General features: G+C 38.6%; 2 protein-coding genes across 2 annotated transcripts; both read right to left on the minus strand.

Moving 5' to 3' along the window:
* Positions 1-8,846: 8,846 nt before the first annotated feature.
* auh (AU RNA binding protein/enoyl-CoA hydratase) lies at positions 8,847-46,621 on the minus strand. Its single transcript, XM_079448518.1, has 10 exons — positions 46,330-46,621; positions 45,916-45,983; positions 43,455-43,542; positions 40,091-40,177; positions 37,166-37,258; positions 32,600-32,656; positions 14,099-14,286; positions 13,833-13,883; positions 11,106-11,153; positions 8,847-10,863 (listed from the first exon to the last, which is right to left on the minus strand). The coding sequence occupies exons 1-10, from the start codon at positions 46,547-46,549 to the stop codon at positions 10,786-10,788; spliced, it is 978 nt and encodes a 325-aa protein (XP_079304644.1). The 5' UTR covers positions 46,550-46,621; the 3' UTR covers positions 8,847-10,785.
* A 1,519-nt stretch (positions 46,622-48,140) lies between these two features.
* On the minus strand, positions 48,141-49,670 carry nfil3 (nuclear factor, interleukin 3 regulated). The gene is given in 4 exon segments (XM_079448947.1): positions 48,141-48,398; positions 48,400-48,455; positions 48,459-48,631; positions 48,634-49,670. Coding segments are annotated over 4 exon segments (1,314 nt in total). The 5' UTR covers positions 49,541-49,670; the 3' UTR covers positions 48,141-48,220.
* Between the last annotated feature and the right edge of the window lie 3,057 nt (positions 49,671-52,727).

Raw genomic sequence — 52,727 nt, forward strand, 5'->3', positions numbered from 1 at the left:
CTTTTATGACATAACGCTTATTGCTCCCCGAATTCTGTGTAAGTCGCTTTGGATAAAAGCGTCTGCTAAATGACTAAATGTAAATGTCCTGGAACAGCGTTGTTACCGTTTTTCTTCAGTACCTGTCATGCTGTGGGTCAATAACATTTGCACTCTTGAAGCGATGACAACAGACTGTAGTTTCAGAGTTGATGTTAAAATCCTTACATGTAAAGGTAATTATTCAATTTGATCAACTTAAATTTACGGGTTTAAATGGTAAAAATGCAGACGTTAAACTGTTATTGTAATTAAATTGAAAAATAACACATCTCTGAGAGATGTGAGTGTGTTAAATAAAACCTTTGGTAACACTTCAATTGACAGTTTATTAGAACTTAAAGCACATATTCTGCAAGACCAAACTCTACATCCCTAATCCAACCTAATAGCCTTAACCTAACAACTACCTAACTAAAAAAAGCAACAAATTAAGAGTTTATTGGGGATAAAGTCGTAGATAATGTTTTGTTAATTGTCGAGAATTGCCCCCTATACTGAAGTGTGACCAAATATTTTTTCCTTAATTTTTACACTGAATGGTTTCGCAGGCCTTGGCACAAATCACGTCACGATGGACATTAACTCTAATCATTATATTAATTACATTCTGTCATAATGTTGACATATTATTGTTATATTAAAGTTAAAGTTATTGACTAAATCAGTTTGTAACACAACAGGAAACAGTAAAACAAGTCTCCTAAGTTTCACTACAGTGCATACATGGATGCAGGCCTAGCAGATGGCCCACTGGAGAAATGCACTGACATACACACGGCAAATACAAGAGTCAGACTTATGGTACAGAACCACAGAACAAACACACATCCGACCACATGTACACATTGTCCTTTCAATCAAGAGCCCTTGCACATGCCCACATGACACATTTTTTATGTAATAGGTCAAGTACCAAGAATTAGATTTGAGAGAAAAGGTGTACAGGTGACATCTGTGCAAGGACCATCTGCGGTTCTAGCAGTGCATCACTAGACGTATAACTGGGTTTGTCTATGTTTCCAGGGTTGGCTAGAGCAAGAAAGAAGCTTTAATAAAGTACGTTAAAAAAATTGACATCCAATATTTCCATATTTTGATAATTTAAATAGCAATAGGTTTTAAAGCAACTAATGTCCACAAAAGTTTTGTTCCAAATGCTAATGGTATCTTATGAACTGCACAAACACATCTAATTGAATTGAATAATATGTATATATATTCATATCTGCGACTTTTGTGATTTTTTCAAAATATTAAGCTTCATCTGATTGTTGATGACTATGAGCTCCAGATACAAACACAAAATAAAATACCACTGTGCACAAAAATACCACTGCTTACCCTTTAACAGTTGCTTGTGAAAGCTAAGAGAGGAAAAATAAGCTCTCTCTTATTGTTCGATGTTTAGCTATCGCCGAACGGAAGCATCAGTCTCACAAGCAAGAGGATGCTCCCTTTTTCACAACCCCAATGCACCCCACCCCTTCCTCATTCACTTTTTGTTGTGGAATCGTCCTCGGCCCTGTAAATGGGACATCTGCCGGAAGCAGGTCACCCACAGTGGGATGTGCGTTGCCTTGCACAGGCCCCTGTAGATCTGAGGAGTGAAGCCACAGCACAGAGCTGCAGCAGGGTTCCTGGTCAAGGCAGGTTGCCTGCAGACATCTGATAGCAGCCATCGGAACCTGTGCAGTAGTATGGTAACAGAGACGGTAAACCAGAGCCTATTTCTGTTGCATCTTGGCTTGTGGCAGATGTGAGGGTGGTCCATCTGCTTTTTTCCAGTATGAAAGATTTGTATTAATGGTTTCAACATGTCAGGTGCTTTAACAGTCACTCTCAAATCCTCAGCTCAATGGAAATCAATGATCCAAAAATTTAAATCCAAATAGTCAGATTCAAACTTTGGCTGCTAAGGCCCTTTTCCCAAGGAGATAAATGTTTAAAAAACTAACTTAAACAATTTTATATATAAAAAATTATATATGCGGATATGTTATCAGTCAAGGATATTATTCCTGCTTTAAATTATATTTATATGGCCTTTTCACCATTTAATATCTTTAACTTGATTCTTAAATAAAATGTTTTTTTAAATTTACCCAGTGGCATATTATTAGGAAGCTGTAAACAGCAATAAGGGCAGCAATGTTTAATTTATTAGACAAACTATGCCAGCACAGCTGCCAGTTCAAACCACTGGATATCCGTTGGAAGTCTATTCAGTCTTCCCTAAACCCTATGTGGTCGCCCTGCGGTCAAAAAATAAAGACGACCACTCAGTCTAGGACAACATTTATCTTCATTTGTTGTGGCCAGAAAAACTTTTGTGGGCTTTGGTATGAACTGACTATAACACCTATGCTACTTCTAGAATCACTTGAGGTTTCTAAAACCTTTCTAATATTTAGCACATGCAGGTAGATTTAAATAATCTCTTGCCATGAATAGCTACCCATCTGAACAGCAATTTTTAGTATAGATGAAAGGGTTTTGAATAAGATAAAAACCTCTAGCGGGTGCAGAAACTCTTTATTAATACTCTATACCATTATTAATAAAGCGCAATATTGGTTTAATTTTACATATTACGTTTTCAATCAGACCTATAGTGATATACTATTATTAGGTAATATATTATTGTTTAGCCCCTGTATTTACAGTACATTGAAAAGAAAGTGGCAAAGGATTAAACATCTTTATATTAATATACTCACACATTTATTTTAAGTATGAGAACTGAATCGTGACTAATAAAAGATGAAAATGTTTTGCTTTTAAAAATAATGAATAGTTAAAATACAAGTTAATATTCTTGTTACCACACTTTGCCTACAACACTGTACACTCTGGACATATCCGGCATATATTGTTAAGCCTGATGTCACACACCACCATATATGGAAGACATAAATATCGTTTCCGTGTCCAAACCCTCTATTAGATGCCAAAGGCAAACAACAAAAAATGCTGATATATATTGATGGTTAGTTGTAAAACTATCAACAAAATAAAACCATGATCCTAACCTTAAGTTCCTAATGAAATCCCAGATGTCAAGATAGTGGTTCAATTTGACTAATTATTAAAATATTAATGTCGGAAATTCCTTGAGACTTTATACGTTTTATATAAATGTGTTATATGAATAAAAAGTTAATTATTTTTATAGTTTTAATAGTACCCTGACACATGAATCCTTCCTTCAATTTTTGCTGTTCTACAAGCTCGCAGGTGATTTTTTTCTCTTGGGAGAAAATCGTTGATGCTTGTATATGGTCGCGGCTCACATTGTCTGAGAGAAATAATGAGCTGAGCACATTATGAAAACCTTCAGAGCTCCAACTTATTTTCAAACATTTAAAATTTTTTTGGGAACTGTCGATTTGAGTTTGTGGGGTGTGATTTGGTGATGGAAATTAGTGAAATATTCGTGTTTACCACTGAGCAGAGGGAGTGTGCAATTTTTACCTAGGAATCTTGTATTTTCGATCACAGCGACCTTCCGACCTTTAACATAGCGGAATTGAAATTAGAATAAAGTAATTCTGAGTGACACAAAAAAGGTTTTACTGATTGACATGGAAAAAAAGGGGGGAATCGTGTCCATGAACACAAATGAATAGATCCTAAGTTTTGTGACTGTCACAAACTACCATGAGAATGGGAATGTGATTACACACCAACCCATTCTCATCAGTCTGCGTATAAAGAACACGACTTTGTCCTTTCCAATTTTATGTAATGCATAATTAATGCATAGTTAATTGTAACATGTATTTTTTTTAGTTACAGAGGGTTGACAGATTTTCTGTGAATTTTTTTAGGTGTTTTCATGGAGATATTGGACAAAGTTTTGGTAGCATGGAAGTAAATTTCTTAATCTTTTTTTTTCTTTGATTTCTCACCTGGCTGTGTGAGTTCCCAAATCCAACATTATAGTATTCTCTTAATCAGTCTTGTTGCCTTAAACATAGCACCATATAGAAACTGTTAACTAGGTTTCAAAATGTTTTTACACAGCAGGGATAGTTGTCACACAGTGTTTTGAGTAATTCCAATGTGTGAAAATGTATACAAAACGAGATAAAAACCTCAGTAAATCTCTTCAATCAAAATCATCACCTGAATGACAATATTAGCAAGAGTAATGGACAATTATGATTTTTTTTGGTCATAATTGGTAAGTATTCTCTCAAAAATCTGATCTATAATAGAAGGGTGGTTAGATGAGGGATGGCTGGATGATAGATGTGTAGATATCTGTCTGTTATAGACAGATGTACAAACAATATCCACATGTAGTTTATGGACAGTTATTTGTGCTTGAACAGAATTTTCTAGTAAGTGTTACAACTAACCCTCTGTCTATTACAATTAACCTCACCCATGAGGTAAGTTGTAATTAGACATGGGCCAGCATGATATTTTGACAGTATGATAACCTTTCGCAAAAGTGTCAGTTTCACGGTTTCAACTGGACACAAATACATTTTATTTTTAACCAACATTCATAGAACATATATGTCAGGTAAAAATAAAGCCTTTAAATGATAATTCTCCTATAAAAAATTACTTTTTGTTATAGCCCATATGAGGCATAAACATCAAACATTGCATTGCATGACTTATTTATTTTTGTGTTAACACAGCTCATACCTTAGAAAAAATGTATGGTTTCGAAACCTTGACTCTTTCGAACCTCGGTACCTTGAAACCGATATTTGGCCCCATGCCTAGTTGTAACATTTGCACGTCTGTCACATATGCTGTAATAATACAAGAGTGATGTGTTCTTAAAACAAACTTTAAGTGTTATTTTTTAGCAGTTATGTGTATGTTGCTCGTGTAAAATTCAGATTTTTCGAGTAATTGAGTCATAACCAAAAAGCATTACGTTTAACCCTGCTCTCCCATACACAAAAGTCCAATTTTGTGTGCATGTGATGCACACCAATCCATTCCTTTAACTTAAACCAAAAACAGTATAAAAGCATTACAAACAGGTTGCATTGCATTCAGAGTAGCGGTCTTCTCGGGTCCAAAGATCTTTACCAGACCTGAAATGACCCGAATCACTTTTTACCCGAACCCGAGACAGACCCGATAACGTTAGACCAGAGTCCCACCCAATATATTTTTTAAACCCGACTAGACCTGAATGTAAACCGACGTTTATTAATGAAATTGATATGGCAATGAACACGTTGATCCTCTTGTTTTGCTCTGGCAAATTGCGCAAACTGAGGCTAAATGGGTTGTGCCAGTTTTAGCAGAATCAAATCTAAATAAGTAGGTATGACGACATGGCAACCACTCGCGCGAACATTCTGTCTCAACAATGTGTTCCAAACCGCGTAGTACTGAAATGTGCGCGTCTTTTAATATCTAGGCTACTTCTGGTCGCCTGGTGGAAGTATGTTGTTCCTGAATACAATGGTAACTATATCGAGTGCAAACCCCTGCAGCGTTGGAAACTTCGGGATTTCAATTCTAAGGTGATTTCAGATCACCGCGACTTTCAGAAGATTTGCGTGGCTTTCAACCGATCGGCTGAGGGTTGGAGGAGAGTTGGTAACTACACGCACACACACAAGCGACGCGCTGTTATTGTACAGGATAGTTCGAGTCTTCCTCGGCTCAATTAAGCAAAACAATTTTTGCTTTATATTACCCGAGACCCGAAGACACTAATAATATACCCGACCCGTGTCCGAAGCTCCCGTGAATCTTTTAGACCCGAACCTGCTCGGGTCTCGGGCCGGACCTCGGGTTTTCGGATCTAAGTGGACCCGTGAAGACCTCTAATTCAGAGTCTTTTAAAGCCGTTTGTTTTTATTGTGTGAGGACAGTAGGTTTTAATAGCTGAGGATTGCTCTCCAGGGGCCTCATTTAAAGAATGTTGCGTAAAAACCACCCTAAATTAGAGTTTACGATCATTTCTCAAAGTGTGTACGTGTGATTCATAGAACGACCGTACGCACAGAAAATGCGTGTACACCTCTCTATCAGATGTGAATTGCATGCAGCTAACAGTTTCAGATCTCTGCATTCTAATAACGTCTAATTAATGTCACTGATATATGAAAGATCACCTGTCAAAATCCTTTACCAACGGCAAGAATGACTTATATTTCCCAAAACCTGCAGCACTTGGACAAGCAAAAGTGAGTACGTCTGCTCAGACCCTGACGTAAGCGCTAAGCACTTTTCCACGTCAAATTCTATTTTTATATAAATGAACGTTGCCGTGGATTTTTGCGTACACACGCTTTACAATCAAATCTGTGCATACGCACGTTTTATAAATGAGGCCCCAGGCAGTTCAAACGAGTCATTCAAAAGTAACACTCAAGTTTTGTGAAGCATTTGGAGCAAGACAGCCAATGCCATCACATAACCTAAGCTGGATGTAATGACACAACCAGTCATAAGACACATCAGAGCCAATGCCATTTCACAGTCTGGTCTGACAGCTATTTTTTTATATGTGCACAGCGGGTAAAAATTTTGGTGGATGGGTCTTTTTTTTTGCTACCAAGAAAAAAGAAAGATGCCAGTGTGATTATAAGATAAAGCATAAAAACAAACATAATCACACTATCTATATATGCCTATAGCCAGGGCCGTGCACAGAACAGAGAGGCATGGCCAAGCCATCAGAACGAACCCAACCAAAAACCGTGGGTGAAAAAACAAAGTTTGAATTGAACCGTGGGTGAGCTGTATTGTTGCCTCGCAAGTTACCACAGTAGCATTTAGGTTTTCTTTTTTTTTTAAGTCCTATGAATATGTTACATAAGATATTGAACATTCTTATTTTGCCCGTCTTCTTTATACCAGTGCCACAATGATAAATATTGGTTTGCGTCGTTCAACCCCATCATTAGTTAGTTAGTTTAGTTTGACAGGATAGGCAGGATATTGAAGAACAAAACCCTGAAATGTTTCAAACAAAACACATACTCATAAACAACCTTATTGTACCTAGTTAAAAATATAAAACAAACAAACAGGAGAACTAAAACAGATGTACAGAAAACCCTGAAATACATCAGGCTTTGTTTTAAATCCTTGCCACGTCATCAATTATACATCAATTATGAAAACTTATACGGCTTGTAAACAACAAGGACATTCAAACTGTAATTAAATTCCTGTGACACAGCACCATTTGAACAACCATACATGCAGATTTATTTTTCTGCCACCCGCCCCAAAGAACGATTTTAAAGTCCATTGTAAGTGAAATAGTTTCTGTTGTCAGTTGGCGGTGTAATCAGCGGGACTAATCTTTGCAAAATCAATGTGATCAGACCCCATAACAAAACATACAGCTCAAGTATGATTTACATACAACTGGGCAACACCATTTGAGATATCAAAAATCTGTTCACATTTTAGCATCTTCAACGTTTTGATGTCATGTTCAGCAAATTTGGTGACAATCGGAAAAATCTCCTAGGAGGAGACAATAAATACAGGCATGAAGAGTTTAAAAACAAAGCTTGAGAATAGTTTTTTAGCATTTACATTTTGTAACCATTTCGGAATAAGCTTACACAGATCGAATGAAAAACCCATTAATAAATGGTTGTGAAGTATATAATAATCATGTTTATTTTGTTTACAATGTTTTTGTTGAGAAAATAAATGTTGTTAGGGTGAAAGTCCAGCCAGTGTCTGCGCAGAAACACACAGGCTTCTCCGCAGCACGAGCACGGCAGGTGCACAGAGCCGTGTTTTAAAGGTTTTGGTTGGTAAACGATCAAGTTTATTGAAGAGCTGTGTATTTTCGTGTTAATAGTTTTGATCAAAATAATTTCAAGTATAAACTGCATTTAGAAGCAGCCTCCACGGGCTCCATGAGACGACAGATGGTGTTCTGGGGTATTTCCTCCCAGATCTGGACCTCGGAAGCACTGAGCTCCTGGACAGTCTGAGGTGCAACGTCAGTGTCACACGAGCGTTGGCACATGAGTTTCCTCTGGTTCAGAAACACGATAGCACAAAGCTGATTATATGCTCCGATCATTCACACAAATCCACTAAGAAAACTGACGTATCTGATCCGTTTAAAGTATAGCTAGTATGATCTTCCTATTATTTTTAATATACTTTCATACCACTGTGGCTTGGTGTAAAATGCAGCTTTGCCAGGCTGACTGTGTTGTAAATTAAACCCTATTGGTTATTTTATAAGGGGGCAGTGCTCTCCTCAGTGCTCCCCTCTCCCCTATGTCTGGTGCTCTCTGCATTTTTCAGTTGAAATTATGTAAACACTAAGTAATGCTGTGCCTTCCAAGGCGTTTCAGTGGGACTTTAAATAAGCAATGGGTAACCTGACAAGAAGCAGCTGAATGTAATAAGGGTTAATAAGTGCTGAGCAGAATTATGGGAGGTGTTGTTCAGAGTTGTATCAAAGTCTGTTTACATAAGCCGTGCCACTCGGCGACCATGTTTGCAACGCCTCTCGGCAGCTATTAAGGTCAGAACAAGTCCACAGTCTACTTAAATGGGGGAAGACAGATATTTCTAAAATAGCTTGCAAAAATCACAATTAAACAGCATATTTCAAGTCAATACTAAACCATGACTTGAACTGTATCATAACTTTGGTTTGCTAAGCTTATGTTGGGGTAAAAAATAAATCACCTTTATTGATGTGACCTCATCACAAACCTTATGAGAGCCCCGCTCCAATCTTTATTGATTGACGATTGGAAGGACTTTTTTTGCTAGAGCAGCCATAATGAGCGTTGCATTCCTCGCCATTACTTGTTAAGGTAGTGGCGCATCTTGTTAATATTAAGTCAAGTCAAGTCAGCTTTATTTATATAGCGCTTTTTATAATTGTTTTTGTTACAAAGCAGCTGTACAAAAAAACATTGACTATAAGTAAAACATAAAAGGTTATGGAAGTCAAAACACAGGTCAAATATCAGACACGCAATAAATTCCTATATGCAGTGTTAATTAAATAAGACTATCAAATTCTAGCAGCCCCCCCGGCCAGGCAAACAGTGCAAAACAGTATGCAAACGGTGGCGAGGAACCCAAAACTCCATTGGAGGAGAAAAAAAACCTCAGAGGGAAACCAGGCCTAACCAGGGGATTCACAACACATCTCTAAAATGTACATGCACAGTGACAACAGATGTAGGTTATTGCGAAACGTCTGAGGCTGTCATGCTCAGCTTGTACAGAACTGCCTCTGTATTCCAGATGCTTATATCCCTTCAGGACACACACATTTTTTGCTTCTTTTTCTAAAGCACTTTGAATTACCATTGTGTATAAATAAACTTGCCTTGCCTTTAAACTGAGGTTTTAATACTTTTGTGTCATTTGACACCGCATACTGCAAAAGAGCAGTGTCTAAATTAATTTGCAGTGGACCAAGACCACTATAGACAACTTTATGTTCCTCACCATATGAAGTTGGACAGCAACATCTACTGGGATGATGACATAAAACTGGCCCGCAGTCACATATCTTGATATATCTTGTTATGTATGAGAGTGTAGACAGTGAAGAGCTTAAAATTATTAAAACATGAAGCATAGTACATTGAGGCAGTGGTAACATTCGACGAATTTGCTACAGTTGTCATCTCTAAAGCGGAGGTGGGGCTGGTGAGTCCTATAAATACACCCGATTACATTGCGTGGCTCTTTTTGATAAAATAATGCAGTATTAGAAGGAGCTGAATGCTTCAGTGTGGCTGGTTCTGGTATGTCATGTAGCGATGCAGCTGCTATGTTGTTAAACATGACTTTATTAATAGAGCTACAATGTTTAATCATACAATTTAATACATACATTACATATAAAATACATTTAAATAATGTGTATTTGCAGTGTCATCTAATGTGTCTATTTTTTAATAAAGTACAACTTTAATAACTTAATCATCATTAATAAGTAACATATATCTAACCTGTGAAGAACAGGATGTAGCTCTAAGATAACAGTAAATGCTCAAGGCAGGCCATTGTTGGCTCAAATGAGTCAGGAAGTGAGATCATGTTTACATCTGTATTATCAAGTGGTTTATCTTTAATTGTGTTTTTTAAGTGTGGCTTTTATATGAGATTTTAGGGCTGAGTTTGCGTAGGTTTTAAGGTTTTATTGCATTAACTACAAATACTGTACTACATTACAACAGTTTTTTTAATCCTTGTAAAATAGTTTTCAGTGGTCATTTCTATACACCTTGAAGCTCATGCTTGTGTGTACATATCACTACATAATATACATAATATCAGTGTTAATTCATGTGCCGTGTAGTAAGTTTGGCATAAATATAACAATATATATCAGAATAATTTTTTGTCATCTCATGTTAGTTTATATTTTGTATTATTATTCAAACGAGGTGAACAATAAATAAAATGATGTTATGTACTGACAAATAAAAAAGAAATGTAAAGATTTTCAGATCACGCTAATGTTAAAGATCAGCAAAGAAAACAATATACTGTGAAAAGATAGTTGAAGTAGAAAGCTTTGAAACTGGGCTTTTGGAACATGATGATCCTCAGACAAGGGGACATTATTCACCTTTAAAGCTGGCTATTCATAGATTTTAGCTGAATTTCTTACAGGTTTTACCATCACCAAGCTCCAATGGTCTGGAAATAATCCAACTATTTAAGGTAGGTAACATTCTTTACAACACTTGATGACAGTGAAGGCAATTTGGAAGGCAGCAGTTCATAATTGTGTTTGATAGGCCAGTGTTACTCGCCCTTATAACGAGGAAGACGTTTCTCTTTAAATGCCGCCAAACCTTCCAGTCTGTCTTTCGTTGGAATCACCTAGAAGACAACAAAGAACTATATCAGTGATATATTGGTTGAGCTCTCCTTAGAGCTTAATATATTGTTGTTCTGAACGATCTAGGCCACCAGTCTGATCGTGACCTGCATTTTATTAACACTTGAAATGACTGACAGATGTAATTATAGAAAGTAATGTGTCACCTGAAACTATAGTAGAATATTTTAGTCAGTAACTAATTCATATTCAAATAATTGAAATAATAATACTGTAGGAATACCTGAGCATAACATGCCTCTTCAATAGCTAATCCTGTCGTTAAATCCACCTGTAACATAAACACTGCATGTTTTACATGTAGTTTTAGAAGACACTTAAGGAATTAGATATGAACCAATTTTTTCATCTAATGTAAGTATGCAAAATTTATATTGTGCATCTAATCAACACACTTCACATTTTTTCAACATGCAGGAACAAAAAGTTTAACCATTTTCCATGTTAACAATTTAACTTAATTAATGACAGTGAAAACACAAGACGAGGAAGTGAATTATCTATTTTGTTTATGACACTAAAAATATTATTTTAGCTTTCACAATCAGTCCAATGCATCTTAACAAAATGGTGTAGGATGCAGATAGAGAGTTTGTAACCTTTAAAAGCAATATCCAGGTGCAGACTGTTGTCATTGATAAAGCAATGACCAAATCTGCAGTGTTTCTTCTAATTCGGGCATTAAAATCCACCAAAAATAAAGGCAAATTTAGCTGAATGATATGAAGTGTACATCGAAATTGATTGAAGAAGGCATCCTTAGTTGCAACCAGACTGGTTTTAGAGGTAATTGGTGAACAGAATCTGTCTTGACTGTACTCTTAATCGGCTTGGGACCACGCTTGGCAGAGTTCAGATCAAGTTCTTGGTCTTAATGACCTGGGGCCTCGTTTATAAGCGTTGCGTACGCACAAAAGAAGGCGTACGCCGCTCTCTACACAATAATTGGTATTTATAAAGAGCAAACTTGTCGGGAAAATGTGCGGTCCTTCACGCAAGCTCTGACCCAGGCGTACGCACAAAAACTGGTGAAATGAGAAATGCCGACACCGTCGGCAGATGGATGAAACATGTAAAAGTGTGTGAAACTGTAGACCGTTGTGTAAAAGAAATGGCAATACTGCCTCTCATAAATAACACAAAGACTTCACACAGCAAGTCTTACAATTAACAGCTTACACAAACAGCCGTTTGATCGATCTGCAGTGCAAAACAAACAAAATCAAACGAAAATTACAACAGAAATACAAATTAACACATATTTGCAAAAAGAAAAGTGAAATATGTTCTGCAATAATCTTGGCATGTTATGCAATAATAACAAAATAATGTACAAAACTGATATTCTCGTCAATGTGTCCGTCTCGCGGAGCAGATAGATGCAATAAGATAGACAGATAGATAAATAGATAGATGTATTAATTGTCCACTGGGAAAAGTTGTTTTCATAGTAAAAATTTCTTCATCAGCTACGGAATCATAGTATTCATGCATATGCCTTTAGTTTGTTTTATTTTTGATAAAATAACGTATCACGTATGTCTCAACTAGAGGTCTTCACGGGTCCACTTAGATCCGAAAGGTCCGGCCCGAGAGGGTTCGGGTTTACAAGATTCACCGGAGCTTCGGACACGGGTCGGGTATATTATTAGTGTCTTCGGGTCTCGGGTAATATAAAGTAAAAAATTGTTTTGCTTAATTGACCCGAGGAAGACCCGAACTATCCTGTACAATAACAGCGCGTCGCTTGTGTGTGTGCGTGTAGTTACCAACTCTCCTCCAACCCTCAGCCGATCGGTTGAAAGCCACGCAAATCTTCCGAAAGTCGCGGTGATCTGAAATTACCTTAGAATTGAAATCCCGAAGTTTCCAACGCTGCAGGGGTTTGCACTCGATGTAGTTACCATCGTATTCAGGAAAAACATACTTCCACCAGGCGACCAGAAGTAGATATTAAAAGACGCGCACATTTCAGTACTACGCGGTTTGGAACACATTGTTGAGACAGAATGTTCGCGCGAGTGGTTGCCATGTCGTCATACCTACTTATTTGGATTTGATTCAGCTAAAACTGGCACAACCCATTTAGCCTCAGTTTGCGCAATTTGCCAGAGCAAAACAAGAGGATAAACGTGTTCATTGCCATATCAATTTCATTAATAAACGTCGGTTTACATTCAGGTCTAGTCGGGTTTAAAAAATATATACGATGGGTCGGACTCTGGTCTAACGTTATGGGGTCTGTCTCGGGTCGGGGCTTTAAAATAAAGACGTTATCGGGTCTGTCTCGGGTTCGGGTAAAAAGTGATTCGGGTCATTTCAGGTCGGGTAAAGATCTTTGGACCCAAGAAGGCCTCTAGTCTCAACCATTCAGAAAGCTGCAAGAAATTAAATTTGCACTGAACTATTTCCCATTTCCACCACCTGTGGCAGACACAATCTGGCTATGGAGCGCTAGACGAGGTTGTGAGGCTACAGCATTTACCGCGTCTACAACCTTTTGCCACTCAAGTGCATTTTTGGCATTAGTAATGCCCACACTGTGCCCTCCAAACTAAATTTTTCTCCTCTTTTCCACCTCGCCAACGATAACTTCTACTTCACATTGAGTGAAGTTACGTTTTTTTATTTCCTCTCTGTGTTTGCCATGATTTCGCAATCGATAAATATTAACTTGTGGGCATTTCACAGACTATTTATGGGCAACTATGGGCGTGACATGAAGCCGCAAAAGCTGCGCTACATTTAGAATTGATTGTGATTTATTAAGGGTAAACTGCGTCGGGTGTGCGTGCGCAAGGTTTTATAAATCTGAATAATTCTCTGCTTACGCACGTTCTATGTTTCATCCGAATGCCACTTCTGACGCAAATCCTACGCAAAGTTTTATAAATGAGGCCCCAGGACATTTTACTAAAGAAAGACAACAAAGTAAAATATGTAACCATACCTCTATGCCCTGGTTGATTGCTAGCTTTGCCATTCTGATTGCAATTGGTCCCTGGTAAAAAGCAATCACAATGTTTTGTCATGAGTAAGGTTCTCCTTGATCCTATTATAATTCAAATAAACCTAGCAATATTCAGAAAACATTATTAGTAATTAATTAATTTATAAGATAATTGGTATCTACATATCAAGTTGTGTTACTGCAGAGTTTGAGACTGAACATTCTGCTTGTGCATGCTTGCTTTATGACTGGCATTTTATAGATACCTGAGGGTTGAATTCACGGGCTAGATCCAGAGCTCGTAGATATGCAGCATCTCCACTCTTATTTTGCTCCACAGCATGATTCACCAGACCAAGACTCTGAGCTTCCACACCATCCAGCACCCGTGCAGCAAATATCAGTTCTTTAGCTACAGACACTCCAACAGTTCGTGGTAGACGCTGGGTTCCCCCTACAGACAAAGAGAGAAAACAAACAACATCTAATACATACATATCAAAAAGGCTTTTTAGGATAAGTAATCTAGGGCTTGTCAAAGTGTCAACATTAGGACCAAAACTAAATGATTTGGAAAGTCACAGTCATGAAACAGATACAAATGTTTTTCCAGATGGATTAAAACTGACGTAATAATAACAACAATTGTAATTTATGTATTCATTTTCTAGTTAGTCTGTATTTTTGTCAAAATAATCCTAAACCAGAGCAATTAAATATTTTATGATTTATTTATTTCTTAGGGCCATTCCAGCATCATCCTATATTCATGGCAGGAACCAGTTAATTTATACACAAATCAGTCTTCCCTTGGGGGGGGGCAATTTCGAGTTTCTCGGAAAATGTGTTGTCACATTTAGGGGAACGCCCCACTGACCGGCAAAAGAAGGCTATCTGCCACTCAGTCACATTAAAAGTGTGTGATTTCAATCGTTTATCTTAAATAAGGAATAGTTGTTGTGCTCTAGAATTCACATATCGTTGGGGAGAAAGGCCTGAGTTATGCTTCTACAGAATCCCATCCAAAAAAGAAAACCAAGAAATCAGGAATTTATGTGCCATAATCCAGTGAGGGGAAACGAGGGCAGCTATCAATATACACTTGTATTTGTAGTGATCACCTCATCGGATGTACACAATGGATATATTAATCATTGTATTTTAGCTACAAATCAGAACCAAATACAATTTTAGATATACATGTGCAGTAAATAAACTAAAAATGCAATAACTAGAAAATCCATTTGCACTTTTATTCGTTTGCAAAATGTAGGGATCTGGTGGGTACATTAATATAACCCTGTTGTTAGTATAGAGCAAGAGATTACCCACAAAGTTTATTGTTTATTGTTTATTGTAAAAAGGATCCCCATTAGCTGTCACCAAAGTGAACAAGCTAGTCTTCCTGGGGTCCACAACAAAAAAAGAAATCACATAACAATGTTAATGTACAACAGTGTAACATTATAATATTATAGACATCATTACCACATCATCATAAATTAGTCTGAATTAATATTACAAAATATGTCCTTATTCACAATTTAAATAGTACATTCTTAGATGGTACCTAAAAGAGTCTTTGCCATTCATTTTACGTATATTCAATGGGCAGTTATTCCAATGACTGATGGCACGATAAATAACAGTTCTCTTTAAAGCATTGGATTTTGGCCGTGGTAACATCACCAGGCCATCATCCGCAGACCTAGTCACATGAGAATGTAACTGATCACACCTAACAATTTGGTTATATAAAAAAACTGGTTCGGAAGAATAGACAATATTTCTAAAAAACTTAGTTGTATTAAAAACAAGCCTTTTCTCCACCATTAACCATGAGAGCTGACAGTGCATACTTATAATGTTTGTTCTAATCGGACAATGTAATACTAACCTGGCAGCTCTATTTTGGGTTGTTTGTAATTTTCTTAGTTGACCTTTAGATATAGATGACCACACAGGGGCACAATAATCTAAATGACATAAAATTAAAGATTTAGCCACCTGCTCCACAATGTGTGTAGGGACATAACTAAGACATTTCCTCACCATAGAGATTCCACTACCCATCTTCTTCACTATGATATCAATATGTTCTACCCATGACAGCTTACTATCCACTATTGTGCCGAGTAATTTTACTTTATCTACCTGTTCTATAGGTTCCCCAGACAAATTCAAACTCATCTTTGGTGTAAATGACAATTTATGACTCGATCCCAAGATAATTGATTTGGTTTTTGAAACATTCAGCACCAACTTATTTCGTTTTATCCAATCAGAAACCATTTTTAACTCAGCTGATAAAACATAATCCAGTTCACTGACAGTTTTTGCAGCATAATACAATGTGGAATCATCAGCATACATTTGTACAGTTGCTTTACATAAAACAGATGGTAAATCATTAGTGAAGATGGCATATAAAAGAGGTCCCAGGCAGCTCCCTTGCGGGACCCCACAGTCCAAGACCTTAGAGTGAGACCAGCTGCCAGTGTAATAAACCCTTTGCGTCCTACATGTGAGATAACTCTTCATAAAATGAATGGCAGTTGGACTAAATCCATAGCATTCTAGTTTACTAATGAGTAGATTGTGATCTATGACATCAAATGCCGCACTAAAATCAAGTAATACAGCACCAGTCATTTTTAAATTATCCATTTCCTTGAGCCAGTCATCTGTCATTACTGTAAGGGCAGAACAAGTTGAATGGTTATGTCTATAAGCATGTTGGAAATCTGTGTTCAAACCATTACATTCAAAGTATTCCTTTACTTGTGAGTGAACTATTCTCTCCATCAGCTTACTAAGAACTGGGAGAATAGTAATAGGTCTACTGTTCTTCCCAGTAAGTGCTAGCCTGCCATCTTTAGGTATGGGAATAATTTTACCTTCTTTCCAAATAGTGGGAAAAACACCTTTCATTAAGCATGCATTTAATATTTGACATAATGGACCGCAAACATAGTCAGCTGCCAGGCTAAGTACTTTACTGTCCATCAGGTCAGTACCTACTGAGCTGTGGTCGGGCAGAGACTTCAACAACTTTCTAACTTCCGGCTCCTCTACACTATTAAACTGGAAAGTGCAACTCTTATCTAACATCACATGATTTTTTATGAGCTTTAGGTAATTCGAATCAGTATTGTCCATATTCTGCCTTAGTGCATGGACCCTATTTATATAAAAATCATTAAAATAATTCGCTATATCAGATGGTTTGGTCAAAAACTTGCCTTCTGACTCCACAAAGGAAGCCCCTCCAGATGTTTGCCTCCCCATTATTTCATTAAGGGTTTTCCAGAGCTCTTTACCATCTTGCTTTACAGCATTTATTCTCTTCATATAATATTATTTTTTCATCGATCTATTCAGTTTAGTAACCTGGTTTCTCAGTTGACAGTACATGAATCTGTCCTCCACCAATCCAGTCTTTACTAATATAGATTTGGCTTTGTCTCTTTCCTTCATGAGGCTCATTATACTTTCATTCAGCCATGGGGCTGTTCTCCCTTTTACAATACACTTTCTCATAGGGGCATGCCTATCAACAATCTTCATAAATCTTTCCATAAATATATTTAAGGCAGCCTCAGGCTCCTCAGCAGCATACACATCAGTCCAATCAATACCACCAACATCTGCCAAAAAACTCTCCGGAATAAATTTCTTAAACATCCTTTTATGAACTATCTTGACTCTACATTTTGGAATTTTTGTTTTTCTGGTAATTGTTATGATATTATGGTCACTAAAACCCACAGATCGAGAAACTGGTTTAATGCAGGATTCAGGAACATTTGTATAAATATGATCTATGCAAGTGGCAGAAATATGTCCAGCACTATTAGTAAAGACTCTGGTTGGTTGAGAGATCATCTGAGAAAGATTACAAGCAGCAATCAATGAAACTATCTTTTGTTTCATTGGACATTGTTTCGCAAACCAGTCAATGTTCATATCCCCAAGTAAAAAAATATCATTATTCACATCTGTAACTCTGTCAATTAACACACATAAATCATTCAGGTATTGCTCATCAGCCCCAGGAGGTCTATAGCAGCAACCGATTAGCACCGGCTTTAGGTGAGGAAGATGCACTTTAACCCATAACATTTCTAAACCATCTGAGATAAACTCAGAGCATAGTGTTGCCGGAAAGTTATCTCTGATATATAATGCTATGCCACCCCCATATTTATTCCTGTCCCTTCTAAAAATATTATAGCCATCAATGGAAACCTCAGTATCAAGAACAGTAGCATCTAGATGAGTCTCTGATACTGCCAAGATATTAATGCTGTTTTTTGTAATTAGGTTATTAAGTTCAAATACCTTATTTCTGATGCTGCAGACATTCAAATGGGCCATAACAAGACCCTTTGAAACAGAAAGGAGATGTTTATCATCAATAGGCCTACTATCCATAATTATAATTTTTTTTTTTTTTTTCTTTAAAATCAGTTCAGTCTATATGAGCTCAAGTTAAGGAAACCAGAGAACTAGTCTCTCGCTCCAGCTCTTGGCTCCAACTCCTGGCTGTTGGTGCTTTTCCTATCCTTATGCTTTTGGGCAGGGGGATGGACAATAAGCTTGTCATGTCGGATGTAGGCTATGTCACCTCGTTCTCTGGCAGCTTTCATGGATGGAATGAGTGCCTTACGCTTTTGCCTGACGGCTTCAGTATAGTCCTCATTCACATAGATGTTGGTGCCTTTAAGATCCTTAGTCTTTCCCAAAACAGCCATTTTATCTTTATATCTGAGGAATTTGACCATGATAGGCCTAGGTCTCTTTCCAGCATATCCGGATGGATTGCCAGTCCTATGTGCACGTTCAATCACCATCTGGCTACTGTCCAGGTGAAGTTTCTCATTTATCACATACCTGACTTTGTCCTCAGTCTCCTTCCAGCTTTCATTCTGGGCCTCAGGAATACCATCCACAACAAGGTTATTCCTTCTTGTTTGACCCTCCAAGTAATCTGCTTTCTCAGTCATCTCTACCAATTGCGCCTGTATTATTTTGGTTTCAGCACAAACAATTGTCCTTTCTGACTCAGTTTTATCATTTTTCTTCATTAGATCATCAATGTCCTTCTGGGAGAATTGCAAGCTGCTTCTCAGCTCCTGTGTCTCCTTGATCAATTTGTCAATCCGAGTGTTCACATTGTTCACAATTAATTCCACAACAGTCTTAAAGTTACTTTCTTGCTGCTGTAGAAGTTGCATGAACAGATCCCTTTGTTGACTCATTAGATCCTTTATTTGTGAAAGCGACACCAACTCTTCTCCATTACTTTGGTTGCTGCTTTGGTCCTTCTTGGGTGGCATGGTGTGCTGAGATTCTCTACTAGGAAATCCTCAGGCTTCAGCTGATCAAGTAGGCCAAGATAGTATCCAACAAAATCTCAAAGTATGAATACCATCCACTGTTTTTCATTAGGTATCTTAGAAAATATAGTGTTTCTTAAGTAGATATTTAAAGAATTTTAAGTTTGTAAGATAAAATAAAACACTTAAAATTCAGGGTTCAGAGGAACTACAGGAAGAGGTTAGCTGGTGTTGTGGACTGCGGCCGTCGATGTAGACGATGTAGTAGATGTAAACATCACTGAAGTAGGGCTCTAACAGGAATCTGGCGGTTTTTAGTGATTAAAAATCGCAAGTACCTGAAACTTGTAGTTTGTAACTTAAAAGTAGTTATGTAAAATGTAACATAAATCTTAGCAGTCCACAGAATGTGTCTGTGAAGTTTCAGCTCAAAATTGCTTTTATAAGTGAAAGGTTACAAGACATACGCTTAATATATATAAAACTGAAAACATGCTCTCTAAGAGTGAATGAACAAACGTGCAGCCCAGTCTCTTCCTCTGTTGCTGCCAGTTAGTCCATCAATCCAGGGTCTGCTAGCATCTGGAGACACCTCAGCTCACCCTCCGCATGCCAGCGCCGTTAGGTCGGATGAGCTTTGAGCCGCCAGCTACCTTGTGGGTTGTGTATACCAAAAATAAAACTAATCCACAGCTTCTTCAGCATCTCAGATGTCGGGAGTATATGAATACTTATGTTTAGCCTTGCATCCAACAACAAAACACCTTGTTTGTTTACAAAACAATCTTGTAGCTCACTGTAAGTAGTCCAGCGTGAAAACAATGGTGGACAGTGTAAAACTCGATGAGGGAGACAGATGAGTCCATCAGCAGTCATGAGCAGGGCTTAATCAAGTCAGTTTAAACAAAAATGTTAAAGTGCTTTTTCTGGATTAGGGGCTCTTTAATATCTTTGGTTGAGAAGTGATTTAAATATTCGTGGCCTGAAACAGAAGGAAAATTTACCACCTTTCTTGCTGGCCAGCTTGGTGGATCACGTAACTGAAAACTAACCTAACCTGCATGTCTTTGGGCTGTGGGAGGAAACCGGAGTACCCTGAGTAAACACACACGGACACTGGGAGAACATGCTAAAAAATGCTCCTTTCTTACTCTATGGTTCCCGGAAAATACCAAAGTAAGTCACTTTCAAAGCCATGGAGAGAGGCTCTATAGCTAAAGCAAAGAGGAGAAGCAAGAGTGGGCAACCCTGGCGGGTAGGGGTGCTCCGATCAGGATTTTTGGGGCCGATCACAGATTACTGGAAGCTGTATCACCCAATACCGATCACCGATTACAGGGTCTATTTGAAGCCTTCTAATTATCATGTAGCATTATTTATTACACAATATGTACATTACGTATTACAATTAAGAGAAGACAATTTATCATGGATTGACAACTGTGTATTTATTTACAAGAAACATCAGCCTGTGCTTGGTTATTGGGAACAGCTTAGGGCTTGACAAATACAACTTTCCTGTAGAATATAAAATAAAATAAAGACAGAACATCTAAGCATCTTTAAATTTAGCTTTAGACTTTAAACTAAAAACTCTTGTTTTGAGTCAGTCAGCCATCAGTTTTTTCTAATACACTTGAAGGACAACAGGTGCACAGCAACAAAAAATACAAATAAGTAACATCTTCCATATCTGTATCTATAACTTTGCTTTTTTGTGGGCATTTATAGAGGGCATTTATGTCCGCCATTTCGCAATTAGACGGGAGCCGCCTGGCAGAAGCCACTCCCATGATGCAAATTTCACACACGAATGAAGCGAGTACAATCCAAATGTTCAAGCGTCCAACTACTCGCGAATAGCGCGTTTTATTACCGCAAGTCGCGCTTGGTGTGAACACACAGTTACTGTCCCTGCTGTAGGGTTGCTGTCTTTGAAACGTCTCTGTTACCGACAGCTGAGTGAGTGGCACGTGAGTTGCTGAACTGTCTCGCGCTGTCTTAGCGCTAGCTAATTATGAAAACTCCTCATATTCCTTTATGTGACTAACCTTCAAATGTCTGATGAGGTTGGTTGTGTTAAAATGTTTTGCTGTCTTTCCGCCTCGTGGAATTTGCTTGGTACACACATAGCAGATTGCTAATGTATTGTCTTTGCACACACCTTGTACAATTGCCAGAGCGGTGAAGCCATTTTTAGCAGCGCGTAAAAAATTGTCTAGCGAGTTTTGCGTCATCTGATCGGCTTTTCTGGATCGGCCTTTATAGAGACAGCCGATCAAATATCCCAAAGCAATTATCGATCCTTACTGGCGGGTGCAATGGGAGGGAGGAAATTAAGGAGATGTTGTAGCTAAAGCAAAGAGGAGAAGCAAGAGTGGGCAACGGGAGGGAGGACATTAAGGAGATGTTATAGCTAAAGCAAAGAGGACAAGCAAGAGTGGGCAACCCTGGCGGGTGCCACGAGAGGGAGAAGAGTAAGGAGATTCTTCAGAATTTTAAAGGTGCAGAATAAAGTAACTGTATACGTGAAATTAATTTTGGACCAATGCCAATTTTTGTAAAACTATGAGCTGGTAATCCACCATCACCAGGTCGAAAGGTTTTCGTGCATTCAGTGAGAAAACCATTTCTGGAAGATATCCAGAAGGGTGCGAGGATGGTGTTCTGCGAATGTTTCGAAGACATCGGACGATCTAGTATAAAGCCTATTTGATCCTCAGATATAATGGCCGGAAGGTGAAGTTTTAAACGTTTGGCAAGTATTCTGCTAGTAATTTAACATAATTATTAACGAAAATAATAGGTCTAACAGCTGCTGCAAAGTTTACAAATTAACAAAATATTTGTTATTTTTAAAGCCTAAAAACAATCACAGTAAAAAGCTAACAATGTTATAAACAAACTACAATACAGTCGCTAGATATCATTGTAACCACCACCATGCCTCCGAAAACTTTTTCAAACTTGATTAAAAATGTGTTTCCTTGTAAGTAATAACACTGTGAATCTCCATCCACATTTTTTGAGATTTGTGTCTATGTTACATTATTTGTGAGATTTTTGATGGATGTACTCGCTTTAGAAACCGCCATTTTTAAGAAACTCTTAAGCTTCAAAAACCATGTGCGGGTTACAACTGATGTGTTTTATGTCATCAAATAAAATGTAAAGGTTTTGTTAAGCACAGACCTTATTTTAGGCATTTAACCAAAAACTTATAAAACAATCCATTGACTGGGGCGATTGAACCGGAAGTGCACAAATGCTATCACGCTTCTGAATTTGAATACAATACGTCATCTCTGGTTCCACACAAACAACATTATTTAAATCCAGATATTTCTTTTTAAATCACACTTGACAAATGAGCATCCCTTAGCCTGAACTCAAGAACTTTTTATATTTGCAATATGGCAAAACAAACAATGTTCAGTGGCGTGATTTTGCAATCAGTTCAAGGAAATCCTTGAAAAGTCCTCAATCAGTGAGAGAAAACTTTGGCTGACTACAGTGCATTTACAGCAAAAAAGGAGAAGAGAGATTACCAGAAACAGTATCAGGGGTTAGGTCAGGGTTGTTTTGAAATCAGCAGCAGAGGCTGGTAAGTGTCACACATTGCATGCCAAGAAACTGGAGAGTAAGCATGTGTAAGAGTTCCTGGAAGGAATACACAATCCCAGCAGACATTAACTTTGTACAGTTTAATGAGTTAGAGGCTCCAAGGAAATGAAGAAATTGATTATTGTTTTACATGCCTCGCAATCCAAGACAGAATATCTGAGAGAAAATACACTATTCACAGAGAGCTGTGAAAAGACCATGCCAAAATGTCATGTCAAAAAAGCTTTACAGTGGTTAAAAATTATTAATCTATTATCCATACAGCCCTTAGCCATTATACATGGAAAAAGTATACACACATCAAACATTTTTGTCATGTAAAAAATGAAATCAAGATGAATCATGTCGGATTGAGAACTAAACAGTGTGCACACCGTTTTGGGGATTGTGGCAGAGCGAAAAATTAATAATTATAAAATTTAAAATCACTGATTAACACCTAAAAAAGTATGACTTTTTTCTGATATAAGTTTGGTAACATCCAAATAAAAAAAACTGACAGCCTACTCAGCAGATACAGGACTTTATTGTTAAAAAATGTAAATAGAGATTTATACAGAGTTACAAATATATAGCATGGAAAACTGTACAAACAATAATCCCACACTGTGCTTGTTGAGAATATCTGATTAAAGAATAAATAAATAATGTATTATTTGTTAAAGGTGTGGTGCAATGGTGTGTCGTACATTCTGAGTTCAATACAATGTTAAACGTGCTGTCTTCTCATGCTTAACATGGTCAACTTGTCAAAAACAAGTTGGACGGATTATAGTATTTCTGTGCTCGATACATGACGTTTCGGAAAGTTTTTTTCGAACATGAAAAATCGTTACGCAACTTTTCTTAGTCCATTATTGGACAATTCTCCAGGAAAAGCTCCAAGCACCCAGCACGCCCACGCATCAACCATGGAAAGCAGGAGAAAGAGCATTCGCACAAGTCACTTTCACTTGTGTGCAGTAGAGAGAGCACTATGTTCGCAAAGTTCAGCTGTGTTGTTTGTTTGCTACATTTGTGAGATTAATGTGATATAAACGGTGGATATAATGCTGGATTTGGAGATTGTTTAAAACTTAAAGAAGCGGCGGTCCCAACGCTAAAAAACTCTGGACTTGAACCACACGCTGTAAGTGAAACAGTTTTCTAGTCAAGTCAAGTCAGCTTTATTTATATAGCGCTTTTCCCAAACAGTGCAAAACAGTATGCAAATGGTGGCGAGGAACCCAAAACTCCATTGGAGGAGAAAAAAACCTCAGAGGGAAACCAGGGGATTCCAGTTCCCCTCTGGCAAAACTGCAGCCTCTGCACAAGCTCGACAGTGCTTGCACAACAAGGCAAAATAAAAAATTTATTTAAGATTATCATTAATAGTTTTGTAGAGTCGCCACGTCCTTTGTCAAGCTTTATCATCACAGCATTTGTCAGGTCTGGGCATGGACTGCGTCCTGCCTGCTCTAGTAACCTTGGAACAATGAGACAAAACTGGCTAAGAGTAGTTTTCTAGGCAATGTGTGCGCACATGCTTTAGTTCTGCCTCCCCCACACACTTGCATGTTTGTCTTTTATAAATGTGATCAAACTAAAGACTCTGTGGATATTTGAAGGGTGCGATACTATTCTGTAAGTACTCATGATTACGCTGGGACGTTTTAGGGGAAAATCTAAAGAATAGATAAAAAGTTAAAAAGAAAAATTGGCTTTTCATTAAATTATTATTCATAAACTCTTGTTTATCACCGCTGAAAATGTACTTTGTTATTGCTGAAAAATGTTGATTTATAGTGGCTAGCTGATGTTTTAGCTGCAACAAAATCACTTATAACCCTCCCTCTCTTAACAAAGACAGTTCCCTCATCAAAGTAAACCACCTAAAATGAAAAATGAAGGAGTATCAATGCACATTTCTCGTCAGTCCTGTGTAAACTACAGCATGCAAAGTTGTTTAATATAAGTTATCCCTGGTCTGCTGCTCATGCGAGGCCCCACCAGAATGCGATCACATAACATACAAGGGATGATCAAAAGCTCGGACACTAAGTCCATGATAAACAATGTAAAACTGCTTCACTACTTACTAGTTGTGGTCCTTAAGTGTCTTTGTGTAGGGGTGCAGTGCTCTTAGCACTCCTGACAGAGCTCTCATTCTTTAAATGTGCCCATCACCATTTTCCTTATTTTTATTTTATTCAAACGGTTTCAGACAGTATATTTATAGACTTCAACACTAGGAAATGTTTTTTTTATTAGTTTGTAAAAAAGTATTTTACCACTGTAAAGTGACTTATACTTGTGATACTTGACTGTTGTGCTTTTATTTTCATCACCTAACTGAAAACACGTATTTCTCCAAATTCCGTTATGTAAAATAATTACGCTCAGTTGACTTCAAGGTAAAAAAACAAGCACAACTCTAGGTTTTTATTTTGGCACAGTGGCTGAATTAACAAAAGAAAATCATCAGGGACTTCTGATTTTGTATATCACCAGAACTATTTCCCATATAAAATCCAAGATATTAGTGTGAAAATTATAACTATGCAACCAGAAGTGAAACCCGCTGAATAAACAACTAACTACAGCGCCCCTAAGGAGATATTGCTATTATTTTCAACCGTAGATCACGATGAACTGTATAAAATCATTAGATCATCTTAATCAACACATCCATGCTAGACCATATACCTACAAATCTACTGAAAGAGATGCTCCCAGAAATTATAGATCCTCTTTTTAGCATTATTAACTCATCTCTGACACTAGGACATGTGCCTAAAGCATAAAATGTGGCTGATATAAGGCCCCTTGTCAAAAGAAAAAACTCGACCCTAGAGAACTAGTTAACTACAGACCTCATATCAAATCTACCTTTCATCTCTAAAATTCTAGTAAAAGTAGTCTCAACTCACTGTATCTCCTTATTGTTGCTGCATTCGACACCATTGACCACAGCACGCTACATAGACTATTAAGAAAATCAGCATTAAGGGATTAGCTTTGAAATGGTTTAGATTGAATTTATCTGACGGTTTTCAATATGTAGCTATAAACAATATCACGCAATCGCAAGTCCAGTACGGTGTACCACAGGGCTCAGTCTTGGGGCCTATGCTCTTCGCATTATACATATGCTACCTCTAAGAGATATAATAAAGTGTCACGAATGAAGCTTTCACTGTCATGCTGATGATACGCAACTTTATATTTCCTCGAAGCCTCATGAAACGTGTTACTTATCTAACACCTAAACTTTGGAACAGTCTTCCCCGCACTGTCCAGGAAAAGAGTGCAGAACAGTACTCTACTCTCAGACAGTCTTGTCTCATTGTTCCAAGATAACCAGAGCGGGCAGGACGCAGTTCATACCCAGAACTGACAAAAGCTGAGATGATAGAGCTGGATAAAGAAGGACACGGCGACTCAACATTGTCTTCACTAAAATTTTTCAGGCGCTATTAGATTATTAATGATAATCTTAATTCTAATTTCTATTTTTATTTTGACTTGTTGTGCTAGCACTGTCGAGCTTGTGAAGAGGCTGAAGTTTTTGCCAGAGTGGAACTGGAATCCCCTGGTTAAGCCTGGTTTCCCTCTGAGTTTTTTTTTCTCCAATGGAGTTTTGGATTCCTCGCCACCGTTTGCATACCGTTTTGATTAGTTTGCCTTGTCTGTCTGAATCTGTGTGTCTATGTCTGTCTTTTGTGTTTTCACCTTTTTTGTTTTTACTTGAATAACCTTATATGTTTTGCTTATAGTCAATGTTTCAGTGTTAATTTTGACAGCAAATTCTGATTTAGTCTTAGTCTTTTGAATAACACACCATTTAGATTTAGACATATTTTGGACATCTGAAACCTTTCACTAATTCAGTGAGACAATCGTCTAATCAATACAGTTTAGAGGTGGTTTCCTTTAGCTTCTATTTTATTCCAAGTTAAGCAGAAACACGGTGGTTTATCTGAAAAAATAACCTTTGCGTGTATTGTCTGTAAATGTTGCTTCAAGTTGGTGGTGTTTTTCCCAGCGGTTTTTGCTCCACACGGTTTACATACGGTCTTGTTGTCCATATGTGAAGTGTGACCAGATGTCAGTTCTTCGTTTTCGTCCAAGACCTAGCTCTGACATTTCTGTTGTTTGTGAGACATGGCATTGCCCTCGGACCGGGTGCACTGCAAAACGTTAGCGTGTTGCTAACAAGCGAAGTCAACTGAAATCAGCCAAAGCTGTGTAACCAAGACTGAATATAATGTAAATAACTTGACTGTTGTGAAAACGTCCTCGAAACCATGCAAAGTTCTGCAAACTCGTCTTTGTTCTCCTCTTGTGTAACTGCCGCTGCGTTTGTTAAGCTGTTGCGCCTTCATCGGCCGTGGCTTTTTAAAATGGCTCTGCTGCTTCTGCATAGATCGACCTACCCTCAAAGATTCGCTCTGATTGGATTTCTTCCCAACTTGTCCCCAAAAAAGTAGTTCTGATTGGATCCCTTCTCCGTTCATCCCTCCCTAACATTTCGTCTTATTTTATCATTGATTATAGTGTCAGTTATATTTCGTCACAGTCTTCGTCATCATATCTGACTTTTTATTTAGTTTATATTTCGTTTTCATCCCTGAAAAAGGTTCGTTGACAAATAGTTTAACACCGATATGTTTTCTTGTACAGCTGCTTTGTAACAATGAAAATTGTAAAAGCGCTATATAAATAAAGTTGACTTGACTTGAAAGTGGATTCACTGACACATTGACAAAGTGTCTCAAAATTGTTATACATTTTAAGCACAGCCCTGCTAATACAGAAGAACTTAATCAACAACAAATTGCCCTGGGACAACAGAGAGAGCAACTGATACAAGACGTTTCAACAAGGTGGAACTCGTCACTCGATATGATCACCCATCTCTTACGAAATGAAGAAGCTGTTAAGACAACTCTGGCTCAACAAAAACACAAGTTAGTCATGCTGACTACATCTGAGGGGGACAAAATGCACAAATTACAGAACCTTCTTGAACCATGCAAGTAAGTAACGTTACAATAGTAATTATTATTATTATTGTTTGTCATAGACCTAATAAAGAGCCTAAATGGTCTTAGTGAGAAATACAGCCTAAAGATTTTTAAAGAATAAAAAAAAAGCTTCATAAAATGAACAAATGTAATACACATTTTTTAAGGATTTTACAGTGAGTCACCTTTTATAATTGATGCTAAATAAATAAACTTATTTTGCCTAAACTAAAGTTTACTGAACTTGATCCACGTTTTAAGGACTTGAAGTGCCTATCAAGAGGAGAGGGAGAACAGGTGCAGTCTAGCCTTGAGAAAATACAAGAAGAATGATTCAGCGCAGACACCCCACAACCCTGTGAGGAACATGAGCCATCTAAGAAGAGAATCCTCCTGCTGGGTTCAGACTCGGATTCAGAGGAAGAAAATCACCATAGCAATGCTTTACATCATTATAGAGCTGAGCCCAGTATTGGAATGGATGAGTTTCGTCTAGAGTGGTGGTCAGGTCATCCAAATATTTGGCCACCCCTGCAACCACAGTACCATGCAAAATACTTTTCTCACTGGCTGGCACTGTTGTGCAGAATAAAGGAGCATCTTTAAACTCAGAAAATGAAAACAAGTTTGTCTGTTTTAGCAACTGGTTAAAAGAGAAATAAGAATTGAGGTGAGTTTTCGTTACATTTCACCATTGTGGCATAAGGGTCAGGGTTATGTTCAATAATGTCATGTCCATGGAAATTTAGTTGATAAACTTGTGTTTATTAATAAACAAAATTTTCATGGTCATGGTCATTACCCTAGAGACATTAGTTTTTTTTTTCAATAGTAATTAAAACTGTCATAACCATTGCAACCTATAAATATTTTGTCCATATAAAAACAAGTTCATCTCAATTAGGGCTGCACGATTTGAGGAAAATGTCACATTGCGATTATTGAGTTAAAAATTGCGATGTGCGATACGATAAACTGGGTATACTGAGTCGACTTGGTTGATATCAAGGAAAATGCACTCATAGATAACAGAAGATGCTGAAATTAGTATTTCTCAACTGAGATATACAGTCCCTGACAAAGGTCTTGTCGCTTTGACCTGAAGTGCAGACCTGAAGATATTTCTAATCAAGAGTTTTTACAAGAAATGGCTAATTTTAATCCCAACAGCTTTTGTAATAATGTTTCAGTGCAAAACGAAACTGTCAAAAAGTATCCCAATATTCACAGCTTGGTAAAGGCCATTGAGTAAATTTTTGCAAAGACATAAGTGTTGTCGCCTTGTCATATGAGCTTCACTTGTGACTAATAATGGATCAATTAGGTCTCAGGTGTGTATAAAAAGAACCCCAGTACACTAGACCTTCACATCAACTGCAACTAGACCTCTGCAAACATGCCTAAGCCTGAAGTCCCTGTGTCAACCAGAACAGTTTGTCGGATTCTGTCTCGAAATGGCGTCCATGGTCAAATCAGTGCCCAGACACCAGCACTAAACAAAAGACTATTGAAAAACCGTGTGGCATTTGCCAAGGCCCACAGCCTGCTAAAAGGATGGACACTGGAAAAGTGGCAGAAGGTGGATTTTTCTGTTGAATTACACCACAGTCGCCACAAATATTGCAGGAGACCTACTGGAGCCCGCATGGATCCGAGATTCAGCCAGAAAACGGTGAAGTTTGGTGGCGGAAAAATCATGGTCAGGGGTTACATCCACTATGGGGGTGTGGGACAGATCTGCAGGTTGGAAGACAACATCAATAGTCTAAAATACCAAGAAATTTTAGCTACCTCCGCCAAATTCTGCAAAACATATCAATATCTTAATATCATAAGTTATTTTTTTCAGCAGTAGATTGTGACTTTTATTATGTGGATTTGTGACAGTTGTTGTCACTTTGAATTATAAATGTTGCAGATCGATCAATTAATGTGAACAATTAAGTTTCTGGTGTCCTTTGATATTAATTTAAATAACTTTAATCTGCATATTCTTTCTGAATTATTTATTTTACATTTGGCAGACACTTTAATCCAAAGCAATTTACAAGTATCTTTTTTTACAGTGGCACATTACTGCAGAGCAATCAGGGGTAAGGTGCCTTGCTCAAGGGCACTTCCGTCATGACCTGCTGGCAATGAGATTCGAATAGGCAACCTTCTGATCACAAGCCCAATGCTCTAACCACTAGGCCTTTGTTCTGGGCACTAGTTCAGTGTTGGTCTCCACACTGCGCAAGCCCCGCAAGTCACGTGACCAAGCACACGCCACAGAAGACGACTCGTTTTTTTTCCTCGCATAAAAAATTGGCCCATTGCATGCAGATCTCCTCTAGAGCAGTGATGTTTTGGGGCAACATGGATTTTCAACTCCCTCCAAATATGTTCTATGGGGTTGAGATCTGGAGACTGGGTAGGCCACTCCAGGACCTTGAAATGCTTCTTACGAAGCCACTCCTTCATTGATCCCAAACACACCGCCCGGGCATTGTAATCCTGAAAGACCCAGCCACGTTTCATCTTCAATGCCCTTGCTGATGGAAGGAGGATTTTACTCAAAATGTAACGATACATGGCCCCATTCATTCTTTCCTTTACATGGATCAGTCGTCCTGGTCCATTTGCAGAAAAACAGCCCCAAAGCATGATGTTTCCACCCCCATGCTTCACAGTAGGTATCGTGCAACACAGCATTTTTTTTCCTCCAAACATGACAAGTTGAGTTTTAACCAGAAAATAATATTTTGGTTTCATCTGACCATATGACATTCTTCCAATCCTCTTCTGGATCATCCAAATGCTCTCTAGCAAACTTCAGACGGGCCCGGACTTAAGCAGGGGGACAAGTCTGGCACTGCAGGATATGAGTCCCTGGAGGCGTAGTGTGTTACTGATGCTAGCCTTTGTTGCTTTGGTCCCAGCTCTCTGCAGGTCATTCACTAGGTCCCCCCGTGTGGTTCTGGGATTTTTGCTCACCGTTCTTGTGATCATTTTGACCCAACGGGGTGAGATCTTGCGTGGAGCCCCAGATTGAGGGAAATGATCAGTGGTCTTGTATGTCTTCCATTTTCTAATAATTGCTCCCACAGTTTATTTCTTCACACCAAGATGCTTACCTATTACAGATTTAGTCTTCCCAGCCTGGTGCAGGTCTACAATTTAGTTTCTGGGGTCCTTTGACAGCTCTTTGGTTTTGGCCATAGTGGAGTTTGGAGTCTGACTGTTTGAGGTTGTGGACCGGTGTCTTTTATACTGATAACAAGTTGAAATTGGTGCCATTAAAAAAAAGGTAACTAGTGGAGGACTTAGGAGCCTTTTAAAGAAGTTACAGTTCAGTAAGAGCCAGAAATCTTGCTTTTTCATAGGTGACTAAATACTTATTTTCCACCATAATTTGCAAATAAATTATTTAAAAACCCACGAGGGAGTAAAACAGGACAAGATAAATAATAGTGACAACCAGGACACGGACTAACTAGACTGGGAAAATAAATGCTAAGGACAAGACTAGACTAACTCACCAAAACACACGGTACGAGCACTAGCAATAGAATTATACCAAGCATACTGCATACAACGTACAATGAACGAGCACAGGACAATGACCACGAGGATGCTTTAAAGGGGAACAAACACAGGATAATTAACAAGGGGCAGGTGTATGTAATGAAACACTAATGGGAAGGCTAACGATACAAAAGGGCGGGAAACACAGACGAGACACGAGAAAGCACATGGCAGGTCAATATCAAAACAAAGCCATGTCATCATCACACAAAACCTAAGGCTATGCCATGACTCCGCTGCAAGACCAAGAATAAACATGATCAAATAATTATTTCCCTCACTGTATAGTAAATACTGTAGTAAAGACAAATAACATGCGTAACAAGGGCTCCGTAAAATAAAGTGTTTTAAAGTCTTATATTTGACTTGTGTTTCTCTCTCCTTTATCCTAAATATGGGCATCTCCGTGATAACCATGCTGTGTGTGCGTGTGTGGGTATGTGCCTGCGTGTGTATTTTGTGTTATGTGCATGTGGAGTTGTGTTTTATGCATGTGGGTGCGTATGAATGTGTGTGCGTAGCTGTTTTCTGTGCGTTTTCACTTTTTTAGTTTTTACTTGTATATCTTTAATGTTTTGCTAATAGTCATTATGTTTCATGCAAAGCTGATTTTAAATTAAAATGGTAAAAAGCACTAAATAGATAAAGTATTAACATTTATTATGTTATTTGTTTTGTTAATAATAAAGTACCCACTTACACAAATAAACAAGACCTCTGGATTTTCGCTATATACTTTAAAACTGATGCTTAGTTAGTGGTTCATTATTATTTTATATGAAGCATAAACTTTCCATCTTCCTGTCAATGATCGAGCTGTTTCACTGTTATCGCGTGACTCTTACTGCTCTATGCTGCAAATCACGTTGTAAACAAATATAAGGAGCCTGCAAGCTTGCACTGTATACAGCAAATGCGCCTGACTTTATAAGCTCACATATGTACAGAGAAGACGAGTCTGACTTTATAGCTGCGCAGCTGCATATGTTTAGAGAAGACCGTTGGCATAAAATAAAACAAGGATTGCTAGACACAAGATTTTACAGTTTACAGATCTCAGTGTATAAATAAAATTGTGATGCTACAAGACCTCTGGTTGACATGGAATGACCCTTTCTTGTGAACATAGTTGCCTTTAAACAAATATTCAGGAGGACAAGTGAATTTCTATTTATAGAAAAGGACCTTTAAAGTTTATTTCAAGCCGACAAGTATAAACAAAGACTCCTACCTGCTCCAGGAATGATGGCTAATTTTGTCTCAACCAGTCCCATCTTAGCAGAGGTGGCTGAAAAACAGATCAAAGTATTGATACTCAATTAGCGTGTATTAGATGAGCTGATCTTTCTTAGGAAAGAAATATATGTACCCACTTTAAAAAAATCAAGGGCTATCATAGCAATAATAACATTGTCATTAGCAAGATTCATTCAGTTTTCTTGCAGGATAAACTTTTTTAAAGGATTACCTTATAAATGTTACACTTTGTTCTTCACTTTGTAGTTCACAAAGTATTTGGTGAATTCATTGGTTTCATGGATATGCTGTTATTTGTAGTTCAACTGGTAGACCATGCACACTAGTAACATCATGGGTTCATGTCCCAAGAATGGCACACAATATTCGCATTTATAGTTACCACATTGTTACCATGCGTTGTTACCATCTCAAACACTTGCCTGAGTTTCTGTAACTGCATTGAGCTCTGGTGATAAATATTTAACCACATCCATTCCAAGATAACTACCTGACATACCTAACAATTCCTTCCATAATTATCATCCGCAGTGAAAGTTATTCGGTGTAACGCCCGTTTCACACTGCACGTGAAATAACATTAGGACGAGGTTAAGAACATTTTACAGGTTAAGAATACACAAGCGTACGTTTTTGTGGGAGGTTCAAATATGCGTATAAATATGAAAAATGTACGCAATTATTAGTGAATGAGACCCATTGTGCTTTGAAGGATACGATTCAATTCAATATAGGGTTTACTCACCATAGGAGAGAGTGATCGACTTGTGATGCTTTCGTTTTCTCTCACACAGACATTATGTTATATGCTTATATTGAGTATATGTAGTTTTATCTTTTTTTCAGAAGGCTATGATGACAGTGAGGTTTAGAGAGTAAACTGACAGCGTAATGTGATCGTTTTCTGCTTATTCATGTGCAATATCACAATAACATTTAAGCTATACTTGTAATACAAAAATCCTTTAAATGTGCTGTTGTGGTTTTGGCAAAAATTCTGAGAAAAGTGTTTTTGGAAGTCATGGCGACTGTTACATGCTTTGAAGGTAAAATTGTTACCTTTAAAGCCATCTGCATTTGGACCGTAAAGACGACCTTCTCACTTTGATTGTTATTTTGTATTTCTTCTATTTCCAAATAATTGCACCAACAGTTGTCTCCTTCTCACCAAGCTTCTGTCTGTAGCCCATTCAAGGTTTGTGCAGGTCTACAATCTTGTCCCTGACATCCATTGAAACCTATTTGGTCTTGACCATGGTGGTGGACGATGACATATGGGGGCAGGACGGGGCTTGGGTCCGTAGTTCGCAGTAAAGCTCCTGCCCACTAGGAATGATGTGAAGCAGCCATCAGAACCTTGGTTCCATATGACTTAACACCATTTTATTCCATGGTCATTTGGCAGCCGACATTGTGTCCTTCTGTTTCAACCACAGCCAGTGGCTGGTTCTCTCATTAACAGTGGAAAATTATTTGACTAACGTCCATTCAGCCTGTCCTGTAATACCGCTTCCTTAAATAGCCTTGCAGTGGAATTGGAAACAAAGCCCCGGCAGCCCACCTCCACCGGGAACACTTTCGCTATCCATCCCCAATCTGCAGCCTACGCTGCCAAATTGGCATAACGGAGATTATTCTTTCAAATGCTTTGTTAATGGCCTGTTTCCAAGGTACAGTCAACTCAACTATGAGGACTGTCCTACTGAAGCTGGACCACAGAACCATGTCCTGCCGCAGGTTGGTAGCTGCGATTTCGAAGGGGAAATTAAGTCTGTGGTTTAAATAAACTTGTATTTCCGAATCCCTGGCTAAACTCAGCAGACCTGAATCTGGGGATAAGGGCTGGGCCCGCGTTTGCAGTCCCTACCGAAAAAACGGTTGCATTTTAAGCAAGTTAAGGGATGGCATTTGCTGGCACTCTCTTGGTCTCTGCTGCTACAGCCAATCACTTTAGTACTTGGGCTGGATCCTTTCCACACCAAACATGCAGATGTGTTGGTGAGGACAACACATCATACTGTATGTAGCTCCTATGATAAAACTTAGCCTGTTTGTTTCCATACTCCACAGTTCACTCCAAGTAATTTTGCGGCATTCAATGCCAAGAGCCTTGCTGGGCTTGAGAGACCGCTCTGGCGCATCTAATTGCTTCTTGACGCCGAACCTCCTCAACTACCAAGTGACGCTGTTCCTTTTGTGTCGCTTTTCGCCATGTGGGTGTGGTTGATGCCAAACCATTTCACCCTCTGCCATGTTGAACTTGTCCCACAATGTCCTTATGTCTGAGGGCTGCCTTTGCATCTCCTACCGTTGTTGTTGGTTTCCATTTCCTCCCTGTTGCGATGTTGGAGCAGCATCTCTTACACAAGGATCACAGGATTCTTTGAACGTCATCTCTAACCTTGTTCTGGCTCACCAATTTCTCCAGGTTCTCATTTTTCTTAGGTTGCTTTCGAAAGCTCTCTGCTCTTCACAGTGAGGCCAAATGACTTATAATATCGCATTGTGGTGCCTCTAGGCCCTCCCTTCTTTTCCTGTGGCCTTCTTCCACTATTTCCTCAGGCCACTCCTTTCTCTTACAAGTCTGTCAATTTCTTTCACCCATAGGAGTAGATGATCTCCCCTATCTTCTCGAGTTTTCTTCTTTTTGGCCTGCTAAAAGCTGGAGCGATCTGAGTAAATGGTTGCCCATTCTCTGTTGCAGGATTTAGGCCAAAGTATCTGAGGTCTTCTTCCATCCATTTTCCTTTCTACTGCTTGCTGTAGTCTCCGGGTTGCTGATTGCTGGAAAGTTTATGCCTGGTTGGGCTTCATTTGGGATTCTGATACCCTGTGGGCTTTGCTGCTTGGCCTGCCACTGGCCTTCACCTGACTGATTTGCGCTACTTCTTGTAAAGTATTAGTAAATGCGAGGCCCCTCATTAAGTTCATCTTGCACTACAGCTCTACAGGGGGTATTCTTCCTTTTTGTTTTTCGTTGCCATAGATGGGTGGACCCATTACGTTTTTTAGTAACCGATCATGCCGACATGGGTAGCTAGCCTATGTCTGCCCCGGTGGGGTATTTTCCAGGCTGTCTCTCCAGGCTGTCACCAGGTTTTTCCCTGGATGTTACCTGACCTTTCACAGCAGTCACTGTTTTTTCAAATTAATACATTGTTAGCATGGCCTGTGTCCTGCAATGTGTTCTAATTGTCATTGTCAAACTTTTAAATTAGCAAATAATGTATCTTATTCCGATCCGTGCATAGTGTTAAACTGTGCACCTTATTCGCTCGGACACGCAGAACAGCCAGATGACATAACGTCCTCATCGTGTTATATGGATTTAATGCGGTGCGCCATTGATTAATGTCACACACAAACAAGCACTATCCGATTATGCTTAGTAAACAGATAACAAGTAAGATCATGTGAACGTGTAAACCGGTTTTCTTTTATCGGGGAAGGCTTAAGCAAAACCTACTCGGCAGATGTAGTTTTTTGCCCATCACTCCGATTTTGCACTGCATGTAAACGTTTTGTTTATGTGCGCATGTCTGACAGAATAGTAAGAGTCCCAAACGGAAGCAACAGTAAAATAACAAATAAAAGTTTGCTATCGAATCATGCAGTTGATGTAGAAAAGTCCAAATGAAAAACTGGTGTTGCATATGATGGTACAATTACGAATATAAAATCAATTTATGGCAAAGATGTTTATTAACTCAGCCTTATTAAGACTCAGTTTTAAAATATGTCATTTATACGACAAGAAGTGCGATCAGGATGTTTGGCAGAAGCTGTAGAAAATAATTGTATAATTGACGTTCAATTTATGGCAAATAACGATAGATTCACTACACAAGACGCTAATATGAAATACACTTTTGGGTGAACTGGACCATAACAAAAACAGATAATCTGAAACAGAACGTGCATTTCAAAGTAGAATAACTGGCCACAGCATTTTATTTCAAACAAATGTGCATTTGAACATGTTTCCTAAATACCTCAAAATATATTATATTATTTTATTGATTTAGTACAGTAAACATCTTACAAACAGCTTATTTGAGATATCACACACAATATATATCCCACACCCCTACTAATGACAGCATGTAACACAATGTCAGCTGTCTCTTTTATGCCTTTATTTACACATGACAGGAAATGCTTGCAGGGAATACTGAATATTTCATATTACGTGAACTTGAATTGATTGGAAAAGAACAAAACGAATGTATTTTTCAACTTACTTGAGGCATTAATTACATTGTACTGCAACTTTGAGTCACTGTGCAACTTTTCCAATTAAAGGCCCCAAAATAGCCACTATTGAAATGAGGATGCCTTGTGTGAAAACATATGGTGTGAAGTTTTATTCTTAGAATAAATTATCATGCAAACTTTCTTATATAAATCTGGCAGTCTGAATATAAAATGCATGAAAGACATCTGCTAACTGACACCATAATAATTGTATCCAAATGTATCAAATATATTTCACAATAAACCTACAATATTATTTGAGGATTAGTTTAAGCATTAATCCTACCTGCAACTCTGATGTCACAGGCAAGTGCCATCTCAAGACCTCCTCCAAGAGCTGCCCCATCAATGGCTGCAATTGTTGGCATGGGTAGATTACCTAAAAAGCGTGTCATTAAAAATCGTCTATTAACCTTCAGAGCAAATTTTGTTTGGCTAAGAGCAATAACTAGAGAGCAGTGTGAATATTGGTCAATATAATGCTATTTACACAGTATACAGTAAATGTTAAAAAGTACATACAATGTAAAGATAGCAAATAAAGGTGAATTGAATGAAATGGACAACTGGACAATGAAAAAGGCAAATTGAATGAAAATGGACAACACGACATTACAACAAAACATTTTTGATGAATATCAAAAACAACAACAGAAAGAATATGAGACCATTAATAATTACAAGTCCCTGTGCTCATATATATTTAGACATAATACTTGATAACCACATATATTCCTGTAGCTCAGTGGTTCGAGCATGGCAAGTAATCTGGTACAAATGTATAGTATAATTCAATGTAAATCGCTTTGGATAAAAGCATCTGCTAAATGTATAAATGTAAATGAAATGCAAATATACAGCCGCAGATGTCACTCCTGATTTTATTGAAATACGACACTGGACTGGAATGGGCAAATACATCTAGAATTGACAATCTAATTTTGAATGTTCTCTTTATCAGCCGCAATATATAGAGAGAATATATTAAACCTTGTAACAAATTTTAATTTTAATCAGAATTCTGAATTTATTTCTTGTAAATATGCTAATTCTTATCAATCACAGTTATTAATACACTTCAAAAAGAGCCCTTGTGCAAATCATCAATATTTACATTTTACAATTACACAGTCGTAACAAAACATTTACTGATGTGTATAATAAACAGTGCCTATAAAAAGTATTCATCCCTGTTCATTTTTTCAGAATTTGTTATGTTGCTGCCTTATGTTAACGTTCTATAGCAGTTACTCGTAGCAGTTCGTATATGTTTTTCGTATTCTTTATCCTAAAAATTCGGCACGCACAGAAACCTTGAACACCAAGTCTGATGCGTATTAATTAATTCGCTCCAAAAAAAGAAAAATCCTGACCCTACTTTTGCTCTCCTAATCTCTCCTATTATCCCTTGCCTCTCTCCATTGACAGTACCGGCTCACTAGGTAGGCTGCCCTAACTCTCGCTACCTGCACTCTGATGTTGTGCGTGGCCACTGGAACTGCAGATGTTGTTGACAATGGTGAGTATGTGGTCGCCACAAAAGGCTTGACTAAGTAATTCTCCTGTGTCAGCAATTTATTGAGCCTCATTTACACAGCTGTCCTTACTACTGCTTTCATGTAGCGCAACAGCTTTCCTGTGGCTCAGTGGTAAGAGCATGGAGCTAGCAGCACCAAGCCATGGGTTCGATTCCAGAGTTTGCACATACTCCGATACAAATGTGTACAAATGTTTCTCAGTGATAACCACTGTGGTTGTGTCTATGCGTCTGTGTGTGTGTCTATTTGTGTTGTTTTTGAAGTTTACTTAATATTGCATATAGGTATTTATAGTCGGTTTAATATTTGACCTGTGTAGCTCTCCTCTTTATCTTACATGTGTGCTTCTCATGAAACACAGTAATCCCATCGAAAAGTGTAATGCATAGTTGATTTAAAAAACTGGATGAGTAAAAATGTTTTATTACTGAACTCAGACAAAACACAAGTGTTACTTATTGGACTGAAAACCGCCCTACGTAACAACCAAGAATACTGCTTGACGATGTTTCATAAAACCCTCGTAGAAGCAAAGAATCTTGGCGTTTTATTCGCTAGTACTCTGTCATTTCAGAACCATGTCGCCAACAACTGTAAAATTTTGTTTTTCCATCTTGAAAAGATATCTAAACTACGTCATATGCTGTCACCATCAGATGCAGAGAAGCTTATTCATGCCTTTATGACATCAAGTCTAGATTACTGTAATGCACTATTAGGTGGTTAGGTAAACTCCAACTGGTCCAAAATGCGGCAGCTTGGGTTTTTACACGTACAAAAAAGTATGAGCATATTATCCCAATTCTGTCAACCTTGCACTGGTTACTCATAAAGCATTGCATTAACTTTAAAATCTTGCTTATTGCCTATAAAGCCCTACATGGTTTAGCTCCTCACTACTTGGGTGAATTTCTCTTTGATTACAGTCCTTCACGTGCACTACCGCTCTCAGGCGTCTGGTCAGTTGGTAATACCTAGAATTTAAAAATCAGATGCAGGTGGTAGATCCTTTTCCTATCTAGCGCCTAAACTTTGGAACAGTCTTCCCCGGTTTTCAGACATCGCACTTGGTTACCGGAGGTTACCCGAGCGGGCAGGACGCAGTCCATGCCATGCCCAGACCTGACAAAAGCTGAGATGATAGAGCTGGATAAAGAAGGACGCGGCGACTTCACTACAAAATTTCAGCTGCTATTAGATCAAGTATGACTAGTGGTACTCCTTCAATGTCCTTGTGTGGCCTAGACAGAGCCTGGGCTTGACCCTTTTGAATATCTCTGTAGAAATCTGAAAAGGTCTGTCTAATGATGGTCCCAATCCAACCTGGCAGAGTTTGAGAGGAGAAGAATTGCCAAAAGATGTCTAAAGCTTGTCCCATCATACCCAGAAAGACTTGAGGCTGTAAATGTGTTTTAACCAATCAATATGTTAATGCTTGCGCAATGTACTTATTTCCTATAAAAAATGAAAAGTTGTCAAAGATCTGTTTCATCATTATAGTGTTTGTAGATTGATGTGACAAATGTAACATTACAAAATGCTATTAAATAAATGGGGATGACTACTTTTATAGGCACTACCTTAGTAGCTGTCTGGTTAAAGATTTGACAATATTAAAGCTTCAATATGATATTTATTTAAACAAATATGTTTTGCTGTAATGGTTTACCTACCAAGCTCTGATATTAGGGTCCTTGCTTTAGCAACAAATGGTCCTACTTCACTCTGGTGCATCTTTGCTCTTTCTTTTAAATCTGCACCTGTTTAAACAAACACATGTTGACAGCTGAGTGAGTTTATGCCTTTGCAGAAGATCTGAAATGTAAATATCTCTTCAGAAGAAGAATGTGATATGGAATAGGGGTAAGTAAATTATCCCCCATCTAGTGAATTATGCGCCATTCACCATGTAGACGAGAGGTTGAAGTGTAGCATGTCATGGAATTTCTAGACGTAGCATGTAGGAGCATATCAGTTTATTGATGTCTTTAAAGACTTAAAGATATACCGGGACGATAATCGCACGCGCTTCTTGCCAAAGTTTTTCGAGATGTTCATGGTGTTCATACCCAAACGGTTTTCACTGGCGACGAGTAGAGTGAATGTACAAATGCACTCCCTGACATAGATGGCACTTCATGACAAACAGAAATACCCCGGTACACAAAGTTGTGTTATGCTTCTGACATTCACTTGTCACACAGAAGAAGAATTAATCTTGCGTCCTCTTCATCAATGTGTCCTTGGCAAGACTTTTGTGCTTTTGTTTTGTGCTTGAGCGCCACAAAGTCGTGTTTTACTGTAACTTCAGTAGCTCCAGGCAAGTGAACAAAAGCACCAATCTCATTGGGCGCCACGTTTTTAACAAACCAGCAGCATTTTTTTTATTATGCTTTGTGGCATTTGCCTTTAGGCTAATTTAAAAAAACTTTCATATTGATTTCACTGGGGGCTCTAAATAGTGGATACAAATGTGTCTCCCACATCCAAACTTGCAGTTTGCAATTTGTAAACAAATGCTTGCACGCTGTAAGAAAAAAAAGTTTATGATCCAGTGTCTGCACATGGGTTGTAATGTACAAACCTTCATGTCTACATATCTTTATAATTTCATCGCCCATCCCAATATAATAAAATGTTATTTATACATACATGATTTAATAATATAGCAGAAAGAAGTGGGTGTCTACATTTAAATTTACTGTTCTAAAATAAATAATTACATTTCGGATATTTTTAACACAATAATTTTTTTATTTGTGTTCCGAAGACGGTGGTCTTAAGGTTGTGAAACAACTTGAGGATGAATAATTTATGACAGTATTTTCATTCTTACCCTGAACTAACCCTTCAAGGGTGGATAATTAATTTCCCAAAGAAAACTGGCATGGCTGTAGAGAGCTGGAGCAATACACTTAACTTAGTTACTTCCCTAGTCACATCTGTTATGTGAAACAACTTTTTTAGGGCAGTGCGAAAATAAAAGCCAACCTTGATTCCCTATCGACACTTCACTTGTACTGCGTAGCAGGAGACTATGGGAACACTCCTTTTGGAAAAAACAATGGCAACAAAAGCTGCACGGGCATATGGTGATGGAGCGGGGCATCTGTCTATATAAGCAGACTCATTGCCGCAGTGTCCTCAGATCTCTTCTCCTTCAGTGACAACTCTACCTTCGCTACTCGAGACTAACTGTTTCGCCATAGAAAAGCATCTGCAGTGGATTCAACCTCCAGCTAAGCTTCGCTATTCAGCAGCGCCGGTCTTTCCCTGCAGCCATCCGGTGACTCTAGAAGAGCAAATTATTTTGTTGCAAATGCTGCACCATACCTGTCACTCGTGCTGGGGTTCCTGCAAGCTGCTGATAGCCACGGTGAGTGTGTCTCGTCCCTGTGGGTTTCCTACGCCGAAGACGCACTCAAAGAGATGGAATGTTCTCATTGTGAGAGCATGAGTATCTCCTCTCTGAGCTAGCGGATTGCTTTCTTTTTCAGAGAGCGGATTCTCCTCATGCCCTCCTGCTTTCTTCCTCGCAACAGGTTGAGAGAAAAAAGCAGTGGGGTTAAGGATCTAAGCGCTCGGATAAGAACAGGCTTACGCTCTATGCGTGCCCCGCCTTCTCCACAGAGCGATGACACTCTGGTTCACTTCTCCCAGCCTGACCAACATCCCTTGGACGCTGCCAGGGATATGGTCTCCTTTGGTGGAAGCGAATTCGGGGAAAACGACAGCATTTCGTTAGCGGTTTCAGACACGGAGGAGCTGTCAGGCTCATCATTTTACCCTTCCCCTCTGCTATCTACAGAGCACAGCGAGGCCAAGCCAGGTGTAGACGGCGAGCTCTTTCGGGTACTCACTAAGGCTGTGGAGGAGCTGGACATGCCTATCTTTTCCGTCTGGTGTGCAGCACTGACCCGGAATCTTGGAATGTATCATTGATACTGTCCTTCCTGCACAAGCTGTTGAAAAAGGGTCGTTCCCCTTCCACGCTCAAGGTCTATGTGGCAGCCAATTCAACTTCCCACGCCTCTATAGACAACCTCGTTGTTTGTTTCTTAAAGGGGTCCAGGCGGCTCTGCCCTCCTCGCCCCTCTACTATCCCCTCGGCGGTCTGTGGACGTTATTTCCCTGATGATTAAAAACGCATGTGTGATATACAGGCAACATCATGGTGAGCCTGCCTGTCTTGAATTTGGGCCTGACGACTCTAGGGTGGTCCTCAAACCGAGACATGATTACGTACCGAAGGTGCTCTCTTCTACCCCGTTAGGTAGCAGGACCCGGAGCTAAAACTGCTCTGGCCCGTCAGAGCACTGAAGGTTTACATCTAGCGATCTGCACCCTTCAGGCGGTAGGAACAGTTTTAGTTTGCTTCAGTGACCGCAACAGAGGGTCCCCGGTCCCGAAGCAGAGGCTATGACGCTAGCATAATCTTCCTTGGGCCTTCTATGCCCCATGGGAGTTAGAAAGCACTCTTTCAGAGGTATTGCCTCGTCCTGCGCTTGGCCTAGCGGTGTGTCTATAGTGGAGATTATTGCGACGGCCTGTTTGGCTTCGCCGTCCACATTTATCATATTCTATAGTCTGGATGTCCTGGCCTCACAGGCTTGGGTCCTCTCTGTTCCATTGGTTTAAAGTTTAACTTTTCACAAACCAATGGCCGTGCAGTTTCACTGCGTTATAGGAATAAAAGCTTCAGTCATCAGAGAAAAAGGAGTTTTCCCATAGCGTCCTGCTATGCAGTACACGTTCCCGTATCTCAGGGAACCGATGTTATGCAAGTAACCGAGTACGTTTTCAATACTCTTATTTTAGCTACATTTTCCAGATTCAGCACAGTGAATGTAAACTGTTGACCACAATTGTGTCTCAAAGATGTTTGTTCAACATTAAAATTTAGTTTGAAATGTTTTGTTTCTTGTATTTTTTTCTAACGTTAATGTCCTGATCCTCACAATAGTGAGGGCAAACAAAGTGGTTGACATAAAAAGTTCAATATAATTTTATTTATGTTTACACACAATGACTTAATACCTGCACAGAATATTCCAGGAACAATACTGCATAAGATAACAGTACGCACTTTGCTGTTCTTCTTCACAGACTCAACAGCTTCAGACATCTAGCAAAAAAAAACATAAAATTGACACCAATTCCTTATGGTCAATAAAACTCTGTTATATTGGTGCCCTTTTGAGAGCAAAGACAGGGAGCGGACACATGGTCCTAATTAGGTATAACTGCAAAGCAGGGATCTCCAAAACAGGGCGACTCCAAAAGGGGGTGATGCTTCCACTCCCGGTACTTTGATTTCATACAGCGACATTATATGCTCTGCAGTGCCGCATGAAGTGCTTAAAAAATCCTTAATAATAATATAAATTTTACAACTACTTTTTTCATTACAACCAAAACAAACAATATGTTTTATTGACTGCTTACTTGAACTGCCATTACTTTAATGTGCTGTGCTAGTGCCTGTCCACTGATAAGATCTGAATTTCTTAAAAGCAACCTGTGTCTATGTATTTTCTAAAGATAAAACTAATTCTGACTTGAGGGTACAGACTTAATTTTGTGTTGTATTTTATTTATTTTATTCTTATCCTTGTTATTCTTTATTAGTCTCCCTAGTTATATTAAAAAAACATTGGATGCTACATTTGTATTGTCTTCACTGATTCTGATTCTGAAGGTTCTTAATGATGTCACAAGACAATGATTTGAAGCAGTAATTTCTCGGCGAGCAGGGCGTAAAGAGAGCCGTGAGGGAACGGTGCGAGGCCGGTGACGCGAGTGATAACGAGTTTCATCTCAATGTGTTTCTGGTCAGACGAAATTAGAGTGAGTGATGGAACTCTAGATTAGATTAGTTAGAATGAGCGGTGGAACGGGAGACGGAGTTCTAGATGGAGTACGAATGGGCTTCTAAAAACAACTATGATTTTATTCCTGAATAAACTTTGCTCATTTTATTTTATCATCACTTCGTCTCCTAGCTGTTGTTCTTCCCTCTTCATCTCTGATGGTAGACATCGAAGTGTTTGCAGGATTTGGGATGTTCATATTGACTGTTTAACCATTAACGGATAGTTAAAATGTTCACCCATTAATACTATCAGTGAAAACTATTTAAAAAGGTATGTTTATGTTTTTAAGTAAAATAATATTAGTAATTCAATCAAATCTGTTTTTTGTTTTCTATATGGTGAAAGAAAAATGTGTGCGACCAGGTGTAAATGCCATCCGAAACTTTATTGAGACCGATCCCGCAAACCACTTGACAAAACAGGACAAATGTAATTGCTCTGGTTGTTGAGGTCACATTTGCCAGGGCTTTACTCCTCCAAACGGAGTGTGTCGCAGGCAGCCTTGCTCAAGCTCAAGTTTGTTGTCGTACATGTAGACGTGTGACAATCACGCTCAATGCTACTGCAAGGGAATTTCGGTGGTAGCGATTAATATCCTTTACATAAACTTACTTCATGGGTCCCCTGCACTTTGGAAAGGAGCAGGAAACGGCGCAACTCGTGGTTTCCCTGCCTTCTTTTAGGCGTGACGTAAAAATATGAATGTGAAATATAAATAAGTAATAAACAATGTTTGTATTTTGCACGGGCATAGCAGATCGGATTCAAATCTGTTAAGCTAAGATACATTTATGTGGCCAAGTGTCCTCTTTGGATATTAATCCTGGCTGTTGTAAAGCAAATGAAACGTGCTACCTGGTGCTTTTGAGGAAGGCCTGCCATTTTTATTTGATTAAAAAAACTCTCTGACGGAAATAAACTTTGCCGGTTCTTCTGTGAATTAGTTTTTTCATTATTTGTTAATTTAATTATTTTCTTGCTTGTTTATTTTTATTTTTATAGGCTTTGGATTTATATTTATTTTTGCTTTTCTCCATATATCCAAAACGGTTCGTGAAAATGTGATAAGTGAATGCAGGTGCTGTTGTTGATCTATTTGTTATGACACAAACCCTTGTCAACTGTGGCTGTCTCTCATTTCGATGCCTGGGTACTCCGGATGTCGCATGTGAAGGTGTATGCGGCCGACAAACACGACCTCTGGAGGACACAGTCTTCCAATTTAATATTTAAATCTGATCAGTTAACAGTTCATTAACTCGGTTCTCGGTTAGGGAAATTAACCGAAATGAGCATCCCTATGCAGGATAGTTAGATCTATCAGTTTTGGCCTATGAAAAAGAAGGATAACACCGAGGTATCATTTTGGATCAATGCCAAAATAGTAGAATCTTTCAGATCTATCACCACCAATGGCAGGAAGCTACACATAATTTTGCCGCCCCATTTGGAGATATCCAGGCTGCAGCTGTACCATTCTCCTGGGCCCTGAATTTGGGTCCATTCTTTTACAGGACAGTGCTTGCGGTGGTCTTTCTTCACATAGTACAATGATGCCATCAAATGTCAAGAATACAGTGCCTTGATTTAAAAAATACCAAAAAGAACGAAATTTGTATACTTACCATCTTAACAAGACTTTTGCTGATCGCATTTTTGGCTTTAGGGCGATTGATCCCAAAAACAACAATCCCTTAAAACACAAGAATGTTTATAAAGCTTAGGACAATTTTGCACTCACATGACAGACTTTTAGTGCATATTGTTATAGTTGTCAGGAGACAACCAGTTTACATCTTCTCTAGAGTTGATTTTAAAAGGTTTGTAATTTAGTTAAAGTTAGTGAACAAATAATACAAGGGGGGGGGGGCGTGTCAAACGTTTATCACTGTCTTATAGTGGCCCCGAACTGTTATGGGACGCTGCAAGGAGAACTAGTAGGTCTTTTTTATATTGCACATTTAGACTTGGCCAAGATTATACGCAAAACTTGCAAGAATCGTATGCTTAAACTCTATAATCAATTGTATCCGATCTACCTGAATCGTCACCGTCCAAGTATTTAACGATCAGGTCATCTCCAGACTTAACGTCAGAACTGTATTTTCGTGTCTCTCCAGAAAAGGCAAGACGCCCACACTGCGCCCTGTTGTACAGCAATGAATGCAAAACATCTTGAGATATGCTCCCGCTGTCCATAATGTTCATCTGGGGTCTGAGAAACTGAAAGAACGCTCTGTATCTCGTTAATGCCGCCATGTTGCCACTCGTAATACCTTGACTTTCAACTCTGAACTGCGAGTGACGTTGTCTCGGGTCATATGACCATACGCGACTGCGGGATTTCTCTTCCGCGTTGAGAGGACGACCTAAGTTCCTCTCCGAAGTGATCATCCCTATACCCTACTCCCCTCGAAGATTAAAGCTGTCGATGTGTAAACTCAAGAGGGAAATAGTTAGTTGTATATTTTAATGTGTCCGTTTAAAATTAACCTGGCAAAAGGAGCAATAAAAACAACGCAATTTTCTCTTTATTTATTAACTATATTTTTATTTCGATAAAAAAATAATGGTAAAGTAACTCTAAATACACGGAACCCAAAATAGTAGCCTACATATTACCCAGCACATGCCTTCTAATTTAGTTACAGGGTATGTAGACCAATAATTTTCGGGACATTTATTTATATATATAACAGATACTGAATTTTGATGACGATTGATACTTACTAAAAACAGTTGGGTCAAAATTGTCCCAACAGGTAAACCAATGTTGGGTTACTATAGCACCGACCCCTTGTTCTGGAGGACTGTCCATTTCAATAACATTTCTTAAATTGGATGAACCGGTGTGCTAAATATTTATCATTAATTTGTAATCATGTTACATGTACTGTACGTGCTACCTATACATCCTTTCTAACCTACAGGCTAATGAAACGGAAGTCTTCATTTCAAAGAAGTACATTTTATAATTCACAAATGACTCCGTGGTTTTGTGTCAGAATGGAGGTAAGTGCTTGCCAATGGTATTGGGTAACCAACGTTCTTCAACATATCTTCTTTTGTATTCTGCAGATGAAAGAAAGTGACATGACACAAGGGTGATTAAATAATGACAGAATATTAATATATAGGTCAACTAGTTATTCTAAGAATTTGTCTGAATTTTAGAAATATACATTAGTACAGAGTTTGTACAGTATGAATAAAATGAATGACCAATATGAATACTACAGTCATAATGGGAAAAAGAGGGTCAATGTGTGCGTTAAAGTCAGGTTTAATGGTTGGTCGGACATATGCTATTTAATTGGCAGCACTTTTTAAAATAACTGTCTTCCATCAGAGACTGTTTTCTCCTTACAGAGAATTTTTTCTGAAAACCAGATTTGGCAAAGATCATCAAGTTTTTTAGCAAACTTTACATTTGTACACTTGTCAATTTATTTAATGGATTTGTATACTCCCATTAGTAGTGTTGACATAAACACTATATTATGGTGCATTATAGGTACTTCAACTGAAACTAAAATTACATACATACAGAAAATATTTTATGTGGATAATAAATATTTAAGTATTAACAAGTAAACATTCTTGCTTTGAGAAGATTGTGATAGGGTTGGGATGTGAGGGGACAAAGACAAGAACATTTCAGTGCTCAAGTTTATTGTAAACCAAAAAAAGAACATGATACCATACATTTTAAGAATATGACATTCATTTTTCATTAACAGTAACCCGATTTTGGTCTTCTGAGCTACAAATGGAGTCATCAAGAGAACACACCAAACTACAACAGTAAGTGCACAAAACACCATTCTTCTCAATGAAGTGCAGGATTTTTACACCATGAGAACCACACAGTGCATGAACACAGTGTAAAACAGTAATTGTGCAAATAGAAGAAACTTAGTTTGAGATACATCATTTTGATAATGACTTTAGTTCAGTAGTGTTGCTTTTCGTAGACTCAAAAACAGACCCCTGCCGATTTGTGATTAGTCTTTTTAAAGAGGCCACTTCTGCTGACAGATCAGAAATGTCTTGTTTCAAGTATAAGTTCTCAGATTCAGTATTAGCAAAGGAGTTAGTTTTACCAGTGCATGCAGTCAGCTGGTGCCTCATGGTGATCTTTGTCCCATTCCAGAGGCTGCTGGTTTCAGTCCTGAACACTGGATGCCTGCAGAGACAAAAGGCTTAGAGATGACTGCATGTACTCAGGTGTAGAGTACTGACCCATTTTATAGCATCCACTGGCAGACATGTCAATGGGAGAGGAGAATGTTCTGGACGATTCATAATCGTGATCCATAGCCTCTACTTTAATCTGGATTGCCTCAATTTGTGAGGCAAAGCTGAAGCACTGGCATCCGGCACTTTGAGGGTTGAAACTATCACACTCTTTGACACAGCCTTAAAAGGAAATGGGTCTTTTGGGACCTGTTGTTCATCTTCCCCGTCTGATGACTTGCTTGTGGCCCCATCGTCACCATCAGAGATTCGTGGTGAATTGCAAGACGATCTGGGGATTTGCAAGAATGGAGATGGCTGGGACAAGCTCTCAGGGAAAGGACTACTAAGGTAGTTTCTATATAGTTCATATGGACTGGTCCTGTCTTTGGCATAGTTGCAGGTTTCTATTCGTTCCTGTTTAATGTTATCAGGGAATCTAGAAATATTCATAAGTGGGCTTTCATGAGTCAGCATTGAGTCAGATCCATCAGATAAAGCGCTGTGAAGTGAGTGCTTGATGACCGATATACAGCTGCTGTTCAGACTTGCTGGTTCTATTTCTCTTGAGTAGTTCTGGAAGAGTGCAGCAGTGGAACTGGAAATGTTTTGTACTTCCTGGGCATAAGCTGCTGAGCTCACCAAGCCAAACCTGAGTTTAAGAGACATCAACTCAGCTTTCAGGGATGCATTCTCTTCCCCAAGGGCTACAAGCTTGTTCTCCAACACCATGTCATTGAGCCTGCGCCTTTCTCTGGAGCGCTTAGCTGCTTCATTGTTTTTGCGCCTTCTCTCCCAGTACAGGTAATCTTTTTTCTCATCTGGTATGAACTCGCGTTTTCTGCGACAGGTAGTAGACTTGGTCTTAAATGGCAGAGTAGACAGCTTGTGAGTAATCAGGTCCCTGTCTGCCCTTTGCAAAGCCAAAGCCAGCACCAGGGTATCCTCTCCTGTGTAGGGCCCAATACATGAAGGCTCCTGCTTAATGGCCTGCATATTACACAATGTTGTCATTTGTCTCAGCTCATAAGTAGACACTTGTTACAGGTATACAGTACATCTCACTGTAAACCAAGTGTGGTTTCACCTTCACCTTCTATGAATATAGTTCCAGAGAATGACAGGAAATTTGTCTGGATCTGTTAAAATAAAAACAGATCACACTTAGACACATCATCAAAATGTAACACATTTACCTACACATAGGTAAATACTTTAAAAGAAAACATTTATATAAAATGTTGGCATCATTTTGATAACAAGGGGGAAAAAAGAGTCAGTGGATAGCACAAGAATGTGAATGGAATATTTGAGGGTATGTTATTTTCAATCATTAGTTCAACTTTTTATTCACATAAATAAATTAACCATATAATCATGAACAGATTGCAAGTAGCCTTATCAACAGAAACCATTCATATCAAAATAAATGCATTTAATGAAACTGTATAATTTGGTACAAATTCTAAAGTCACTTACTTACCAAATTAGTTGCATATTTCAGCATGACAAGTTTAAAAATAAAAAATATAGCTTTAAAGGGATAGTTTACTAACATTAACCGAAAGCTCTCTGTCATTGATGTATAAGAATGAGGGAAATTTGTCGAGTTGATAGCATCCTTAGCATCTAATCATGTCCTTTAATTAGAACGTGATAGTGAATGGACTCACTGCACTTGATTGTGAGCGGCTGTAGTCTAGAGGTACAACCCCAGGCCCTGAACGTGACCACGAAGGGATGCACATTTCCCATTCATTAACGTTACGTATAAGTGCCTCGTCTGTTTAGAAATATAAAGTGCGTGGTCAGGAGAGATCTTTTTAGACTAGTTTGCATAATAACACAACGATCTCTAATGTTGTTTTGCAGCGTTATTACTGGATCTGATTCTGCAAAGCATGCATCTGTCACTCAATCAGACCCACACATCGCGTGCATGCATGCACACAGATGTGCACAAAAACAGTGCAGTGTTTACAGATGCTTTCCTTCAGAAAAGCAATTGCGACTAGCAACATTCTGGATAAACATTGTCTGAATCCGAAATCGCATACTCAATGAGTAGGTGCTTAATTTCAGTAAGTATGTAGGCCTACTGTTTTCCCTGAATGGGTGTAGTATGAATGCGATCGGGCCGTCGTATGCCATTTTGACGTGATCGTGTGACGTAATTCTTCTTCTGTTCCTTTTCAATGGTGGGTGGCAATTTACGCTTGAGGTGCATATCTGCCACCCACTGTACTGGAATGTGGGCCAGAGATTAGCCATGTGATGTAATGACAAGCACAACAACTGAAGTTAGGGGCTATATGCTTTTGATAAAAGTAAACAATTAAAAGGAATAGAGCAGCTTTGTGATTTTGCGATGCATTTTCTCAGTTTCATTTCAGCAATAACAGGCCCATTCACACGTACCATTGTGAAGAATGATTATGTCAATGGAATATTATTTTTGTTGGTATTATATTTCTATTGGTAGATGTCTCTCACGTAGACATGTTTCTCTAATATGCATTCTATTGTAGTTTTAAAAACAACCTGAGAAAATGTCTTCTGTAGTGTTTTTATGTGCTAAGCATGTTTTAACATGAACGTTATCCAATTGTTATCTGACCATGCTCTTGTTTACTTTCCCTTCCTCATCTGTTCTTTTCTTTTCATGTCCGTAAAACTACACCACTTTTACATATTTCTTCATTTTTAATTTGGATAAATAAGTCATTTAATTTTGGTAATAAATTGGATTAGGACTTATTTGTGTTTTGTAATTATTTGTTTATGAAAGGTGATCAGAAAGTTGAATGTTAACATTAAATATGTAAACGGCAATGGCTTTAATGGCCATTTAATTGTACTATAATCAGTGCTGTCGCAAGGGCTGTGTGAAGTATGCGACCGCACAGGGCCTCATGCCTCAATATGGCCTCGTGCCTGGCCGGTAGTGATGGGTCTGATCAATTAGTCACTTCTTAACGAAAACAAGAAAGAATAGAAGTATAACAGAAGACGATATATTTGCGCCACGAAATGCAATGAATTAATTTAATGTTGATTTGATGTGTGCACGTCTGATGACATACTCCTGATCTGAGTAGTGAACACTGCAGCTTACGTAATGTCTCGTTCCCACTTCTCAGGAAAGCAAGGTTACGACAGTAAACTGAGACGTTTGCATAACCTTATATGTTTTGCTTATAGTCAATGTTTTCTTGTACAGCTGCTTTGTAACAATGAAAATTGTAAAAAGCGCTATTATAAATCTTTAGAGAACGGTCTCTAAACGTTGTGTAACTACGCTATAGGGAGTGTTTACAATCCCGCCTTGAGAGCGGCAAGATCAGCCTGTACCACCTGGGCTAGAAACCACACAAAGCATGGGTAAAACAATGCGCATACAATTCCCAGCAATAGTAAGCCACTAGGAGCACCCTCAGCTGCCAGTTTGGGTTTCGCCAAATTGCATCACTTCCGCTGAAGCAGTGGGTAATGTGCTCAATCACTCCGTGAGTACAGTGAAAAACAGCTCAACTTTGGTGGAGCTAACACACAGTGTGCACCACAAAACTCTTGGCAGTAGCACATTGCACAACTCCCACTGACAGCACACAATTAACATAGGCTCAAAGATGATTGGATACCAAATTTTGCTACAGGATCCGATCAAAACACTCAGAACTCTGGGGAATACCATACCACCATAGTTCGCAAGAAAGCTAGGCCACTACACTGAGCAGGGTAGCAATACACATAGCAGAATAAACAAGTATAGAACAGCAAGTGCAGGGCAGTAACAAACTAAGCGCTGGATAAAGAATAATAAACACAGGGCCGAGGCAACCAGTGTACATAGTGAAGATGGAAACAGGGGCATACTGTTTATGGCACTGGCTCATGGGACATAAGCAACTGTTCAAAATAAAGCCGAGTAACGAGTTCAATAAAAGGAAGGAAGGAGGCGGGACCCGCGAACGTACAACAACTTTAATTAAACAAACAATAAAAGGAACTTTAAATGTTAACAAACATAACAAAGCACTTTCCAGTTGTCGCTCCTCTCTTATGCTTCCGGAGCTCCTCCGTGAGATGCGAGACTGGTGCAAGCACAGCTGACGCTCATTACCACTCACATGACCGGCCTCGTGCCATTCGCTCACGGCTCTCGTCCTGCCCTGCTCACCACATACCCCCCTCGCCTGGG

The sequence above is a fragment of the Barbatula barbatula genome (genome assembly GCF_947034865.1).
Source record: "Barbatula barbatula genome assembly, chromosome: 24".
NCBI classification, from domain to species: Eukaryota; Metazoa; Chordata; class Actinopteri; order Cypriniformes; family Nemacheilidae; genus Barbatula; species Barbatula barbatula.

Excerpts from the sequence above, each read along its gene's own strand:
- auh (XM_079448518.1), bottom strand. The coding sequence starts at position 46,549 with ATGGCGGCATTAACGAGATACAGAGCGTTCTTTCAGTTTCTCAGACCC. Across the intron at positions 32,657-37,165 it reads CTGTGACATCAGAGTTGCAG|CCACCTCTGCTAAGATGGGA; the intron begins GTAGGATTAATG and ends TCTGTTTTTCAG. Across the intron at positions 11,154-13,832 it reads CAATCAACCAGGGCATAGAG|GTGGATTTAACGACAGGATT; the intron begins GTATGGTTACAT and ends TTTATGTTACAG.